Source organism: Physella acuta, unplaced genomic scaffold (genome assembly GCF_028476545.2).
Source record: "Physella acuta isolate Inbredline_101_S28 unplaced genomic scaffold, ASM2847654v3 ptg000018l, whole genome shotgun sequence".
NCBI classification, from domain to species: domain Eukaryota; kingdom Metazoa; phylum Mollusca; class Gastropoda; family Physidae; genus Physella; species Physella acuta.
In genome coordinates, this window is record NW_026731538.1 from 37,674 (window position 1) to 98,621 (window position 60,948).

A 60,948-nucleotide genomic window follows, 5' to 3' on the forward strand; every position below is an offset into this window, starting at 1 on the left:
AACAAACAACACTCATACAATCCTAGTTGCTTTCTAAAATCAAAACATTCAAATATATATCATGAACAACTTTTCTGAAATCACTCATACAAGATTGATAACAAATTCCCATTACAATAGAACATTCTAATAATAAAAAACATTCCATGTATTGCAATCATGTTTTGTCCCCAGGTTTAAGAGGGATAATGACCCATCCATTTTTAGCATCTTTTAAGCTCCACCATCTCCCCATCCGATGTTCTTGCCCGACCCCCGCCACAAGAAAATCTCCATTACTTGAAAACTTTAAACTGTTCACAAAGCCTTTCTGTAGATACAAAATCGAAAAATAAAATTTAGCACACGTCAATGTCAATCTATTATATTTTTATTATTATCCCTGTACACAACACAGCTACAAATAAGAAAACAAAACAATGTTAAAATAATGGTAAAATACCCACCACTTTCACACTAAATAACAGCGTTAAGGATTTAAAGTCCTTGCTACATTTCCACAGCCTTACATGTCCATCTTTAGAGCCTAAAAATAAAAAGATTTCTCAATAATTTAATCAGGATAGTAAGGCCACCGCAGTGATTAAAATGGGCATGTATTTTAAACTCATCCCTCCCTGCATCATTATATTACCTGAAGCCACTAGATCTGAGTACTGTAAGGCAGCAACAGATGTGATCCAGTGTTGATCTCCTACACCTAGAGTCAGCCCGTGAGCATTTTTCACAGTGGTTAACGGTTTCTTTTTCAAGACACTCCATAAGCTAACAGAGCTGAGAAAGTTAATCAATTAGAATGTAATTTTTACCATTTATAAAATGACCCACTTTAAGATTTAAGCTTATAACATGACATCCAGAGACAAGCATTTCTTTAAACAATAATTGTGATTTTATTAATAACACTGAAGTTGATTATAATTATTTCTTTGTAGTTTTGTGGAAAGAACAACTAGAATATTTTCTTTTTTTTTCATTATTAATTGTAAATGTTAGAAGGGATTTTCTCCAGTATAATTGGGTATTACATGTCCATGTTTTTTTTTTTTTTACATGTCCATGTTATGCACTATACAGGCAGTTGACATTTTCATTAACTTACTTATCATCTGCACCAGTAAAGAAATTGCCTTCATTGATTAGAGAAACACATTCAATTGAAGCACTGAAAACAGATAAAAACAGAATTTCTTTTGATTAAATCAGTCACAAATAATTAAATAGTCTGCAGATGAAATAGTTTGAATATTGTAATGTGCAAAATGTAATGTGATAAAACTAATCTTTTAAACAGGTTAGTGTGGTATTGAAAAAAGGCTTCTTTAAAAAAAAAAAACCTACTCATGCCCGTGAAAAAGCAACTGTGAATCTTCACTGATTTTCCATATGTGCACTGATTTATCCCTCCCTCCAGATGTGATGGCTCTATCTCTTGTCAAGCTGTCTATCCCTGTTATAGGAGAATTGTGACCAAACCTGGAAATAATTTCATGAAGAAGATAGTTAAGACACATCAATTTCTTTGCAAGTAAATAGAAATGTGCCTGACTGATTAAGTTAAAAATCAATCAACAAAAACAATACATCAAAAAGTAAGTTTTAAAAAAAACTGAATTATATTATGAAAATACAATAATTTGTAATTTTTCTTGAGGTATTTTTTAACAGACTAGTGGAAATGAATATAGCCCTGCACACATTGTAAGGAAATGTTAAAATAGCATAACGTACAAAGTTTCTACATAAGCCAGATCATCAACACTCCACACTTTGACCACCTTATCTGCTGAACAACTAAACAGTGTGTGAGTTCCTTTCCTGAACGACAGACCCTGGAAATATATTAGGAAAAATTGTGTCTATTCTTAAGAGACAACAGAATAAATTAAGCCATTTTAAAAATATATATATAAACTTATCTGCCATACACTATAACACTTTAGGAATACTTACAGTGACAGGCCCCCTATGGCCTTTAAATTTATGTATAAAACTGCAGTCTACTGGGTTCCACAGCTTTATCATACTACACAAACCACCGGCAGCCTATTAAAATATTATATTTATTAATTTAGATAATGCCAATTTAAAAAATCATATATTTTTTCACATTTGTTTAAAATGAAAAGCAATGTTAACTGACTGAAAGTACTATAGAAAATGCATGAAAAATAAAGCTTTACCAAAAACTTTCCATCACTTGATATGGCTAAACACAATATATGCTCTGTGTGTCCTATGTGGACGTCCTCTGTTCCTTTCTTGCCACCTCTAATTGTTTTTTCTTTCAATCCAGTGCTTAAATTCCCTGAGAAGCCAAAAAGCTGCATTACAATCAAGTTTTTATAAAGTTTAACAGTCAAATTCTAGAATAAGGCAAGTTAAAAACAATTTTCTAAAATTGATTTTTACTAATTGAGTATCACTGTCTAATAATTTCTTTTACAAAAAGAGATTTATAACAATTATAGTAGTCACTAAGTTCATAATGTGAAAATAACTTTCCTAACAGTTGTTGTAAAGGAAAAAAACTTACATTTACATATATTACAATCTTTACTAGCTGTAAAAACAAACTTGTCATCAGGGGTTATAACAATGGCTGTCACTGAAAGACTGTGTCCACGAAATATTCGCAGATCTTGCTCTTGCGGGCATGAACACTAAATGTTGGGAATAAAATTTTCTTACGCTCTGTCCAACATATTATGGCTTAATTGTAAATATATTACTGTATGTTTTTACTTACAAAAACAATGTATGCATAACAAAAATAGTCTTTTCATAGTTATATTTTAGAAAAAGGCTGTCTTTAAAATAAACATAGCAAAGGTATTTAAGTATAGCTGTTCTACTTACCAGGTCTGCTATTTGCTTCGTTAATTTACCAGCTTGTTCAGACTATACAAGATGAAAGTAAAAAATAGAAATCTAAATCTAATAAAAATGAACAAAATTCATAAAAATATTATCAGATTGCTTTTTTTTTTGTTTAATAGTGTTGTAATGTTGTGCTTAGTAATCTAAGACAAAGAGAATATTTTATTTTTCAATGGACTATTTAGCAATTAGTTAATACACAACAATAAATCAGCAATGAGCAATTATAAAATGATACAAAATATGGACTGATACATTTAACATTTCACTTCAACTCACAATGTCATTTTGAAGTCTACTTGAGACTGCATCTCTTAAGTTTTCTTCATCTGCTTTTTTATCAGCTTCTACAAAAACAATTTCAATTTGTTCAGAATGTTAACCTACCAAACATTGCGCTAACTCAATTTTAATATTTCATTACAACTATAGGAGAATCCTTATATTTACAAGTTCTGTAGGTTTGTCTCTACCAACAAAGTGTATCTTTTGTACCACATATACATCATAATCAATATTTACATTCTTCTTAGGGTCTCAATTTACGCTCTGGTATTTAAATGACGCTAACCTTCTTCCTCTAGTTTTGAAAGATACTCTTTTGCCAAACGTAGACGTTTTTGCTGTGCTGTTTCTTCTTCCTCTTCAGAACTGTACACTTTATCTCTTGTCTCTGTGAAGTCATTACTACTGGATCAGGAAAAAAAGCAAAGTATTTTGAGTTCAACACTTTCAAACTTGCCATCAATTTGTTCAATTGACAGTTTATTAAAATATTATCAAACAATGATCAAGGAATAAAATTTACATCCTAATTAGGCCTAATACATAGTAACTTAATATCAAACCTATCAACATCTGATTCACTTTCCACTTCTTCTGAAAGTGCACTCTTTGCTTTAGATGGATGTTTCTTGGATTTTCCCTTTTGGTCCTTAAAAGAAAAATATAAAAATTCAGCCTATTAAAAATGCTTAGGCTTATGTTTTACATATAATACATGTTCTTATAAATAAATCCTTATTAGCTATTCCTACAACCCAACAGATAAACTGGCAAAAATCACAAGTACATTATTAAAGCATACATAATTTAGAAATTAGTATTTTATCAGTTACTCAATTCCATCTCATTTCTAAACTAGCATTGAGTGATAGCAGTAAACTGTGAGATTAAAAAATAAATGCCATGACGGCCACTTCATCTAGTCTACAGTTTTTTAGCCCACTTTGACTTTGACAGATTTCATTTTGAGTATCATGCCAGACATTTTCCAACATCTGCTAGATCTAGATATTATTGCAAGGCCTACTAAATTGTTTCCAGAATACAAAGCATGATATTCAACTTATGACATAATTTATTAATTTAATTTAAATAAATTGTTACGCTCAGAGCTCTGCCTATAGAATAGTTCAATAGGGATAGACTATCCCCTATACTATATATACTATAGGCCCTATAGTATATTTTTTATATTTCTAAATTACTTGATCTAATGACATTTTGAATATGAAATAAACTGTACAAAAACAAACCTTGGAACCAAATTTTCTTTTGCGGGACTTAATGAAAAAAGACATCACACCAGGAGAAGACGTAAAAAATCAGAAAAAAGAGTGGACTAGAAATGTAAATGGATTAATGAAGAATCTACAACAATATAAACTGCATGAGTAAGAGTGTGTATAGGATAGAGTATAGAACTAGATCTAGTCTAGATCTACACTAGAATCTAGATCTAGGTTTTAAATCTAGATCTATGTTGATAAATTAAAATTTGTTATCGAAACACTAACACTAGTGTAATATTTTTTAAAGCATGTGTTGTACAATATTGGTTTATCTAAATAACGGAATCCAACATATTAAAAAATAACGCAACACCCTGCTAATTTAAATTAATAGAATTAGTAACGTTTATCACATTATTTTATGATATGTTATATAGGCCTACTTATGTAGATAGTAACGTTGTATTGAAATATTTATTTATCAGAACTTATGTGAACGGTATGTTAATGCCTTTCCCCTATGATTTTTTTTTTGCATAAAACCCATCAAATAGACAAATAGCATAATTTCAGTGGTGACTTTTTCTGAAAATTAAAATAAAAATTAATAAGCTAGGACAGTCTCTGATAAATAATAAAAATAATCAAGGTGAAATGGGTGTGCCTATCTGTACCTCCCAGTTGGTTAATGAAGACGCCTTTCATGTTGAAGGCGTGTGTGCCTCACTTTTGGTTTACAGGGCGCTTATCGTATGGTCGGTACCTCTAAGTTGGTTAATGAATGCACCCTTCTTGTGATTGACACATTTTACTGTATTTGCTGTTAAGCGATGAGTATCACCAACATCGTTCTAATCGTCGAGACGAAACAACAACATTCCTTCTCCGTGATTTTCTAGGCCAGTTCCACTTCACTGTTTTGTTGTGTTTCATTCCTTGGCTTTGATACTCATGCAGTGCCGGCGCCAGGTTATTTAGCGCCCTAGGCAAAACTTATTAAAAGCCCCCCCCCCCGCAATTTTTTTCGTGCCCCCGTATTATCAGAGGCGTAGCGACCCTTCCCGGCTCCCGGAGACGAAACTTTCGATTTGCACCCCCAACCCCCCTCAAACTTTCAATTTGTTTTTCCAACCCATTTTATCGCCCCCTACGGACAGCGCCCTAGGCAACCGATTTGTTCGCCTTATAGGCAGCGCCGGCCCTGTACTCATGCTATTCTACACAAGGCATGTTCTATCCATACCCACTTTCGGGTTTTAATATATATCTCTCTCTCTCTCTCTGTGGACCGTTGTTCAGTGATCAGATCCCATGATATAAAAACGTAAATTTGTTGTCTGCTGTTTAAAAAACGACCCATCAATCCGCCAACCACAAATAACAAATTTTTTTTAAAAAATAAGTTGGCAACTTTTTTTTGAGCCTATGGGACTCCTTTTGGATCTTGTCCAGATAAGTTCTGCCAATAATACAAAAAAGTGCTCGAGATTAAAAAAAAGTTAAGCCCCGCCACTTGTGACATTTCTGATGTCTAGACATTGAATATCTAAACGCACGCCATAAAAACAACTTCTTATCCACCTTTAGAGTTGGGGTTATGATTAATGTTATTGTTTAGGTTAGGGTTAAAAGTACCATAATACAGACCTTTTCATGCAAATTATCAATAACATGTCCCAATTCCACCCTCTTCTATAAAATCTAAAAGAACGATTTTCATATCCTTTTTTATAATCTTTTTGGGGTGGCGGGTGTTGACTTTTTGGCGGGGCTTATCTGTACAAGATCCCTTTGAAAAGAAAAAAAAAGAAACATGCTTTGCTGTTGTTTTTTTTTTTTGTTTTTTTTTTAATATTATATATTTGGTTTTTGAAACTTCTGCTGTATAATGTCATCAACACACATATTAAGAACAACATTAATGCCGCAGCAATTTCCAGACTATTTGTTTCTGCGACAACCTACCCTACCCATTCCACCTCCAAAAAAATCTTGACGCCTTCCTTCAAAATAAAGTCTTCATAATATAGACTATAAGTAAGCCAAATCAGTGGCGTAGCGAGGTCGGGTGTCACCCGGTGCTGCACTTAATGGTAACACCCCCAGAGGCGTAGCGACCCTTCCCGGGGACAAACTTTCAATTTTCGATTTGCACCCCCCCCCTCAAACTTTTGATTTGCACCCCCCCCCCCCTCCCTCCCTCAAACTTTCGATTTGCATCTCTTAAAACACTATTTAACGCTCGATTTAATCACTTAATTTAGTGGAATTATCATTTTTCTCTATATATTTTGCTATTTTTTGCTTTGGTGTCACCCCCTAAATGGTGTCACCCGGTGCGTTGTGCAGATGAAAGGGAACTGGGAAGGAGAATATGTAAGGGGTGCTTTACTAATTACTTTTCTACAGAGTTATCCGTTACATAACATGGATCATCCAGTTATAATATCAACACATTTCTGATAATTTAAAAAATAGGTTTCTAGCATTAGCCAACTTTTTTTTTTACAATGTAACCATATAGTTACATCTATATTATGCGTACATAATTCGTATTATACTTGAATTGCATTTAATCACTTGTAATTGATTCTTTTAAGAGAAAAAACAAACATAATAAGTGTGAAAGAGGAGGTAAATGATATTTAGGCCTATTTGTAAAAGAGATCAGAATTTCGATCAAGGCTGGCGTGTTAGTTTATTCTTGATTGTCGGTCGAGTGGCAGCTGTGCGGTGTCTACTAAACTTTAGGTTCTATCGTCTGCGTAACTACAGAACATATGTTTTGTCCGGTTTCTGCTGGAGGTAGACCTCGTCGTATGCATGTATATTCTGAGTTTATTGTTTGGGGTATTTCTGTATGTCTTTCTATAGATGGTGTTTCCAGTTTCGCAGTATCCGCATTAAGTAATAAAACAATAGGTAGTGTTAGTTTCATCTCACTGCAGCTACCATTTGTATTTATTCGTTTTAAGATTGCTACACTATGCTTTGTGATGTGAGATGTTTCATCATGATTATAACTCTGTTTTGGATGGGAATCTTCTATATACTCAGTGCCGGCGCCAGGTTATTTAGCGCCCTAGGCAAAACTTACTAAAACGCCCCCTTTCACACAAATTAATTACTAAAACATATGTATAAGAAAACAATAAATTAAAAGTGTCGTATTAATTTATTATCAATTGCATGCACGTTATACGTAGACATTAAAATCAAATTGTACTTGCCTCTTTCGTCTCAAAAGTTCGAACTAATTCCTTCAATTCCAGTTTGCAAGCGTAATTACATTTCATTGAAATTGTTGCTAAGTCCACGAGTCTACTTTATAATTTACGACATTGCCTCCCCCCCTTCCCTAGAAAATTGTAAGTGCTTCCCGCCCCCCCCCCCCCCCTACCAGGAGAAAAAAGTCTGGGGAAAAAAACACTGAAAAAAAAGTTCTTGTATTGTTGGGCTCTCTGCAGTCCTCACAAGGTGAGCTCCAAAACGGAACTTACCTGTTTTAAGCTTGACTGTCTTTAGTTATAAATGTTTAATGTCTATATTGTGTGATTGTGTAACGATTTTTTTTTTAAATAAAAGGTTATAAATGTTATAGATTCCAGCCTAAAATTGTTATATATGAATCCTTTAGGAGAGGGTGATAAATATGAAAAGACAATTAATTAGATGTTTAATTTACGACTAAGACTGTTCGTCTACAAACATTAAGTATTGCAATCTACAACGGCTACTGATGTATTTGTTTTTCAACTTGATAATGCTATAAATACCCACCAAACTATTTTGTTTAGAATTTAAGCTTTATATAATTTTTACAATTGCAAATAATAACTTAAAGTTGTATTTATATGTAAGCGGTCAACCTGAGGTGCAGGAATTTGAAAGGAATGTAAAGTTAAGCAACGAATTATCTCCCATTTGAAAATCCAAATAACAAAATTTTATTCAAGGGAAATAGCTTTCACAAGAATAGCTTAATAATTAACCAAGTGTAACTAAGACATGTATGAAAAACACAATAAAACGTTATAAATTTTATTACGTAATAATTATAATACATCTTTTATATTAGCTATGTAATCTTGTAAAAACAATATATTTTACCTGTAGGTTTTGTTTGAAAGTCTAAAAACGGTAGCTTTACTATAATATACTTCTATTCAATTTTGATGACATACACTTACGCGAGTTATCTGTACAATATAAATAATATGAAATTTTGGATCCCCTAAATAAAGGGACGTTTTTTAGAAAATCAATCATGGGTAACTGTTTTAGACATTTGCCAGAATTATTGATTAAATTTAAAAAAATATATTATTCGACAAAACAAAATATACGGTTAATCATAATTTCCATCCTATTTAATATTGTATATTAGTACTTTAAGAGGGGTAATATAGATTCTTAAAAAACTAAAGATTTTTCAACTAGAGAGCGCCTACCTTTCTTTGTAGTGTGTTCCGTACTGAATTGAAATAAGGGGTCATCCATTTATGACGTCAACAGTTTTTTTGGATTTTGCCCCCCCCCCCCCCACCCCGTCCACAAAAAATCCAATTTTTTTCCTTGTACAAGTCCATATGCGTCAACAAAAGTCAGTTTTTTTCGGACCCCCCCCCCCCCCTCAGCATCTATAAATAATATATGCTATAAAAAATACAACCGACAACAATAAACATACACAATTTTACAATTTTCAACAAATAAATCAAAATATTTCTGAAAATATTTTTTTTTTACTTTTTTTCTGTGACTTTATTTCTGTGACTTTTTTTCCAATAAAATTTTTCCATTGTTTATTTTTTTTTCTGTGACTTTTTTCCTAGCAAAAACTGCGACTTTTTTTTCTGTTTTTTTTTCCTGTGACTTTTTTTCCGTTACTACACTTTAACAGTCAATATAATTCGATACCTTAATACCACAAGAATCAATACCCCCGAACTCCAGAACTACGATTTTTCATCACCTGCATTATCATTTCTCTATTATCAATCAAATTCCATTAGACCTTCAACTACGAAACAGCCGAATAAAAATTATGACACTTTAACACTTTATCAGAGGCGTAGCGACCCTTCCCGGCGCCCGGGGACATACTTTCAATTTGGCGCCCCCCTTGGGAGCAAATTTTCGATTTGCACCCCCCCCCCCCTCGAACTTTTCATTTGCACCCCCCCCCTCGAACTTTTCATTTGCACCCCCCCTCAAACTTTCAATTTGGCGCCCCCCCTAAGGTCGGCGCCCGGGGACATATGTCCCCGCCCCCCCCCTCGCTACGCCTCTGCACTTTATACCTATGAAACCATATCAGCAACAGCCTTCCGCCGTTACTCCCAAATCTAAACGATTCATCAAAACTTACCAAACAAGTGCAATACTTTGAACACCCCGTCATTACAAAACTCTGTACACCAGGACGGATTTCTAATTCAAAGTCAGAGAAAACGAGACTTACAAGCCCTATTAAAATTATATCATCTTTTGAAATGTTCGAAATTTAAATTACGATCCGAACTTATTTAATTGTTTTCCACATCAATTATGTGACACCAAATTAAAAAGACAAAGTCATAAAAAGCGCCCCGACCTTTCCAAATTAGGGAGGTGGGGTTGCATTTTCACCATCGCGAATAAATATACGCCTATATAGACCTAATTCTGGGGTGGGGTGCAAAATTAATAGTTTGTCCTGGGTGCCCAAATAGATCGCTACTCCTTTATAAAAGTTATTAATAATTAGGTACTTTTTTATAGTAGCGATTAAACATTTTGCGCCCCACTTAAGGATGGCGCCCTAGGCGACCGCCTAATTCGCCTTATAGATATAGGTCGTAGCGCCGGCCCTGTATATACTGGTTTAGACCTAGCTCATAAGTTTTTTTTTTAAACCAGATGGCGTACTATGTGCAGAGTTTCTTCAAGGCATCTTTTCGAAGTGGGGGCAGGGGGGGGGGGGGGGGGGGGGGGAAGGACTAAATTTTCCGGGTGGGCGACCACTGGTAAAAGTATATATTTTTCTGTTGGGGAGGGGGGGGGGGAAAGGGGCAGTAGACTGGCTTCAGGGGGGGGGGGGGGCGGACGACACTATAATACGAATACTGCTTCAGTTAGGTGGATAAATTTTATATATAAGTACAAGGTATTGTACGCAAGTTTCTGTCGACTTTTGAGTGATTTTATGGTAATCGAAAGTGATTTTTTAAATTCTACTTCCGTGTGAACATGAGACTTTATTACCGTTTCAGTTAGGAAGATGCTATTTCATATAGATCTACAAGTATTAGCGGAGGGAGTACTTTATTACATAAAAACCTTCATAATTTGAAAATTATATGTAGACTGTATTCTTCTAACATTTTGCGTATTTGCGTCTTCTCGAAAAAGAGCGGTATTTTCACAAACTTCTATAACCCGGTTCCGCTTGAAGTACTAGCCTAACCCTTACTTTTAAATAAGAATATACCAGAAGGTTTAGGGAAACTCGCGCCTTTTTAAATATATTCCTTTTAATATTTTATGTGTTGTTGTTTCTGTGTCCATTGCTGTCTGTGGCAGTATAGACTTGGAATTAGGGGTTTCTGGAGTTATTTTCTGCGTTGCTCTAATGGTGAAGACTTGGAGGCGGTTAGCCGTGGTGTGCCTTATTCCCTGCTGCATCTTCGAATGCCTGTAGTGGTGTTGAGTTTATCTATAGAGTCCTTTCATATGACGTCACGTCCGTTCGTGATACCTACGCCCGCCGCCACAGTGGTGTACACCAGACGTAAACACAATCAGCTGTTCGCCAGCGCTGGACGTGTTCACCAGCGCTGAACGCGTTCACTGTATGTAAAGAACCGCACCCGCGGAAAAGGAAAAATACGTTAAAAAACTTGAACTCTTAGGAATTGAAGATCCTTATACTGTTATTGACAGTTTCGTAGATAATATAAATATGTGGACAAAATTTCTAAATAAAAATACTGTTAGTAATACTGTTTGCGTTTAGAGTTAAAGTAGACGAATCTGATCAAATGCAGTTCTCGATACTTTGTTTCAGGTAAGGACAGTAAAATAATAAACTTCATTTTAATTATAAAAGATAACTATTAATAAAACAAATATGCTCGACCTTCACAAATACTAATAGTAAAAGACAAAGTCAAAAGTAATAATAAGAATAATAAGATCTAATAGTAGGTCTAATACCTGGCTCCGCTGGGTAGACATAGAATCTAGAATCTACTTCTTTACTTAAATTTAATTAGTTTAGATCTACATTCGATTCAAAATACACCCATAATAAATCAAAAGTAGTCATAATAGGCCTAATAAGGCATTTAATTGTCTCTAAGATCTAAAATCTCGCCCTATTATCTAATCATTTTTTTAGCAAACGAAATTTTCTGAAATTGAAATAGATTGTATGACTAGACTTAGATCTAGAATCTGCTACTTAAATTAAATTGTAAAAACTTTATACAAGCATGTAGTTGATATTATTGTAGTAGAAGGCTTTAATAAATTACTAAGGCCTACCTACTTTGTTGTCTTTTTACAGCAATATGTATCTGATACTGGACTGAGTTTAATTAAATTCAAATTCATATCTAGTAATTGGTCTGCTAAGTTTTTGTAGCCTAGTAGTACAATCTAGATCATACCAGCCAACAACAAATAACCACATTATTATTATTTGGTTAATGATTAGGCAAATTTTTTTTAAATCCACTGTTTATAAAAGAAACAAATCAAGCTAGAAACATTATAAGTGAGATGGTTTAGAATAATAACAATGGACCCAGTCTACAATTGATACAATTGCAGGTCTACATAGGGCCTACAGTCTAGTAGTTTACAGTAGGCACCTAGTGTGTAGCTAGTATACTAGTGTGTAGCTGTCCAGAGTTAAGATTCTTAATGCCTTAATGCTTTCCCCTGATAAGCTATGTGTGCTATAAATGACATAACATGACATCGAGGTGAGAAGTGTTGAGGGGAGAGCAGTGGGACTTTCCCCTTTGTTCTCCCTGCTGGGCCCTGAGGGTCAAAATTATATAAGAAATACTATCTCTGTGGGGCTGGGTATCACGGAGGTGAGACATTTTCAGGGGAGGGCAGGGCAGACTCCTCTTTGGTTTTATTGTGGGCTAGATACAGGTGGGGGCAGCCATCATGAGGGTTGAACGTCAGTATTAATGTGTCTGATTACTTCCCTGCTGGATTATAAGGGTCTTAAATTGTATAACATGCTACCCAGATTGGTTATTACCCATGGATTATATTAGCCGTTGTAGTGTGGGTTTTGTAGGAGTTAAGTGGTCTCACGTTTGCTACAGTACATAACCTATAATATATTACTGCATTTGATCAGCTTCGTCTACTTAAACTCTAAACGCAAACGGTATTACTAACAGTATTTTTATTTAGAAATTTTGTCCACATATTTATATTATCCACGAAACTGTCAATAACAGTATAAGGATCTTCAATTCCTAAGAGTTCAAGTTTTTTAACGTATTTTTCCTTTTCCACGGGTGCGGTTCTTTACATACGGTGAACACGTCCAGCGCTGGTGAACACGTCCAGCGCTGGCGAACAGCTGATTGTGTTTACGTCTGATGTACACCACTGTGGCGGCGGGCGTAGGTATCACGTGATTTAGGTCACGTGTTTGCAAGGACTCTATTAGGTTAGTTTGGAAGGGGTTGGTTGCAGTGGTTATGAATTTGTCCATTGCTTTGTTTTTATAGTATGGTTGGATGGTAATGTGGGGTAGTGTAAGTGATTTATTTTTTTGCTGATTGTTTTAAGACAAACTTAGGGACCTGCATGAAATTAAATTTTTTTTTTTTAGTTACGAAGGAATACCCACACATAGTAAACATTTTAATTACACAAAGGGTTTTCTATTTGAAATAGACTTAAATTAGAATTTCAAATTAATAAAGGATAAAGATTTCACAAGCACTTTATAGTAGTATGCTGTTTTCAATAATGTTTAGCAATAAATAATAAACAGCATCAATTACTATTTAACCTGTGGGACGTTTATTAAAACTTACAGCAACAAATGTAATTGTTGTGGGAGGTATTTCAGAAAAACATTTCAATAAAATTTTGAAAACTTATTTTAATAACTACTTTCTTAAGATATTCTTTTAGTTTATCTATTCTGACACATCAATGTAAGAGGATATAAAAAATAAACAGGATGCAAATTGGTAAGGGCAACGCTTTACTTAAGTTATTTAATTTTTTTTGTGTAAACCTTTTTTGCATTTCCCTAGCACAGGTTGGTATCTCCCAATTTGAAACCTGCAGCTTATTAGTGTATAGTTTTGTAAAAATGTTACATCTAAAGTGAACTGACAAGCAAACTCTTTAAAATTTTGTACTTTTATTATTTTTACAAGTTTAAGCATTGTCAATGGTTTAAAAAGAGGCTTAAAATTAATGGTATAAACAATGTGATGGTCCAGATACTAAACATAAGCAGAGATCTGATCTTCAGAGAGCTATATCTTTATCATCAAATTCAACCCTATTCAAAAAATTTTTTAACAGTATCATATATTTTGCTAAAGATGAGAACAAAAGTAAAAATAGTAAAATAATCAAATTAAAATTACTAACTTAAAGTTGAAGTAAATCTGCTTAATCTATATTAAGATTGATTAAAAAACTTTTAAATTATATCTCCGATACCATCTTAGTAGTTAATGATTATAATTAATACTGTGTAAGAAAATGAATAAATCCTAATATCTTTATTCATAGTTTAAAAACTCAGCTTATGTAACTTGTTTTGCCTAGATTTGAAACATTTCAAAGGCAAGTTAAACATCAGTTTTATATACATATCTAAAAATCAGCATCAGTCAAATATCCACAACATATTTAAACCTGACATTCCAAGATTAATCCGCCTGAAACAATAGAAGAAAGATTTAAAACAATAAAAAATCTATTTACATTTTTTCTTTTTTTATCTGTAATAATAATGATCTGTATATGTCAGTTAAATGTGTAAAATTACTGAGCCTTATTATTTCTAAACAAATGGCTAAAAATGAAATTTTTTTTTACCCAAGCATGCCACTTTCTTTCATTTTAATATGATACAGGAACAGAAGAATAGAATGGAACATGTTGTTTCTCCCCTGTAGATACATGTAAACTCAAATTACAAACAAAGTTATGGTATGACAGATTGCTAATAGCATAGGCAGAATAACTAAAGGTACTCAGGAAGGTCAATAGATTTATTTTTCAAGATTTGCTTACCTTAGACAAATTATAAATTTGTGACCCGATGACAACTTGAAAGTGTGGAGGGTTGATGCTGCTATGGTAAATCTGCAGGTTATCCTTACGATCTACACCTAAACAAGGCAAAATACAGAAGTAAGAAATACATAAACTTTAACTTTACTATTGAGTTTGTCCATTATGATGGGGATGCAAATGACAGATATTTTGTTGATAGAGAACGTCTTTTGAACTAATTTATTTAAAAACTATAAGCTTATTTGATCTTACTGTAGACACATACAGCAACTGAGATGTCTTGCTAAATCAAATCAGCTAATCATATTAAAAGTCTTATTTTACAATGACAACAGTTATGAAAGAAATCTGAAGCTAGCTGTGATAGCAAACTAAACCGTATACTGCAACACTCACTGGGCTTGTCTGGTGTTTTGACAAAGTTTTGTGATGTGAACGATTTGCCATCTGGATATCTTGGTTGAGCAGGAAGACGAGAGTCAAGGTAGCTACAAAATAAGTGCATCACCAACTGTTGAAACAAAATTTATGATAAATACATTGCTACTTTAATATACTTAATAGAAAATTGCTTTAAATTCTACAATAATTCGACCTCAACTCGTCACATTAAATTTACAAATGATTTGATAAATTACAAAATGTGCTTATATGGACAAAATGTTTACAGTAACATACAGCAGCATCTGTAGGCAGGTGTTCTGTCCACTGTTTACCATAGTTGCCACCTTTGTCCCAGGTGTAAGCACTCATGCTGCCAGTACTAAGTTCTAGAATGCAATGTAAACACATTTGAAACCTTGGTAATTTTCTAGTTAGATAATATATTGTGGTCAATAGTATGATACCATCAAACTAATTTTAAAATATCTACACATGACAAATAAATAATTTTAAATCTTGAATTTAAATTTACTATGAATGTAATTTTTTTAAAAAAAGGAACAATGAACCAACCTCTGATTCTGCTGCGTAAATATTCTTGATTTGCAGTGAATTCTAAGTATGGGACTATTGAGTTCAATGTTGGCACATAGGGTCCTTTAGTGAGCGCCAGTTGCTTTAAAGTTGAAACCCCAACATCTGAAAAAAAAGGTATTAACTATTTTACGTTTGAATCTTACGCACACTGATGAGGGCAGGCCAGGTGCGTTTCATTTTTTTCATGCTAGAAATTGAAAATGCTAATTTATTTTAGTCAAAAGAATGGAATCTCTTAATGATTTACAGCTAAAAATACATTTTTATAAATTTTTCGATTTTTAGAGTTCACACCTAATATTGAGTAATCAAACCAAAAACTTCAAACATTACAAAATCTACCTCCAATTTGTGTGTCTTCACATCCAATCTTCTGTAAAACTGCATTTAGCTCATCTATTTCTGTGTTTAATCTTGATACAATTGTGAAACTAAGCCACTGTGTATTATATAAGTAGCATTAAAATAAAAAAAAATGAATTTTGAAATAAAGACATTATTATTTCTTAACAATTATAATAACTCTTTACAGTTCAAATCTACCAGTAAGCTTGGAAACTCGTAGAAAGAGAAGTTTTCTTAACTATTGAGCCTATGCATTCATTGTGCAAAAAAACAACCCAAAACAACAACAATTAGTAACCTTTCTGAGTTTCTCTGTCCAAACATACAGGTCATCTTCTGTGACCCCATAGCTTGCCCAAACCTATAAAAAAGTCAATGATAAATGCTACTGAATGATTTATAAATTATTCCCAATATAACATTACAACAGTTTCAAAATTACTTTCCCAGCCATTAAAAAAAAAGGGATATTGCCAATTAAAAAAACCAAATTCTTTAAAATATTTAAGTCATAATCTTACCTCTCCAACACCTTTACTGCTGATCTGGTCAACTGAGTTGTTAAGTGAAGGAGCTGCTGGTGACCTTGGGGACAGTTGGTAGGTAAACCGACGCAGGATGTGTGAGAAATCTAGAGGGTTTGAAGGTCCATAATTCCAAAAAGATGTGAACCCAGAACTTGGACTTTCAGGTGATACTGAGAAATAATGTGTTATAGAACTGTGAAAAATGATATAGTTCACAAATCTCAATAAATATAAATACTAGCAGAGACCAATACTAGGTTAAGAACATTTAAATGCTGATATTGAAAAAAAAACCCATGTAAATTTACCCTGTGATCTGTTATTCTCTTTTTCTTCCTCTTCATTAATGTAGCGATGCAACGTATCCACATCAGTAATGCGCTTGTATTTTGAAGCTTTATGAATAATAATAAAAAAAATTAATAAATTAAAAAGCTAGAGCTATTTACTATATTTCTTTTCAAATTAAATGACTTTAGAAAATCTTTTAATATCACAAGTAAAAACAAAAAACACTCACATTTTGGATTGATTGGAACTGATGAAGATCTTCTTGATCTTAGACTACTTCTATCATTATCATATCGACTTGAAGTCTGTGAGAGACTAGAGTGGTTCATACTCTGGAATACAATGTATTTTGATGTTAATAGCTGTTATTCTCAAATACCTTAAAGACATTTTTACACAAAAAAGATTTAACAAATCAACCTCTTCTTTTCTATAAACTATATTAGTATATCAAAAGCTATCTTGGCTTGGTAAGTTTGAAAAAATTATATGCACCCTATCAAGAGAGGAATTAAAGCTGGCATTGGTATAGCTGTTATGCAACGAGGAAGAACTCAGCCGTGATCCATATGAGGCCACCATTGATGTAGAGTGTTGTAAAGGTGTGTGGTATCTGCCTGACTGAGGTGATGTAAAACTTGCATTCAAACGATGGGGTGAGATATCTCCAACATTATAGCTACAGGACTGATTATAGCTCAGGGGTGTTGATGTCGAAGGAGAATTGGACAAAGATTTTGTAGGGGTGTGGAAACTTTTATCTGAAATAAATATTATAAAATTGTTTAAAGAGGATTTAATTACTAATAATACCATATGAAAAGAAAACTGTAGATCTTAATGTACAATGTTTTCTGTACAAAATTTTGAGGGTTTAAAAATCAGGGATGTGACCAGACCAGGAAAAAAAATTAGGAAATTTTTTTCGGATAATAACTCAATATGTTTATCTACTTTTTATCGCAGTTAAGCAGCTTCATACTGTTACTGTACTAATAAATTGTTTTATGAAGTTAATATTTTAAATACAAGACGTTTATGTTACTCTAAAATAACATTGAAAGTCTTGTCTAATTGCAATTTAATGTTTACCTTATAAACAACTTTTTAAAAAATTACAATGTAACAAAAGTAGCAATTAAGTTTTATTTTACCATTAAGCTAATTTCAACTGTAGGCCTACTAATCTAGTGTAGATTCTAGATGTACTCCTGTTTTCAATTTTAAATAGGGGGCCTAATGCCTTATATTCTTTTAAAGATTGGATTGGTAAAAATATTTTTCTTCAACTGTAAAGACCCTAGATTAAGATTAGTTATAATATGAACGTTTTAGGTTCATGTGATGGAAAAATGAAATGGACCAGGTTAGCTAAGATTAGAAATGGTCTGACGTGTGAACCAAAGTTAATTATGATAGCCAAGCCACATCGATTTTTTAAAGTTTTTTTGGAATAGCTGTAAATTGTTAGGGGTCATCCACGTTGTTTTGACGATATTTACCTCCCCTCTGTCCAACAAAAGCCAGACTCCCCCCCCCCCCCTATAATGACGTCACACCTCAGCCCCCCCCCCCCCTCCTCCAGGCATCTCTTCGGGGAGATGCCTGGAAGAAACTCTGAAGTAGACCAACATAGGGGATTTTATTCAATTTCTATGTTTTACAACAGTTTTCTAAAACTCGTAATAGCGGCTAAAATGCAGTTGTTTCTAACATTACTTTTTTTTTAAATGCAAAAATATGACGTTACACTATCTTACGAGTGTGACGTTATTTATGGAAGACCCCTTATTAAAAATTTAAAAACAGCCTGTACGTATTTTTTCTTCCACAAACAAGACACGGTCGTAAGTCACGTTGAGTTTAGTATTTTTTTAAATCTGTAGGCCTACGAAGCATACGTATTGCAGGAACAGCTATTTGAAATTGACTGTGACGTCATTTCCCCCCCCCCCCCCCACAAGCAGTACCGAACACGTACTTGGGATCAAGGTGAGGTCACAAGAGCCACCGTTGCTACGAGGTGGGGTGGGATAAGCTAGTCCTCATAGTCACCTTTTGCAAGGATTTCAATATTAATTTGAGATTGCGAAATAAAATAGAATCAGAGAGAAATTGTAGATTTAGGCGGGTTAAAATACCGATAGATAAATTAGGATATATCGATAGCTAGATTACCAAGCTTAAGAGATGTAAGTTTCATTTGAATAACTGCATTATTTAGATTACCTTTTCCCGTGTTTTTGATAAATAGTTAACTAAAAATATCAGCGGAAAATTTGGACTAAAAAAATTGTGCTTTGAAAAATTCGTAAGTCCGCCGAAATTCCGAATCTTAATCTACATTTAATCTTGATCTAGCACCGTCAGACCTAGCGCAATCGACCAATCGAAAAGAAATGCGCATATTCCAGTGTCCGTTTGACCTAAGTACAGTAGTTGTCGATTTAAATTTAAATACGAATAAATGGAATGAGCATGCCGGCCCTTTCCGTAGAAGACATTCCCGTTTTTTTTCCTAATTTTTAAAACTTGGTAAAAAAATCGACAAAATTGAAAGTCGGCGGAAAAATTCGGCGAAAATTAAATCAGCGGGGGAAAAAACGCAACTGAAACGGAAAAATCGGATTTCCGCTAAAATTCGGAAAAGTCACATCCCTGAAAAATAAAAAATAACTTGCCTGTCTTAGAAATAGCCATTAGGCGCCGCTGACTTTCTGTAACATCTACAACAGAACCAAAGAAATAAACCCAAAAGTATCTAAGCAGTAGCATTCCATTACTTATAATCTGGAATATCAGTAGAATGGCCACTGACAATTCTGCAAAATAAAAATTATTTTTATTAACACTCAAAAACCCTTAAGAAACTTCAGGACTTCCCTGTTTAGCATGAAATAGAGAGAAAAAATGGTTCTTCTTTAAGAATTGGTTATCTCAACAGGGTAGTGTAAATGAATTTTTCTTTCAAAGCCAAAATAACCAAAGTAAGTTTTTTAAAAAGAAGAAAGTTACTCACCAATAAACCAAAAAATGGGATGTGCCAAGGAAAAAAGATTTGAAAACACAGAATATGACCTGCAATAAATACCAAAAAATGTAAAGCATAGAGCTTGAATAAAAAAATTGGTTGGTACAAAACTTATATTTAGGCCTAACATTAAACAGCAAAACAAATAATTACATAAGACCTATATATATGAATTATTTTACTTACATGTCTGTAAAGAGAAATATGAAAACAATAGCAATTTTTATAGAAGACATAAGAGCTTGTCTTGCTGCTTGAGTTAAATGGAGCTTTTTCCATGACACCTCAACTATATCAGGTTTTCCCAGAGATGACATTCTATGTTCTGGTTTGAGAGGAAAATTAAAATATAAAAATTAAATTTTATAGGCCTCAGTTAATAATAAGATATGGTTGATATTTTGACTCCATTTTGAATAGGCCTACACTACATGATGTAGTACTGTAGACTATATAAATTTAATAAAAGGCCTCGGCCTATACAGTATACAGTTTTTTTTATATAGCAACAAGCTTTTAAATGCATTGTAAATAAGACTAATCTGCTTTCTTTCATAAAAGCTTTAGTCACTAAAACATGTAAGAGATCTCATGAGCAACCAAACCTATTATGAAAGAAAGCAGATTTGTTCTATTTTCTTAATTTCAGTGCATTTTCAAAAGCTTGTTGCAATAAAGTTTTTGATATTTGCTTTAGTTACTACTTTTTAATGATTCCTTATAGTTATTTATCAAGTCAACACGGCTAAAAATATTTGCTTTAAAAACATCAGTAGCTTCAAGCTTGCGATCTCTGAAAGACATTTATTTGCCCTGTGAAAGCAGCCTCCTTGATCACAGTTTACAGACAACAGCAAGCTGATCAAGCGAAGGTTATTTCTTAAAAGCTCTATTATCTGCAGCTAATAGCCTTCACTAGCTCGATTGTTAACTTTTGACGTGAACCGAAGCTCAGCAGACTGGTCGGGTGATAACTCTAGCTAGTTATCTCCCCTTCTGTTACTGAATATACTAGTAATCTATTGAGTGAAACGAAATCTGTGCATTAGAAGTTGGTCAAAATTGAGCTACAAGATTTGCCACAAATGGACGTTGTGAACTAAGTAAAAGCTTTTAAAAGATAGAGGCAGAGGAGGTTAAAAACCAACAATAACCACACAAAAATTCCTCTCATTAATGTTCCTTCCTCTCATATCACCATAGTATTAAATTAAATTAGTATTTGACAATGACTTGCAGAGACTACCAGCTGGCTACCTAACTGCCACGTTTAACTGTAGATCTATGATGTAGTTACAGTAGTAACAGCCCTTAGGCTTATTAAGTTAGTTATTAATACTAATAAATAGTACTAATAGTAATGTAATAGCCTACTTTCAACACTTTGATAACTTTAAAAATATTAAATAGGGCCTAAATGGTAGGGCCTATAGACTCACTATAGTCTATAGAATAGTCATAGAGTAGTTGTATAGAGTACTAAATTCTAGATCTAGAGACTAATTATAATTAATTAGTTTTGAGTCTAATCTACATCTAGAAAGAATCTAACTAATAAAGTAGTTACCCAGCAAACATTTAAGTCTAGACTCTAGACTAGACTCAGCTATTGCTAAGCTAGACTAGAGTTGTCAAGTGTCTAGGAAAATCTAGCTCTAGATTAGTTTCCTACTAGATCTAGTCTAGGATAGATCTAGAATCTAGATCTAGATCTAGACTAGATTCTAATAATTTTTTAAATTTTTATGGTCAGTCAGCTAGTCTAAGTCAGGGCTTTTTTTTTACTTATTTTGGCCGAATTTACGACGCAAAACGGTTTTACAGGGTAACCGGCTTAAAATAAATTATTAATATTTGGTCCAGTAAAGGTTTCGGTTTACCGTTTAGTTTATTTTTGAAGTTTAAGAAGATGGAATAGGCCTAGATCTAATAAATAGCTGCTACAACCCACGTACAATCATTTTAGTTAGACTAGATTTTAAGATTAGTAAACCTAAATCTAGCTAAACTCACTGTACTCAAGATTTAGACCTAGGCCTAGTTTAAATTGAAAAGTGCGGTTGCCTGATCAAATATTAGAAAAATTGCCAACAACTTTCAAAGTTACTGTATATACATTATCAGACGGTTTACCTAATGCCCAGATCTAGATCTAGTAATTAAGTTATTTAAATGTGCGCACGATCTCATATGATAGAGGAAACAATTATTCCATTGCTCGATACTCTGCTCTTAGAGTCTTTTAGAGTCATACATAGATATTAGATATAATAGATAACGATCCCAAATCGTCAATGAATGAAACCACGATGCCTGTCAAGCATTCCGCATACTCACGAAGCATTGTTTCTTGTATTTAAAAACACTATACCACTACTAATCATTATTTAATATTTATCCGTACTAATCTACATTTTATAAAAAAGTTTAGTTAAAAAAAGAAAAATTGAAAGAGATGCTAAAAATGACCACGCAAGGCTGATTCTAAGTCGTACTTTTTTGTCGCCGTGGTTCAAAACTGGCGAGTGAAATTTGATTACTTCCAACGGACATATTTCTTCCAAAGTTGGCATGTGGGTCAAAATAAGACGACAATGCAACCCAATACCAAATCTCACTATATAAATATACTACTAGCTCCATACCCGTGCTCCGCTACGGTGAATAATTTTATTCATTCAACGCACTGCGCTGCGCGTATACCCGTGCGTCGCCACAGTGTGGATATGGTCGGAGTTTACCGCGCTGCGCAAGGGTGCGGGTCACCGATGGGGGTCTCCGCTTTGGATATCTATTGAATACCTTTACTCAAATTTAAGAAGCAGCTCACGCTTTTCTTTATATTATAGTGATTTCAATAGTGATACGTAGTATTTAAAGAAAACCATTTATTTTCTATATTTTAGTGCATAATTATATAAAAGCTTACGGGCCAATACAAAAGCTTTTTAAAATAGTTTTATTATTATATTTTTAATCCAAATGATAGGGATATTTTCATATACATTCCTCTTTTTTGTAGCTATGGGGTCGTCCATAAATGACGTCACACTCGTAGGGGAGGAAGGGTCCGTAATTTTGTGACAATGTGTGATGAGGGGGGGGGGGTAAGTTCAGATGGTGCGACGTCAAACTTTTGCATTAAAATAAAGCAATGTTAGATAACGAATTTTAGACGTTATTTCGCGTTTTAGAAAGCTGTTTTAATAAATTGTAATAGGAATTGATTAAAATAACTCTATTTTGACAAAGTTCAGACAAGATTTTGGGAAAATATCGATGTTAAAAAAAAAATTAATTCAACTGCAGCTTTGAGGGGGGGGGGGTGTAGGCTGAGGTGTGACGTAATTTTAGGGGGTCTGGCTTTTGTGACGATGTGTGATGGAGGGAACGGGAGGGGGGAGGTAAAAATCGTCAAAAAAGCTTGACGTCATTTATGGATGACTCTTATGTAACAGAGGCAATTTAAAAAGAAAGACAATTGTTGCTTTTTCGATGGCCTTAATAAAAAAATCATTATAAAAAGTTAACTTTGAAAGTTTACTTTTTTTTTTTATATCATAGGCCTTAAACTCTATCTCCACCACCCCCCCCCCCAACCCATGATCATTTTGAGTCATTGGGACATTTTATGCCAATATGGTAACTCGTGAAAAGAAAAACGGCAGTTTCGGCAAATACATTGTTAGTTTAATAACCGGCGACCTTCATTAAAATTATAGAAGCACAGTAGATTCAATTTACATACAAAAGATCATAGTTCCTCTGGTTTATTAAAGGTAGAAAAAAGTTGGGAAAAAGGAGGTTTTTTTTTGTTTTTTTATGATTGCATTACTAGATCTAGATGTAGGACTACTATAGGCCTATTTAATATTGTGTCTAAGTATTTATTTAAAGTGGCACAGTTACGTCTTTCATTGTTTTGGTAAATAGAGTCAACCATGGCGGACGACCAAGACCAGGTATGATTTGAATATACTAAAATTAGAGTAATAAATAATAAATCATTAGTCTTAGAACGTAAATAACTTAATTAGATCTATATAAAATACCGCATACAAATATTCAGACCCCCCATTTTGCTTCACATTCAATTCAGGGTACTGGTAGTACTGGTAGGGTAATCTATCGTAATCGTTTTGTTTGGGTACGTAAAATCGCCCGCGGCTTCTAATGTTCGAAAAAGTTACCTTTAGGCCTAATAGAAGTGATATATTTGTGTCAAATATTGTAGATAGATGAATAATAAACCTAAATCAATGGTTGGTAATCTATCGTTTTGGGTACGTAAATACTAAAATCGCCCGCGGCTTGTAATTTGAAAAACAGGTGACTCCTTAAATTTTATTTTATTTCACATTATGAGGAGGATTTTCCGATTTATGTTTTGAAAAATACAAAAAATGTTTCCTTGTTTTTCACATTACTAGTCGCGGGCGATTTTACGTACCTAAAACGATAGATCACCCAATGGTTAAATATATCAATATGGGTCAGAAATTAACTTTAAACAGCAGTGTTTGCAAGTAATGTTTCCTTGTTTCATTTATGTACCTGTTTTTAAACAATTGAATTAAAACTTTTCAGTAATAAATGAACACCAGCGATGTTTCCAACAGATGCAACCATGCTCATTTACTATAGCAGCCATCTTGTTAATTTTTTTAGCGCAATTTCCATACTGGCAAAAAATGCGTTTAATAGCTCGTCATTTCTGGATGGATGGACGTGTGTCCGCAGCTTTAAGTCGTATCTCCTCCTCAATGAAGCAATATCGAGGACTAGTTCCAAAAGCAAATATGTTAAGTAGGGACTTGGATGACGTAGATTTTGAGGCACTAAAAACGAGAGTTTTCTGCCCATACCGAGTTTCGTCGATTTAGCCGTGCGGTCGCGGGTGATGATCGAAACATTTTTTTTTTATTATAAATCGCCGATGCTACTAATAATTTGATGACTGATTATGAAAAACAAATGGATTTCATATGTTACGGTATTTTTGTTTTGAGATTTTGTTGAAGGTGAAAATGGATTTTTGGAGCCAAACTTTGGCTACGTAAAACTCTTTGTACCATAAAAACTTACTAACAAAGAAGGCCAATAAAAAGCCCTCCGACCATAATCACCATTTTTCTTTATGTGTGTAAATTTTCATAATGTTAATCGATAGCAAAGTATTTTTTTATAAATAGTTTAGAAAGTATAGGCTTAAGCCATTTTACGACTACCGGGAAAGACAGAGGTTTAAACCGGAAGTGTACTTGTGTTGTTAATGACGCAATTGCTCTCAATTGAATTGATTTGTAAATCCAGCAACATCCACACGAATCTGACTTTAAAATCATTTTAAATTATAGAATTATATTTTATATTGATAAAACTATGATTTTTTGTTGACTTTGTGCGCATATTTTCTATTTAGATTCATTTTTTTTGTAATTTTATGTTAGATCTAAAAATAATTTTCTGCGAAATTTTTCAAGTTGAATTATTGTTTCATTTTAATTGTATGGCCTAGATATAGATCTATATTGTTCTTGAATGAGTTCTGTATTTTATATTAGCTATCATTATAGTAACTTGTGTACTTTCCACATTTTTCTTAAATTTTAAAGCTTGATATAGGCCTAGATCTAGAATCTAATATAAAATTCCATTTGCCTATCATTTGGTCTATAAAATATAGGCCAATAGGGTAATTCTATATTAAACATATAGCCTTTTGATTGCTTTTCAAGCGAATTTTTATTACCAATATTACTAATATTCAAACATTTTAGGAGTCCTATATTTTCTTTATAGCTCTAGGACTTTGTTCGTTTTAGATTTATTACTAAATTACTACAATCCTTGTACAATGTTCTGTCTTCATCTGTAGGCCTATTTGAAGTACATATGATACTACTGTATTTTTGCTGTAGTATTCATCTCAGTTGCTTTTTTACTAGTCTTGGCCCTAGATAAAATGTACCAGTTCACAAGGGGATAGAGAATCAAAAGATGTGGATCTACTCATAAGCAACTTCAATGAAGGAGAAATAGGTCCACTTAAGAATGGATGTTGCTGGTTTTTATTACAGTTCTAAAAGCTATCAGCCAGAGGAGACACAGCTTCAGTAGATGTTTAATCAGATTTCATTTTTAAATCATTGATGGTGTTATTTTTTAAAGTAAAAAAGTGATACAGGCTAACAGACTTAAACATGTTATCCACACAGCATGAGATGTCACTTAAATATATGACAGATGTTTCTAAATTATAAAACTTACCTTTAACATTAAATGGTGATCATTACTCCACCAGAGTTTCTTCCAGGCATCTCTTCGGGGGGGCGAAGCCCCCCCGAAAATTTTTTACCGCCCCCCCGAACGAAATTAAATTTATATAATTTATATAGAAAATATATACTTTTAACAGTGTCCGCCCCCCCGAAGAAAGTTTACCGCCCCCCCGAAGATTTCAAGTGCACCCCCGGAGAAAAAAGTCTGGAAGAAACACTGTACTCCACCAATATAAAATCATTTCAATTATTAAATTATTTGTTCAACAATAATTGTAAATTAAATTATATCAATTCTATGTAACATACACATAACATGGATGAAATATCATGCATATTGACAACATTTAGATACAATTTTAGTTATCTAAAATCAGTTTAGCATTGTACTTCTTTCTTGCAAAAAAGTAGTTGCGCAGAACAAAAATGACTTTTTAAATTTGACCAACATTGTAACAAAACCACATAAGCTAAGTGAAATATTTTTACTTTGTGTGGATGTATACAATGTTGGCACCAATTAGGCCAATTTTCATTAAGATATTCCATATAATAAAAATTTGGCAACAGATTATGTGTTGCCTATAGCAGAATTTATTGTTTAAAATTAAGGGGGGTATATGAGTTTAAACCCCTTTTTCATTAAATAAAATATTTTTAAAATCAAATTTGAACAAAGGAAATATCAAAGTATATAATAACCTTCATGTTTACAATATTTCTTGCATATAAGCAAAGTAATCTAAAATCAGCTCAACATTGTACTTCTTTCTTGCAAAAAAAGTAGTTGCGCAGAATAAAAATGACTTTTTTATTTTGTCCAACATTGTAATAAAACCACATAAGCTAAGTAAAATATTTTGACTTTCTGTTAATGTATACAGTGTTGGCACTATCCAGGCCAATTTTCAGTAAGATATTCCTTATAATAAAAATTTGGCAACAGATTGTGTGTAGCCTATCAAAGACGCTTATTAAAATTTTTTAGGGGGGTGACCCTCTTTGTTAACATTATTTTTTATGATCATTCTCATCCAATTCAATTATTTTTATCTTACTCTTTTACTGATATCATAAGCTTGATCTTAGTGAATTTTCATTAAAAAATACCTGCTATTTAAAAAGTTACAGAGATTTTAGTTCGCATCCAAAAAAGTAGGGAAGCAAAAAATTGAGAAAACCCCATATTAAAAAAACCCGAAAATTAAATGCATTAAAAATTCATAACTTCGTAACCGTTTGAGCTAAAATTAAAATAAAAGTATCTTTGTTCTTGTCTAAATGAGCTCTATAAACTGGTGCTACTACATTTTTTATTTTTTTAAAAATGAAATTTCATCCAAGTCCCTAATGTTAAGCAAGTTCCAAGGATGATTGTGGGCAAAAAAAATTCCCAGAATTCCTTCCTGGATAACCCTGGAAAAGCCAAAAAATCTCGAACAAACGCAGTTTTTGCTCCATATCTCGGCAACCAGACCACTTAGCGACCTGAAACATTTACCAATCGATTCCTGCCATAATTTAGACCAATATTGCAGAAGAAAGTTTTCAAAAATATCCTTTCGTTCGGTCACAAAAAATTAACTAAGAACATTTAAACTGAGCATAGTGTAGGCCTAGGATGATATTTACTACTTTTTAAAAATAAGCATCTTGTAGGCCTACTCGTTAAAATAAAACTATTTCCGTTGATATAGGTTAATATAGTTGTCTTTTTTTTTTACTTATTAATTCAAACGTTATTTTTGTACCCTATTAATTTATTTATAATTTAAAAAATTAATTAAGGAAATTGCGCTTAAATTGTCACTAGACTTTTTATTAACTTGTTTTATTGTAAACTTATAGCGTAAGATTCAAGGGAAGCCACTCTAACTTACAGATGGCCGCTTTTTATATATATAGCAAATCCTGCTTGCAAACACTGCTGTTTAAAGTTAATTTCTTGCCTATATTGATATATTTAGCCATTGATTTAGACTCTAGGTTTATTATTCATTTATCTATAATATTTGACACAAATATATCACAACATACTTCTATTAAAGCCTTGACAATGAGGTAACTTTTTCGTACATTACTAGACGCGGGCGATTTTACGTACCTAAAACGATAGATTACCAAAAAAAAACGTAGCCTAATCTTAAATCTAGGCCTATTGTTTTTCGAAGTAACTAGATCTAGAAATTTTCGCACCAACATCTCCACCTAGTCGGCAAAAGATAGGTCTGCGCACGCGCAGTGACCAATGGCTAGAGTTATGGTTAGGGATCTGGTTAGGGCTAGTATTACTATTAAGCTATTAGGTTATTACACTCGGGTAAGAAGGGATAGGGTTGGGGTTAGGATTAGGATTCTGCGGTTGCAAACACACACATGTGTAGTACCATCGAAAACATTGCCGCGAAGGCAAGTCGTAGTTTCTCTCCATTGTGCATGCATATCTTTTTCCGGCTAGCATCTGCCATCGTTTTTAGGTGCGTAAAAAATAAAATCGTGCGAGGCTAATAATGTGCGAAAATGTTGCCTCATTGTTAAGTAATGTTAAGGCTTTAATATAAGGCTTTAACATCACGCATCCTTTTTTGCAGTTTTATCGTTTTCTTTAGGGATCATATACACAACATATGAAAAAAACTGCTAATCTTGCAAAATCTCATTATTTTAATGCAAGATGCTAAATAAATGGACGCCATGCCTTTAAATGGCCGAAAAAATTTGCGAGATGTGTAGATTTAATTAATACATGCATTTCTTGTCGAGTAATCTGAAAAGTAAAAAAAGTAAAGTTTCCCTTTCAAACCTGACAGTCTATGGGGCAAGTGAAGTAGAGTTCACTTGTTTCTGTGACCTCGGCATATGAAGAGATAGTGTGGTCAGCACTATGCCCAGCCGCCTTTACTTTCCCTAACATGAGTTTAGTACCCATTCGAGTTGGGTGGACTCAGGGACAGTCTACTGACTTGAACCTGGTTCGAACTCTAGACTTACGGGTTAGCAGTCCAGCTCTCTACCGCTAGACCACTCCGTCCCATGGGAAAAACTGAACTGCCACCTTAAATGGCCCAGTACACAGTCGAAACCCCCTGGTACAAAAGTAGTAATATATAACAGATATTTATAATGATTAATTTCAGTTATGTTGATTCATTTTTTAGATTGAATTTCCATATGAGGTAACCATGCAGACATTTTTTTTAGTATCGTTACGTCAGTTTTATGCTAGTTGCCTATGGCTTGTCATGGTTTATGTGAAATAACAAAATATTTGATTTTAAAATTTCATAATTCAAGCTACATAGAATTATATTGTGATATATTTGTGTCAAATAGGAGAGATAACTGAATAATAAACCAAAATCAATGTCTAAATATAGGTAAAACTCCATTTTAGTGTATTTTATTCCCCGTTTCACGTTTCCTCCTATTGAGCATATTTTATTATAAACACAACCAAAACACACACAAAGCGGTCATCCATTTATGACGTCCACATGGAGGGGGGATCCGGAAAAAAATAGACTTGTGTATGCATGTGGACTGTGTGTGTGGGGGGGGGGGGGGGGGGGGTTCGGGTTAGTGTGGACGTCCACATACAGAATTAAACTACAAAATATTTACATTTGGTAATTTAACAACTAAATTTGGAAACTGAACATAAAATGTAGATTATACATTAAATTGGCAGTTCTCTTGGTAAATGTATCAGAAATGTAGCTGTATTATCCCTGCATAAGAAAAAAAGCGATTTTTTTTTTTAACAAGCGGGATGGGATGGGGCTGTGACCGCGGCGATTCATGGTATTTCAAGTTCATGTCATGTCATGTTTGCCTGTCGTCCCTACTGGGACATAGGCCGCTGACAAGAGCTTTCCAGACGTCTCTGTCCAGGGCTAGTCTCTCCAACTGTCCCCAGGTGTATCCAATCTTCTTGGTGTCTTCTTCCAGGTCACGTCTCCAGGTCTTTCTTGGTCTGCCTCTCTTCCTCCTGCCTTGTGGATTCCAGGTGAGGGCCTGTCTTGTTATGCTGGATACAGGCTTCCTGAGTGTGTGGCCAATCCATTTCCATTTTCTCTGGAGGATCTCTACTTCCACTGGCAGTTGATTTGTCCGTTGCCATAGAACATCATTTCTGATGGTTTTAGGCCAGCGAATTCGCAGGATCTTTCTGAGACATGCGTTTATAAATGATTGTATTTTCTTCTTATTTATAGCAGTTATTCTCCATGTCTCAGCTCCATAGAGTAAAACAGGTTTTACTAGTGTGTTGAAGATCCGGATTTTTATTCTAAGGGTTAAATCTCCCGAACCCCAAACATTTTTTAGTTGGTTGAAGACTGCTCTTGCCTTACCCGTCCTTATTTTTATGTCTGCTTCTGTCCCACCCTGCTTATCAACAATACTTCCAAGGTAGGTGAATCTATCCACTTCTTCTAGGGCTTCTTCTGCCAGTGTTATAGGGTTGTTGTTTGATGTATTGACTTTGAGAACTTTACTTTTCCCTCTGTGGATGTTCAGACCCAGGCTTGTAGAAAAATTTGCAACCCTGTTGGTTTTATCCTGCATTTGCTGTTGTGTGTGAGAAAGGAGGGCCAGGTCGTCAGCAAAGTCCAGGTCATCCAGCTGGCTCCACAATGTCCACTGTATACCGTTTCGCGTTTTCTCTGTTGACATCTTCATAACCCAGTCTATGGCCAGTAGGAACAGGAATTATTTCAAGTTATTACAATATTATTTTGTGTCAAAGCCTAAGATAATGTAGATCTAATCATTTTTTCAATTAAAAAACTCAAAATAACCAATTTTAACCATTCTATTCCTACTCAATAACTTAGTTACATTTAATTAATAACTGAAGTTCTAATAACTGCTGTTTTAGGCCATACCTGTTCAGACAGTTGAAGAACCTCTTGACCTTGTCAGACTCAGCTTAGATGAGAGGATTTATGTAAAGATGAGAACAGACAGGGAGCTAAGAGGCCGACTACATGTAAATACTACAGTTAATCATACCATTGGTTTGGACATTTTTAAAGATGCAAAATAAATAAAAAAACAATAGATATTATTAACATTAGTCAAGCTTTTATAAACGGTTCATAAATTAAAACTTCTTTTTTAGGCATATGACCAGCATTTGAACATGATTCTTGGCGATGTTGAAGAGACTGTCACAACTTCAGAAATTGATGAAGAAACATACGAGGAAATTTTCAAGGTAAGGATTTATTTCATTTTCTTTTAGATTTTTAATCAACTTATAAATCCTCTGTCACTTTATGTCCAATCAGCTTTTACTGAAATTCCAATTAAAAGAAACTAAAAAATGAGAATTTTACCAAGCTACAAGTTGTATGGCAGAAACCATTATGAGACATTTCACAGCTACAAAGTTGTAGTGCTTGCAATGAATCATTTTCTTCATAAATTTTTGTGTGTGTTGTAAAAACCAAGTTTGAACGTAGCTGATTCATCAAGTTCTTTCTTCAGTGTAAATGCTTAAACTTAAGGGTACTTTCTCTCTCTCTATATATATATATATAAATATATATTCTATAGAAATATTCCGATTATTGTTATCAGGGAAAAGTATTAAAATACAAAAATATCCATTCCATTTTTAATAAAGATTTCTTGGTTTGCACTACAAATGAACTTTTCCTGATATAGATTTAGTTTCAGTTACTTTTCTTTCTATGCAGACCACCAAAAGATCAATAGCCATGCTGTTTGTTAGAGGAGATGGAGTTATTTTGGTATCACCGCCCATGAGGACTGCAACATAAATTACTTGTAATGTTTTTTTTATTATTAAACATTGTATTGGAACTATTTCTTGTTTTATTATTACATATGAAATAAATCATGAACAATATTTTTATGTTTTTCGATTTTTTTGAAGTCATATTATGGATGTTTATGAACTGTTTGATGTTTCTGCAAGTATCTTATAATTTTCAAATTTTTAAGAGCTCAAAGCTTTAATTTAAAATTTTAAAACTACAATAAATTCAATTATGTTAATGTAGCATCACTTTTTGCTTATCGAATTTGGCTTTACTTAAAGACCAAGACTATTAGTATTAGAAATTTTTTTTGGGTATTGGCATTGAGCAATATAATATTGGGTGTTTGAAATTAATTTGAACACAAACTTTCTTTCACTACAGTAAAAAATAATTGACAACAAAGCATTTTTCAATTTCAGTGTATTCAATCTCACTATGGTAAAATGACATCCTTTTACATCAGACAGAATACAAAAACAGCTGCTTTTTATTTTAGATAGTAGAGACTAATACAGACTGTGGAGATAATAGACTGTCAGTTCATATTCTGGTTACAAACTAAATATTTAATTTGAGATCAGCATATAATTAAAACTTAGTGTGTTAATTACAGATTGGTAAAATTTTAATCTAGTTAGTGTCCTCTCCATAATTGTTATAAAATGCTGGTAGGAAATAAAATACTGTAGTATGTTTTTTTTTAAAGAGGGATTGCAGTCATATACAAAAGTGGATTTGGGTAGTAGTATTAGTAATAAGTCCTCCTGACATTTTTATAAGTAACAAAAGAAAATTTAAGAAAAAAGCCTATGTAAACGTTACAAAATAATTAAGCATTCAACAATGGTACAGTGGACTAGATTTTTTTCTGTATCTATACAAACAGTAGCATCTGTTCAACATAAATTTTATATTATTAAATGCGCAATTTGGTAAGTTCATATTTAATTTATGAAAATAACTACACAAACACTAGTATCTGAAGTAACTAAAGCCATATAGCAGTTAAGGACTTGAATGATATCTAATTTTTAGAAGATGAATATTGTGCACATACTAAATCGTATAGGAAGTAAGTAAAGAAAATCCAAAAACAAACAAACTATATGTCTGTAATGTGCTATAGTGCTAAAATAAGTTAATAATACTGACTTCCCAAACAATAGCCTACTTTATGTATAATTAAAAATGCTTTCAACCTTACCTTTACAACTGGTGATAATTAACTATAGCAAAAATGTTAGTCAACTATAAAAATCCTTTATGTTTAGTGGTAATTTAAATTGCAAATATAAAAAGTATCATAACAGGCTTTATTGATTTGATTTTAGTAAAAGACAATTATCTGTGTGGAGACTACGAGTTATTAATAATTTGTAAGTTCAATAGGTGGTTTACAAACAAAAGTAAAAAAGTAACAAAGAAGTAACTAAAAATTTAAGCACCGATTGTAATGCTAAGGAGTAAAAAAAATATATTAAAAGATGAGCTGTCTTGATGTATAGATTTGTGGAAACTTTCAAAAGAAAGTGACAGTTGTTGAATCTCTGCTGATTTCAATACTTAATTTAAAAAAATTAATAAGCTTAACATTTTACAACACGTAATAACAAAAGTTGACTCCATTAAAAAAAATAGCTTTGCCTTATCACAAATTATTCTGCTACCCAGATGCAGAGAAAGCAATAGTATTTACACTCACAACACATTGGGCTATTGATATCCAATGATTCAACTATATTGAAGGAACAATTTCCTTAATCATTATACATTATTTATTCAGAAGGAGGTAAAAATCATGTAACAGGTACTTCATTAAGCCCATTGAAATAAATAAATACAATAAATATATTACAGCTGAAGAAGATTAATAATTGTGTCCAATTTATCAGGTGGTTAAATTGATTTACAAACAATAACACAATTATAATGCAACCAATGTATATCTAAGCAAAAATGTTTTAAAAAAAAGTATAACTGTTAAAAAGAATCCAAATGAAATTAAAAATATAGGCTAGATTTTCAGAATAAGTTTTATTTTTGGACAATTATTACTTATGTTTAGAACCATGTGTTAAAACATTTCCATAAAATAATAATTCTGCCGCTATTTACAATATTTAAGTTAATGACTTTTGTCATTTATAAACCTAAAAGCAGTTATTTAAAAAAAAATAATCAAATTTTTTCAAGGGGTGAAATACTAAATTTCATCTAAAATACTAATCAGGGCACATAAAATACATTCATTTGTTGTATTGCTTTAGAAATAGAATAAAAGAAGACATCTAATGAATCTTTGCTATCTTTAACACTACTGTAATAAAAATTTTCCATTAAAATTTTTTTTCTATTTTTTTTCTCTCTCCAACTACTAGTTAGCTCTACTAAAACAAACAAATGATTAGCTTATATTTTCTTTATGAATGTCTTTTGCTTTAACTTACTATATTCACTTGAGTTGTAAGTCTCAAGAAAAAGGTATAAGGTCTACAAGGTTCTTTTTTGGCTGTGTCATTGACTCTGGAAAAAATTCAATTAAGAGATCAAACAGTTGAGTTCTCTGTGTGAAGTGAGGACTAATGCTCTCACCATCAAAACCAGCTGCATCGCTCTCTTCTCCAGCACTTGAGCAGGAAAACAAAGATGACGTTAAAAGCTGGAACTAAATGCCAAAGGTAGAAAAACAGAAATTAGAATTTTTATTCTTAATATTTTAAATTTATTGTTAGCTTAGTATTGGCATTGAAAAGCAGTACTTTAAGCATGCAAGAAAAACTAAAAAGTATACATTATATATCATTAAATAGACTAAAAATATGATAAATACTTTCTAAAAATATGATAAATATTATATTGGTTTCTATTATAAAGACAAGATTATATGTAAATTAGAAAATATTTATGACTAAAATAAATAACCTCTTTTGTTTCTTCTGGGTTACTGTGGTCAACCATATTGGCTAATTCTGTTTGTAAGTAAGTCATAGCTTGTCGAGGAGCTTGTGTGCTCATCTCCAGGAAACGGTGTTTGCGAATGAGAAACCTGCATCTCCGAAGTAGGTATTCAGTTGAGGGTCTAGAAAGCTGCAAATTGTAGAAACAAATAACCGTTTCATTTTGTAAAAAAAAAGCATGTTTTTGTAATTGATGATACATTTAAATTAGACAAATATTGCCAAAAAGGGTCCTGTGCAGTTGGGGCTTTGTATTATTTTAGTGTCATTAATTATTACTGTTTTGTAAAAGTCTTATGACAGTTTACATACCTCTTATTTAATAACTAGTATCTGATTAATAGTTGAAATATATTATGCAAAATCCAGGAATTTTGATATACAATAATAAAAAAAATACAAAAAAATAATAAAAATTGTTCTTTTTTTTTTCAAATTAACAATGAAACATCTGATTTCATTAAAATTAAATGAATCTTACTTTTAGTGACCAAAAATCATCAAGTCTTAGTCTTGGTAACGAGTCTTTTCCAGGGTTGCCACCAAAAAGGTAATGAGTTTTCCTAAGGTGATCATAGACCAGTTGGTGAGCAAACCTGGGTACTGGCTCAACGTGCTGCATTTTCATCCAATACTGTTGTCCAATGTTTTCATTTTTGTATATACATGACCTGCTCATGTTCACAAAATGGTTAAACAATTACTCATACATATTTATATGATTTCATAAAGAAGACAATCTATTTAATCTGCCTTGAAAAAAGTGATTAATTTCAGAGCATAAGCAAGATATTTTTTTAGGCACTTTCTTTGTACTAGAATGTTGAAAGAACAAGTGAACATAGAAGGAATTTGTGTAACAATTAAGGAGTATTGTTACTTAAGGGTTAAACATAAACAACATCACACTTATTATAACAATGTTTACCTCTCCACTAATGTCACAAAAATACACATTTCAGCCGTATACATTTTATTAACACCAAAAGTATGAACACTCGTACAGTTGCTAAATATTCTTACCATTTATCTTTGTGAATGTCGTAAACCCAAAAAGAATTTTTAACATTATCTCTCTTATCTTTGTCTCTGCTTAAACCCTAAAGGAGGAAGACACACAAAAGCCTTTAGACATTAAAAGCTATAAATTCTTTAATTAAGTATTTAATTTTAAGTTGTAGATACTTAAAAAAAACTTTATATTTAAGAACAAATTAAAAGCTTACAGAAAAAACATGAATCTCATTTAGCTCAGGATCAAGGGTAGCTCGCTGTGTAAAACCTATGAAACAGAAGGAGATTTATCTAACCTTATTATTGGGGATAAAAATTGGTACCTCTAACAAATATTCAAATTTGAACGGTTAAGATTATTCTAAGTCATTCCTAATATATAGTATTCTTCTTTAAAAAAAATATAAAATTACCAAAGTGACTAAAATACAGAATGAGACAAGAATATTAGTGTTAAATTAATGTTTACCTGTCTGACAGCCATCTTTTTTCTTCCCATCAGAAATGACATGAACAGTTTTTGTATCTACATTGTACATTAGGAAATCATTTAAATACTCTTTTGATCTTTGTCCAGCAAATATATACAATACCCTCTTTACCTGGAATTAATTAAATATACTAGTAACTACATTTTTATTTTAACATTTAAAAAAAAGATTCTGGGTTAGTCAAAAAAAGAATGATAGGCATTACTAATTTTTCTTTGATTTGATTATAAAGTTATAGGTAAGCTGTTTTGATATTGAAATAAAATAGTTTGTATTGTTTTGGTTGTTTTATATTCAAGCTAGATTCAAAATAAAATTACAAATCATGATTTATAGCCATCAGTTAAGAGATGTCAAGTATTTATTATATAATAAATAAAATATTGTTATTACAAATTACAGATATTAGTCACAAGATTATGGTTCTATCTAGGAAAAAATAGCTTACCTGTAAATAATATTTTTCTAGATAAGGTCATAATCACAATAAATGTATGAACCAAATAAATGGAGCAAAAAAATGTATCTAAAATGTTGGAAATACTTACAGGATGAAATAACATTGAGTGCCCAATACGCGACCTTAATGTTGGACCATCCTCCTTAAGCAAACTCCAAGTGTTAGATGGAATATGAAATGAGTAAAGACCACTGAAGATAGGATCTGGTGCATTAGTGCTGTTACTCGGAGTGCTGTAAAAGATGTTTTCGAAAACATAACTTTTTAAAGCAGTAGGCCTATAGCCCACAACTCCTTTACATCAATATAAAAAATAAGCCTTACAGCTTAGTAAGATTTAGGCTACTAAATCACAAATATAAATAAAATCCTAATATCAAAGACACAAATCAAAGCTACCTGACTAAAACTCGCCCTCCAAACACATAAATAGTCTGATGTTCAATATCTATAACCATCTGGTGATCAAATATGAGCTGGGGTCCCCCCATGGCAGCAGTGTCTTCTGTGATAAAAGTCCACTGTTGACTTTCTATATCATACATATGAAAATCACACTGTAGAAGAAATATAGAATTTAATTATCCAATCAAATTCTTATTTCGGGAAAGAAAAATCCAGAGATGATCTCTGCTTTATTCTTAAAAGTTTTTCATTTGAACATTAAAATCTCAGTAATATTATGCTTAATCTTTATACAGAGATAGGTGAGCAACAGTCACTTTTTTCTGTATGCCATAATTTCATTCTCACCTTTAACCTTTCAGGACTTCTCATTGCAGGGTCTAAGTAACGCCCTAGTGTAAAAATTTGCTTCCTTTCATAATCCAGGCACATTTTATGGCAAGATCGAGCAGAAGGTCCACCCTGAAAACAGAACACAAGTTGCCCAGTATTAAAACTGTGTATCACAATTTATTTTTACATTTTAGAAATAAATTATAATATAGTAAACATTTCTTTTTTAAATACTTTATATTACGTGTAAAAAGAAATAATTTTAATAATGTAGCAGATTTATTTCTGTTGAATAGTAAGTGCAAAGATAATGAGATTTGTAAAACATTCACAAACAAATGAACACTTTTTTAATGTAAATACATTTCCTATTGGTTAAAGCAGTTAGCTATAGAAAGGTTTAAATATAAACAGCTTATATTAAAATAACTAGCTAAAACAAAAATCTACCAAATTTTGAGAATGGAAGACAATCTTTGACTTACGTCTCTCTCTGTGTCATGAGAGATGCAGGTCCAGGTGTGGGTCGGGATGTAATATGACCACAAGTCTGCCAAGTCATGGTTCCCATCCCAGCCACCAAACATGTAGATTGTCTCAGTCAGAACGTCAATGCACATCTGGTGTCCACCTCTCATACCTGGCCGGGCACCGGAACCTTGGTCGGCTACAGAGAGAAACATTGATTTTAATTATATTTCCAGTTTGTTAACTCTCATACTATGTAAATATATACACAGAGCATGCTTTCGTTATGTGAGTTTTTACCTTTTTAAAATTGATGCCTTAGTACTTACTTTTACTGCTGACCGGTTCAATGGCTGTCCAGTCAGGTTTGTAGTCCTGCTGACTTATGTACTGATCAAACATGCCCTCTATAAGTGTGAAACAGTAACAGTTCTTTAAATAAATAACATCATATTAAATACAACAACAAGCTGAATAATTTATTCCTCTATATATTATCATTGGAATGAAAGAACTAACTAATTAAAAAAAATGAAATAACGATATAATGATATTTTAAGAAAAGATATAGAATAAAAAAATCAAACCATTGCAGGCTTGAGTTACCAGATCCTCGCATGCTTTGAAGTCACCTTGGGTTACCTGGACATGAACAACATTGCACATGACTTACAGATAAAGCTGACAATGAAATATTTCATGAGCAATAATTTTAAAAGATATATTAGGTTAAAAAACAATTGTCGTACCAGTAAAGTATGCAACTGTGTTAGGATTGGGTGCTCCAAAACAATGTTTGTTTTTTTACTTAAAGCTTCATATGCCTCTGTGTAGCATCTCTGTCTGAAGTGTTTCAGGCACAGCCTAATTGCTTCCCTTTCTCTGTACTGTTTTAGAAGAAAGCAAAATCTAGTGAGCAAAACAAAACATTTATAGCAAAGAACTATATATTAATTATAAGTGTTCAATGATTACTCAGTAACAATACTAATATTTATTGTTACTCTAGAAAAATTAACATTTTTATAGCAAATAAAAATTTATTGAGAAAATTAAGCAACATTTTAACAAATAACACAGAAAAATACTTAATAACTACTCCCTAATATTTAGTAACAAAACATATTAGCTGCAATATGTATACATACAAAAAAAAATGAAACACTTACTGTGTTGTACCAATTCATACTGTGCTTTACTTCCTCCCAATGATTATTACCAATGAGTTCAACATACCAAATACTAAAATTAAAACTTGGACCCCAAGCTTGCAGTGGAACTGAGAAATAATAATTTTTTAAATAATGCACAACAGCAGGCCATAGTTGTTGACATACAATGATGGAGTGATGTAAAAGGATGTAGTAAAGTTACAACTATTGACAAATGGTCTAATAACTAACAGTTGGCAGAAATGAAAGTGTGTATTTATACAGCCAGTGCACAAAAAGCATACTTCTTCCACAGATTATCTTCTTTCCATAATATTTTAAAAAGTTAATCACTCATATCTTCTACACTTTTAGAAAAAGACTTGTTAATGCATACCTATTTTGATATATCTACACGGAAAAGGGTTGCCTTCAATTTCATGTCGAAGAAGAAAAGTTTCACTTATGTGATCATTTTTTAAACCCCTAAAAAATGAGCAAAAGCAACATTTTTTAACAAAACAAAAAAATAAAATATTTACAATTTACAGAAAAACTAGATGTGATTGAATTAATAAATAATATTCAATTGTAAAGACGAATGAATGAATAATATTTTTACCCATCTAATAGTTCAATCATATGGTCTTCTGTGAGACCTCCAAAAACTTTAAACTTTCTGAGGTTGCAAACATGAGTCTTTTCATACTTTCCGAAAAGTATGTATTTAACAACAGCCGGCTTCTCTAGTTTCAAAATTAAAAACTGAAAAAAGAAATAAAAATAATTCAAATATATCTCAAGAATCTGTTCAGTAACAGATACAGATCAAACCTTATACATAAAGGGAGAAAAGTAGCATACCTGTGGAGGATTATTTGAATCTGAAGACCATCTTGATAACTGGTCACTTGGACGATCATAATAGATATTCCTGATACAGTGAATACAAATACATAAAAATAATTGTATACCAAGTCTTTCCTGTTTACATAACTATAAAAGTAATTACAACTTAATTTAATTTTTACAATATATCCTAGGAAACCGATAATATCTAAATCTATTTTATTTAAATTAATTGGAAAGAAAAATAAATTTTGCTGTCTATATAGAAGAACATTATTGAAATACTAGTACTAATATTTAGATAGTAGAATCTAGCAAAGACAAATATATTACAATAGACAGCCTACTTTATTTGTATTTTTTGGCACTGAAGACTATTAACTTTTTTCTCATATCCACCTAATAACAACACCATACTTTATACTTAAATGCAAACCAATTTTATATCTATTTCCTATACTTATTGAAAAAATGATTTGCAGGCATTTAAAAATAGCTGGATAAATTTTAGTTTAAGATTTTTTTGATAAGTGAAAATATTTTAATTATGCTGATTAATTACATTATAAAATCTGATTTAATAAAGTACAAACATAGATTTAAAAAATACTTTATTATGCATTGAGTATAAATAAAAAATAAATGAACTTCTCAGTTATTTCCTCAATTGTATAGTGTTATTTTGGTCATAAATTGTAATATGTTAAATGGCATTATGAATAAAAGTAGGTAAAGGATCCTCTCAGACCTAATAGTCCATTGGGCAGATGAAGTTGAGTTCATGTTTCTTGACCTTGGCACATGAAGGGAATGTGTGGTCAGCACTTTTACTTTCCCTTACATGAGTGAGGTACCCAAGAGAGCTCAGTGGACTCAGGGACGTTCTACTGACTTTTACCCGGAATCTAATTCGAGACTTTCAGGTTAGCAGCCTAGTGCTCTATTGCTTAGGCCACGCCATCCCACATCACTAATAATATTACAATAATTAGACTTTTTCTGAGAGTCAGTTATAATAATGGGAATGCTTTAACTATTGTATAATACTAATGGGCCTACTTCCAGCATAACAAAAGCATTCTTTCTTACTCTGGTAAATAGCTGTAGGAATAGCTTGACCATTTGTGGACTATGTACTGAATTTTGTCCTCCCTCTGAGTCAACAGAGTATTGTTATACTGGAATTCTGAAGCGCCAACACTATTTTTTAGCAGAGCTAGGCTTTCTTCCATCTCCTGTAAAAAAATAAATAAAAAAAATTACATTATCAACCATTAGTCAGTAAAATAGAACTGATTCCTGATAAGGTAAGCCTACTAACTACTAGTAGATCTACTATTATACATACTACTACACTGCTGGGCAATCATTAAATTAATATAAAGGATAAAAATAAAATACCCAGGCTAATAATTTAATAATTACTAATAGTAATAGTAATAGTAGGCCTACTAAGTACTAATTAATAAATTACAAAAAAAATAGGCCTAGGCTAGGCCCCTAATATATAAATGTTTGACTGCATATTGTATAGGCCCCTAATTTGACATAATTTTCTGAACATTGAACATCATCAAGTTTTTTTAGATCAATAAACCACGAGTCCAAGTGTCAAAATTAATTGCATAATTCACATTTTTACAACATCATCACAAGTCACAACAACACCCCCTCTCCTTTTGTAATTTAATTGCTGTAATCTACTAATCATGATTGTCAAAAGCCGTTTAGATTGAAATTGTGAGGACCATTAAGTGTTAGGCTGTATTATGCATTAAATATGGATAAGATCTTTCTAATTTACTTGATAACTATGTTCAATTATACCCAAGATTACATGTAAATAAAGGTAAACATTACCTATTTATTTAGATTGTAGTTTTATACTGGCATAGCAAAATTTCTGTGCCAGGTAATACCATAATGCATAGATTAAAAATAAAATCCCTTAAAAAACTCTTTTGGTGCAACGTAAGCACCTGCCCGTATCATTTGAAACTATATTGACTGTCTCAAAATGAATCGCATAAAAAATCATTTTCCATGAATTTTAAAATATCACAGAAATGATTTCATTGTGGGGAAAGAATAATGTAAATGTTACGACTAATTTATCTATCTATCAGCAGTTTTGTTTTACTAGACTTCCTTTCTATATTTACTAGACTTTCTTTCTATTTCACAATAAGGCCGACGTAAAATATAGACTCTAGAATTACAAAACTCACTTCAAGATAAAATTAGCACTAGATCTCTATCCCTTTTGAAAGAGCACATTCTTTTTTAAAAAATAAAATTGCACAAAAGCTTATCCAATCTGGTAATGTGTATTATAAAACATTACAACTCGTTTAGCGATCTATAACAAAACAAACAGAATAAGAAATTTAGAATAATACTTTAAGATTTAAATTGATTAAATATAACTGATTTTTTATTAATAATTTCTATGGAATAAAAGCACACCCATTTCTAAATTGGTTTGATAAGTTCGTAACAACATAATAATAAAAATAACAGATTATTTTAAATTCAATTAGATCTACACATCAATAGCAAATTAAGGGAGTTAACTATAAATCTATTTATTCTGATTCCGTTACTTAAAGTTACCTTTGACAGAATTGTGTTGTAAACAATATAATTAAATATTATGAATAGGCTCTAGGCCTATAAGATTCTAGTCTACCTATAATCTAGATCTAATTACTCTTGAAATACAAGACAACGTGGATAACATAGTCAGTCGTCATTTTAAAATAATTTTTGTAAAATATTTTTTTAGCAGTTCTGAGTTCAGTGATAGAGTGATAGTGAAGTGATACACCTCACTCACCACACTCAGTTGTGACACTGGGCCAGTCTTCTTACTCAACACTCAACACTCTGTCTTACTTACGACTTACACCACACTTACAAATAGCTAGCTAGTAGTAGATCTAGATTTTAGCTTATTGTAATTGTAAGGAATTTAGATCAATAAAAAATACTTTTTATACTTAGGCTTAGGGCCTACTTAACGTACTAATTACTAGTAATTATTATTAAGATAGCCTAGGCCTATTATTTTTTAAATTATTAATTTAGGTCCTTAGGATGTCATAACTGTGAATCTCCTTGTTACTGTAGTTAGGCCTATATTATTTTTATTAAAATTTATTACCTATTAACCATACATTACCACACTACCATTTTCTTTATTAACCATTACTCAACTGGTCTTAGCATCAAATTCAAGTTCTTATTCTTAAGTCCTCAACAAACCAACCTAGCTAGACACATAAACTTCACATAACTTCACAGGGTCGCTTAGGTTCATTTCATGGTTGATTGCAATACAGCCATAGGCCTATAATAACAGACACTAAAAAGACTGGTGAAACCTTCACAATCAAGAAAAAGACTTGACTACATTTACAGCAAGACAAACACTTCTTCCCCCCAGCATGACAAGATGCAGACTGAACTATCCTTCCCCAGCAACACTGATTTTATATTAAAACATCACTCCATTACATACAGCGTCACAAGTCACAATCTTTTACTAACACAAAATCTTTCCATAACACACATACTCTTTTACCTGTACAATACTCTATATTCAATTCATAACAGATTACTGTAGTACTTAAATGTAGTTCTGTTTTTGATTTACTTACCTAACTAATAGGAACTTTGAAGTATCTACCTGCTTAACTAATTTCTAACAACTTAATATGGATTTAAAACTAAATTAGAGTTGCAATTTTGTATATTTTAAATTTTCTTTTATATAACTACCTTTTTTAAAGTTCAGACTTTTTAAAAACAGATTTATTCAGGATTTTAAAGTAATTTAGATTTATTGTACCTTCCCACCACCCTACCAGCTTTTGATGCAGCAGTGCATTAAGTTTTAGCTGTCAAATCTTGTATTTTTAAACCTTTAGCAAACTATAGGGTAGAGAATAACAATGACCGTCAAGTGAATGCTGTACTCCAGTTTAATTGGGAAAAGATTGCCTTGCCCATGTATAGTAAACGGTAATGGACAGCTCAAGATCAGATTACAATGCAAGAGGAAAGAAAGAAGAAAAGTACAAGGGAGATAATGACACCTCTGAATATGGCAGAGATAGGTAAATACAAGATCAAACTACATTGATGAAATTTAAGTGTTGAAATTGAGTTGTGTGATTATTTTCCATTTTTAATTAAATAATGGGACATTTTAATTTAAGTACATGTTTGTGTTCTGAAATAATTTCAAAACTTATGTGAATACTTATATTTAAATTAAATAGGTTCAAGAAATGTATTGTTGCATTTTATAATTCTTAAGAATAAAACGAATGAAAGCTAATTTACATGCTTATTTTAGTTTGGTAGATAACATGTTTATTTCTTTTTTCTCTTCTATATTGTTTTCTTTTTAAATTTTTCCCATTTTAAATTAATTACTTGATTTTAGGTATCAGCCAAGAATGTACCGTGGAGGCCCATCTGACAGCAGCAGGGGAATGGGTGGACGAGGAGGGAGAACTTCAGACAGGTCAAAATATGAAGACAGGGGAGACTACAGAAGTGAAAGGAAGGACAGATATGACCGGGACCTTAAATATGGCAGAGACAGGGCTGACAAAGACAGGAGAGGAGATAGGTACTTGATGTTTTGAGGATTTTTGTTGTTAGTTATTGATAAATAATAAGTATCTGTTTGTTCATTTAAACCGCATGCATATACTATGTGATTTTAATTTTGTAATTTTTTTGTCACAACACTAATACAAATGTTGATCAATTAGGCTGAGGTTAATTTTTAATGGATTAAAAATCTAAGACAGACACTACAACCCCTATTTCAGCCTAATACTGCTTAAACTTTGTATACAAAACCTAATCATTGCCTAAGCATTCTATACATAACCTGAGTACTGCCCAAAATTGTATACAAATCTGATGTGTTATATCTCATTCAAGACGAATGTCTAATTCCAACTTCTTACTTAAGCAGGAAATCATTTGACAGAGATGCAAAAATCCCTCCGCGTGTTGAAGACCGTAAACTTGTTCCTAAAGAGCAGCCTGTTATAAAGAAAGTTGAGGCTGAAACTCCCAAAGGTGAAGAAGAAAAACAGCTGACAGAAGATGAAAAAAAACAGTTGGAAGAGGAGAATCAACGACGGGAAGAAGAAGAACGGGTCAAAAGAGAAGAAGAAGAAAAGGTAAGAGCTGTGAAATTTTTAAAGAAAGATTCCGGAACTAAGATCTTGCAAACATTTCTATTATGTACTGAATTCTTTTGCTTGCATTTAGTGACATTAAAGAATTGTGGTAAGAGCAAAACATTCTTTCATTACATTCTTTCTTTACATTCAGAGTTAATGAAAAACATGACTGTCCAAGTTTCTTAGCAAAAGCATCAGAAGTACACTTCTTGGTTGAGTTTTAAAAGTAATTTGACGTAATTTTATTTGCTTGTTTCAATACTATAGAAAAAAGCTGCTGAAGAAGCAGAAAGGATCAAAGCTGAAGAGCTGGTTAGTAAATAATATGTCTACGACATTAACCCTGTCAATAACATCCCTGCCATTACCCCTCCTTTATTTTCCTCCCATAATTGCCCCATCTTGAAAATAAATGTTATACATGTAACCAGAAAAAAAGAAAGCCTGAAATAGCCTCTGTAGGCAAACAGTAGAATAAGCTTATTCCCTCATAAAAATTCCCTTACCATACCTTACTGAGTTAAATTTAATGTTAGAATCAGGTTATGGGTCCATTTGTAATTGCCTGGGGGATAATTTCCTACTCCAATTTTATGAAGGGTGTGGGAGGGGCAATTGACAGGGGTAATGTTTACTTCCATTAATAATTAAGCAGACTTTTTTTTTTTATAAATCTTTAATAAATAATTTTTATCAAGTTAAAAAAAATATAAACATTATTTATTTTCATTATTTTATTTGAATTCAAAACACTATTTCACTCTATTTCAGCATGCCTTAACAGACTATATAAATGAAACATTAGAAAGAAACAACATCAAAGCAGATGCTAGGGCTATTAATTTGGCAGCCTCCGGTAAGACTGGCATTTGGAAAATAATTATTTAAGTGTTAATAACATACAACAAGATGTAAGTTTTAATAAAAAGTTGTTTTATCAACATGTTTATTATACAATTTATTTTAAGTAGAATCTTTTTCCACTATCAATTTATTTTTTCACTATTACACAGAGAACCGCCCAGACGAATCTTTCTTCACTAAATTAGATTCCAGTTTGAAGAAAAATACAGCCTTCATCAGGAAACTGGTAAACCTTTTTGAAAAAAATACTTTTGTGAGAAAAAGCTCATACTTGAAATTAAAAAAATTAATATTTTGATTACCTAATTAAACTATTGATTGCCATATATTTAATATTTCTTTCAGAGAAATATGACTGAATCTCAGAAAGATAGTTTGAGTAAAGAGTTTTTGGGTTTAAATCTTACTAAATACATTGAGGAAGTGGTAAGAAAGTATTTAAATAGCTATTAGCTTTCTAAATTAATATTTTTAATATAAAAAATACTATTTCAATATTTTATTGAAATTTTACTATTTTAAAAATATTTCTTTGAAATATTAGAAAAGAAAGAATGGTATATTATAAAATTTTTACATTTTTTAAGGCAGGGGCCATCATAGATGCCAAACTCAAAATGACAGATGTTCCTTGTGCTATCTATATTTGTGGTCTTTTACATCAACGATATGCAGATTTTAGTCATTCACTTATTGATGTTTTCAATAAAAATCTTCTATCAAAGAAGGATGAGAAGGTACACATATTTATCTAGCATTGCAATTTATCTAAAGAGTTTAATTTTCAAGTCTTGTCATTGAGTGTCTTATTTGAATACTCCCCTTTTCTTTTAGAAACTAGTTAATAAAAGAAAATTATTGCTTAACCTGAAACTTTAAAAGAAAAGATAAATTTCATACTTAAGTAAATTTTATTATCTATTTTAAAACAGAGTAAGAACACAACTAAATTTTAATTTTTATTATTAATCAATTCTATGTTTGCAAGAATATATTTTGTGTTTAATAAGTTATATTATATTTTCTAGATCACAAATGCTAGCAAATACAGGGTGGATCTGAGATTTCTTGGCGAGCTAATTGCTTATGGGGTTTTTACTGCAAAAGAGGGGTTACCGATTCTAGCCAATCAGCTGTCAATTCTTGTCAACTCAGACAGGGATGAGCACAACTACCTTCCAATCATAACCAGCTTTTGTAAACATTGTGGGGATGACTACACAGGAATTATTCCTAGAAAATTCAGGTACACACTCAACTCATTTAAAGCACATTGAATTTTGACAATTTAAATAATAAAGCAATCAGTTGTTAATAGGGTGACCATCCTCACTTTTGAAACTTTCGTTATTTTCTAGGCTGTTGTCTGAGAAGTACAATATGGATATTTCAAAAAGTCAGGTAGAAGTTCGTTTAAAATTTAAAAAATCATACTTTCTTGTAGGATAAAATTATTATTTTTTAACTTATTGATGTTATATTTGTTTAAAAAGTTAATAAAACCAATAAAAAAAAAAAGTAGTGTAGCAATTTTATAAAATTAAATGGTATTGTAACAATCCTTAATACATGACAGTAGCTCCCACATAGAATGTTATTCTTCTAATGATTGCTTGTTAATGTTTTTTAATTAAGCTCCTGCCACCTGATAGGCAGAAAGGTTGTCGAAATCTTCTAAAAGATTACTATGCATCTTTGGTGAAACATGTTACAACAGCTCACAAAGAGTTGAAGTCAATGGAAAGGCACAATAGAAAAATAATGCAGGTACAATTCCTTATAATAAAACATTGATTTATGATATAAAATAATACATTTCTTTTAATTATCATTTTATTGCTAAATAGTGATTATATAATTAAATGGTTCAAGTTTTTAATGACATTTATTTGGCAGTCTAAAGGCGAAATATCTACTGACAAGAAAGAGGCTTATGAGGCTGCTTTTGCTGTATTCCAAAAACTTTCCTCCAGTGCAACAGTTCTAGCAGTAAGATTAAAAAAACTTATTTATAAAAAAATGTAAAACCTCATTTAAATTTGAATTTATTTTAAATGAATGATTTAACTCTTATATATATGTGAATAGGTACAGTCTCTTACAAATGTATTAAAAGTGGATATTTTTGCATGTTATTTTAGGATCTCTTAGATGAAGATTTTCCTGAATTTCCACAAGAAGGTAGATTTTGTTTGAAATAATAAATTATCTCTCACCTACATAATGAAAGTTTATTTAAAGTTTTTTAAAGATGGTCATTCTTATATTAATCATTTAATCAATCTCATATGAATTGTAACAGAGTACACAGAAGATGGCAATGGTGTTTTGGACATTTTTAATCCATTGAAAGATGCAGAGGTAAAAATGTGTTACACATAAAAAGTTACATTTTTCTAGATGCCATTCTTTTAATAACTGAATGACTAAGTTGTAATTGTTAAAGCATTTGAATTTTACTTGTTTTTTCCCCTTTTCTAAATGTTAGAGAAAAATCAAAATTTATTATTCAAAGTAGTTTTTATAGACTTATTGAAATTTTTTTGGTTAATTGCTTAGCATTCATTTGAAAAAAAAAATATGTGCTTGTCTACATGTACAGCACTAAAATATATCTGTTACTAAAGAGATCCTTTTAAGAAATAATTTAACCCCATACTTTCCATCTATGACTGACAAAATGTGGTTAATCAGTTTCAGTATGACGGGGACAAAACTCTGTTTGAAGATGAAGATACCAGGTCCTTCTATGAGACCTTACCAGACCTGCGAGCTTTCATACCCAGTGTAAGTTGTTTTTAGACAAATACTTTTGATAGAATAACCTTATGATCTAATCACTATAAATACTTATTTACAGTGTAGACTATCATAACAGTGATTGTTCTGTTTAGCTAATCTATTTCTTATTGTAAAATAAGCATTAATCAGCTAAAACTAGATTACTTACTTGCAATCTGAAAGAAAATAATTTTGGCAATTTTCATAATTTTCTACCCTTTTTAAGAAATGTGAAAATATACATGTTGTAGTTTGATGTAATGTGTGAAATTTATAAAAAATATAATCCATAGATTTTGTATAAAGACAGTGAAAACACTCATATAAAAGATGATTTAAAAAATGCAGATACAGGCCTAGAAGAGGGTAAGTCATTTTTATCTCCCTGACTTAAAAATTAATAAATGACCTTTCTTACTAACCTGTGCTTAAAATTTTGTTTTTGATCTGACTTTGTCTCTTATAAAACTTTTGGTAAAATAAAGAAATTTTTTTGTTTTGTGTCACTTTCATCCTTTTCCTAAATGTATTCACTTTATTGCTTGAGCTTTACTGTAGATAGCAAACACTCAGTGGGCTCTATTCTAAATTAAGAAGATAATGAAATCGCAAACTTAAATCAGTGCTCCCATTTTCTAAAACCTATCATGCCAATGATTAGAGTATGTATTTCCTGACAGAGATGGACCAGCTTGCAGTAGATGATATAGAAAAGGAGCTGGAAACAGAGCAGATAGAGGAGACCATGAAAGAGGCAGAGAGGCAGGAGGCTGGGGTGGATGGGGCAGCTGAGGCAGAGGAGGAAAGATTTACTTTACCTGAACCAGAGGGTGGGTCCAGTAGGAAAAAACTATCAATCTATTGCGTTGTTTTACCATCATGGTGTTATTATTTGCCTTTATCAACATAGTCCATCAGTAATGTAACAATTATTATAGTCTCTGTGTGGTGGACACAGAAGTACAAAGTTGACCTGACCTATTTCTTTTCACCAGAGGATGATACAGAGAGTGGAACTTTGTTAAGGGTACAGTTTGAATCTTTCCTGGCTTCATTACCGAATTCCGTCAACAGGGATATCATAGATAAGGTAAGAGTTCTTTTTTATGTTATATTTTTTTTGTGTCCCAAATCCGGTAGCTCAGTAAGGGTAACAGAGTATTTTTTTTGCTGACATTAAATTATTAATTCATTACTTGAGACTGCAGCTGAAAGAAATTATTACTGTAGAGCTCTTAACTAGTGATTATTTAATTGAAAAACTATTGATTTAATTGAAAGTTAATAAAAATAGAGATATGGTTGACTAGTGTGTATTGATTGAAATGGTTTGTCACACTATTTATACAAAAGACGATGTTTCTGTCTGCAGGCAGCAATAGATTTCTGTATGACTTTCAACACAAAATCCAATCGCAAAAAACTTGTAAAGGCACTTCTGTCTGTACACAGAACAAGGTATATGGAAATTACTAACTAGCTTTATTTTTATTTAAAAAAACTGTTAATTTCCATTTTTCCTCCTAAATTTCTAAATACTATTTTTATTACTTTTTGATATTATTGTTAAAGAAATAAATGATGATTCATGTTGCTTCCCATAGCCAGACTGTTTTAATAGTTTAAAAAATGTTTACAACAAGGCTTTAAAGCAGTTTTCCCTTTACATTTTTTTAACAAGCCTAAGAGAAATGTAATTGTTGTGTATTAATGGCAAGATATATGCCAAAAAATCATTTTTTACCATGATGTGTTGGTGGATTTTGAACATATCGGTATATATATATCAAGAAAATAAATGAAAAATTGACTTCTGGGGAAGTAACTAATAGAATAAACAACACTTTTAAATTTAAAAAATCAGTGTTTCATATGATTTATAATCAATAATCACATTTTTTTATTTTTTTATTTCACCAGATATGATCTCTTACCATTTTACTCAAGACTGGTTGCCATATTGCAACCATGTATGCCAGAGCTTGCCTCTGACCTTGTTCAAGCACTCAAATCAGATTTTAAGTGGCATGTAAGTACCATCTTCCTGAATACTAGTTATCCATCAGTTTTCACTTGTTGTTTATCTAAACAAAATTTGATTAAATTCAATCACGATTCTTTTTCCTTTCAGTAATAATTTAATAATTTAATTTGAAAATATTAATTAATCTGAGATAGATTATTTTTGCTTGAAAGTTTATTTTATAATTTCAGGTTAGGAAAAAAGACCAGATAAACATAGAATCAAAGATAAAAATAGTTAGGTTCATTGGTAAGTATTTGTCTCCCATGTATCACATATAGTTAGTATGAATTGTTAAAAACATAATTACACTTAGAGTTGATTGATTCTGTTGTCATATTTTAATTTTCTTTGAAACTTCTCCCCCCTCCTTTAAGGTGAACTAGTAAAATTTAAAGTCTGTCCTAAGATTGAAGCTCTTCAATGTTTAAAGGTAAATAGCTTGATGCAATTGTTTTATATGTAAACAACATGAAAGTTTGTGTATTACTGGACAGTTTTATAAGACCTTTGAAAGGAATGATTATAGTTATTTTTGTGTGTATTACTGGACAGTTTTATAAGACCTATGAATGGAATGATTATAGTTATTTTTTTGTGTATTACTGGACAGTTTTATAAGACCTATGAATGGAATGATTATAGTTATTTTTGTGTGTATTACTGGACAGTTTTATAAGACCTGTGAAGGGAATGATTATAGTTATTTTAGATAATTTTTAAAATTTGTTTTGAACATTGCATTGTATATACAAAATTCTAAAATCATTCAATTTCAAATTATGTTGTTTTGATATTCCTTTATGTAGATGCTGATGTTTGATTTTCGCCACCACAATATTGAAATGACTTGTGCGCTTTTGGAGACATGTGGCAGATTTCTTTATAGGTCACCAGATTCACATTATCGTACAAAGATATATTTGGTGAGTACATTTCAACATTTCACCAACACCCACTTTTTATGAATCTATCAAAATATCTCTTTATTTTCACTGGTACTAGACTAATTTGTTCAGTTGAGTTTTTTAAGTTTTTTTTTTTTTCACATTTTGTGAAAATGAAGGATGTTTATTAAAAACTATGATATTATTTTCAGAAATCTAATTGAATATGCTATTTAAAAAGAAATATAAAAGCTATGAATATTCCCCCCTGCAATTTGCTAAGATTGAATATGGATTTAGCATGTGTTTAGTGGTGAGTGTAAAATAGAATAACCACTCTTGTTTGTTTTTGTAGGAAGTCATGATGAGAAAGAGGTCAGCCATGAAACTTGAACCCAGATATGAGTCTATGATAGAAAATGCTTTCTACTACAGTAATCCTCCAGAGGTTCAGGCTGTGGCTAGGAAAGAGAGGCCACCAATGCATGAATACATCAGGAAACTTTTATACAAGGATCTCTCCAAAGTCACTGTTGAAAAGGTCAGACAGAAAAAGCCTGTATAGTTAATAGCATTTGGCTAACATATAGCTTATTTTTCTGGCATGTACAAGTTTTCTGAAAAGAATTATAAGTTTGTCTCTTCTGATTCTAATAGATCCAATTTTGTAGCATAGTACTTTGAACAATAATTTTAACAATTGTCTGGCTGCAATAACTTTTTTGCAATGTATCACAATGGTGACATTTGTCTTATAGGTTCTTCGTCAGATGAGGAAGTTAAAATGGGATGATCCTGAGGTAAGTAATGAAGTTAAAAAACAACTTTTTTCTCACTTTATCTTATAAACATAATCTAATACATTTTATCCCATGTAATTTTTTCCCCCATATACTTTAAATTTGAAGATTGTGTGTTGATTTAGATGTGATGTTTTTTTTTTTTTTTTTTTTTTTGCAGATTGCTTTTTATGCAACCAAATGTTTGACCAGTGTTTGGAATATTCGCTACAACTCAGTTCACTGTGCAGCAAACTTGTTGGCTGGTATTGCTCCATTTCATGTAGGTTTCATCATACATTATGTGACAGATATTGATGTTAAAAAAATTTTGGAAAAAAAACCCACTTAGATTATAACATTTTTTAAAATCACGTGTTCAGGTACTTTCCAATTAGCAATGTATTGTATATGATAAAATAAAAAAAAACATTTCAATACTGAATGAAAACTATAATTTTAGGAACATGTTGCTATTCAAGTTGTTGATGGTGTGTTAGAAGATATTCGCCTTGGAATGGAGGTGAGATTTTATAATTCACTTTTTTAATGTATTGGTATCTTTATTAAAAAACAAATTTAAAATGATTTGATAGGTTCTATATAAATATAATTTAGTTATACTACCCTTGTGCATAAATTCTAATTATCTTAGCAAGAGCAATTAACTCTCTGATAATGTCTTTATCAATTTTTGTTAGATAAACCATCCAAAGTACAACCAGCGCAGAGTTAGTTGTGTGAAGTATCTTGGGGAACTCTACAACTACAGGATGGTGGAGTCCTCAGTTATCTTCAAGATGCTCTATTCCCTCATTACATTTGGAGTTTCATTTGATGGTATGGATGATTCACTAGTTTATTTGGTAGATTTGATGTGTGGCTGAGATCAAGGCCAATAACTCAGTCCACACCAGGTGTTACTTCAGTTGGGTTTAAGCCTAGTGGATTGTAGTTCGTTCCTGCTGGATGAGCTCCATATAGTAAAAACCTTATGGAGTAGTGGTTTTCATAAGATAATTTATTTTTTAATACATCTCTGTGTTCATTGGAAAAAACTTCTCAGCTGATATTTAGAATTTATTTTTCAATAAGATTTATTATTAAAGAACTAATAAAACACATTTAAAAGGACTAAATTTTAAATAACTTTTTTTTTAATTAAATTTTTCCCAATTTTTTTAACAGATAAAGTTAGCATCTTGGACCCTCCTGAGCACTTGTTCAGAATACGCCTAGTTTGTGTTATTCTAGAAACGTGTGGGCAGTTCTTTGACAAGGGATCCAGCAAAAAGAAATTGGATTGTTTCCTTGTTTATTTCCAGGTTTGATTTTTGTTTTTCTATTAGTTTCCAGATCTGAACTTTTAAAATGTGTAAGGATTTGTGCCCAAGACACATGGGGCAGATGATGTAGAGTTCATCTGTTTCAATGACATTGCTGCTACAAAAATGTGTGGGATAGTGGTATAAATAGTAGGCTACTGAATCTTACATAAAGATGTATTTCTATAAATGTTAAGACCCAGAGGATTAATCTTACAACTGTTGGTTGAATTACAAAATTTAATCTATTTAATCTTCTTTCTACCCTGCTTTATTAATCAAAATCAATTAAAATTCAGGTAATTTTTTTTGTAATTTCATGACATTTTTAGTGAAATTTCTGAGAATGCCAGGAGTTTTTAAACTTTAAAAAAAAATTTGATTAGGTTCATCAGAGCTGCTAGAGTAACCCTGAATTAATTTAATTCATAACCTTCACAAAAACAAATCATCAAAACCTTTTAGTATTTTGTTCTTTTTTAAAATGCTGAACAAACCGCTTGAAAATATACCATTTTTCTCTCTATCCTTTACAATAGAGGTACTATTGGTTCAAGAAAAGTAACCCAGTGTTTGATGAGCAGCATCCTTTCCCTATTGACATAGAGAATCTAATGAATGAAACAATAGAAATTGTCAGGCCAAAGCTAGTACAGTACAAATCTTACCAGGAGGCTTGCGATGCTGCTGAGAAACTGGAAGTGGAATACAAGGCTAAAATTGGTGAGATTATTTCCCTTGGATATTTCATATTTAAATTTTATTTAGGAATGTGTTGGGGAAAAAATGTAGACTTGTTTGATATGCCAGGCTGATCTTTCAGTTAGTACATGTTCTTTCTTTTAATTAGAGCCAATGCCTTGCACCAATTTAACAAAATAATTACTATATTGTCTAGTTTGATTGAGTGTTGTGTTGGTTTTGATTTTCCTAAACACACAAAAAATTTATTTGCCTGTTTCAGAGATCAGCACTAGAAAAAGCCATGTGTATTTGATAAATAATAGTATTCACAATTTAGAAAAAAAAAGTGAATTACAAAAACATAAATCACTTAGAATATGATCTCTTTTGTTCTTTATTTTAACAGCCAGTGTGCTATCTATTATTGAAACTGGCGATGAAGGACAAGATAACGGAGAGGGATTTGATGAGGAGGAAGAGGATGGCCTGTCCACAATTGTTGAAGGTGACGAGATGGACGAAGACCTGACTCTGTCTGGTGGTGTGACAGAGGGCTCCGGGACACAGGACAGTGAGACAAGCATGAGTGGTGCTGATGCTGATGTAAGGGTGCCTTATATCTGTAGTTAAGCTTTGTTGGGAAGATGAGGGTTCATAAGTTGTAAACAATTTATTTTTGTATAGTCGCATTAAGGGTTTATACGGTTGTAGCAATGTATTTTTTTTTAAAGGAGCATTAAGGGAATATGGTGGTTCATAAGTTTTTAACTATGTATTTTTGTATAAAGGAAATATTAAAGTTTATCACTTTTAAACGATGTTTTTTTTTATACAGGAGCATGAAGGAGAAGGAGAAGACGAGGGTTCCTCAAGTGATGAGTATGATGATTCTGATGTTGGTGATGAAGAGGTACACCATAATCTTACTGAGATATTTACTTAGTACTTGTGATATAACAACAGTTGTTACATTTGTACTCTTTTTTAAATTCATGTATACCTAGCAAGAGGTGATTGTATTGTTCTTGCATAGTTTTACAAAAATAAAAAAAATAAAACAGCCTAGAAATTATTCTTTTCAAAACTGTTACAATAAATGGAGTAAATAAAATATAAGCATATTCATTCAAAGGATCTAACATTACTTTTGGTTATCTTAACTTAGGTGAAGGTTGTTAAACCCAAGACGACAACCAGCAAAGAGGATGAAGATTTTATGGCAGCTTTAGACCAGATGATGAATGACACAATCCAGGTATGTTAAGGGTCATGATGTCCTGTTATCTCAGGGTCTTCAGCAGCAATCTGTTACCTTTTATAACATGACAGTAGCATGTGGTAGATTATTACTTGAATGGAAGTTTTTTTTTCTTTTATAGTTTTTTAATCACAAAATTCTTTCTTTGTATCTGTGAAATACACTGGGACTGGTGTTTCAGAATTATTTGGTCTTAGGTTAACTAACTGAAATCTGTGTGAAAAAGTGTCACTTTTAAAATATTAGGGCTGTTTATTATTAATAAGTAGAGTTTAGCCTAGTACTTCGTTGTTGGATGTTAGATGCTAACCAGATTGTCTTGAGTTTATTGATCCCTGACTTGAGTAAGTACGACGTCCCAGCTCTGATGGGTACCTGACTCACGTTTGGCAAAACCTAAAGCAGCTGGGCTTAGTGCTGACCATATCGACTTGTATACCAAAATCGTTAAAACAGATGAACTCTACTTCATCTCATCTGCCCGAGTTGTCTTGGGCACAAAAGGGAAAAGATGATGATGAGTTTAGAATAATAATATGAATTAATAGTTAAAGTAATGATGACTTTGTTTTCTGGAGTATAAATAATTAAATATTGATTTTTTTTTCTTACAGGCTAGAACTCAAGAAGTGATTAAAGTACCACAGTTGGACATAGCACTTCCTACTCAGCTCAAAAACAAAAAGAAATGTACAGGCAACATTATTCCAGGTTAGGATAGATATGAAACTTGGTTAGCTCCCTTGCACGATGGCAAACATGCTATGAAATTATAAACACTGCTGACTTTATTTAGATTTTTTAAAAGAACATTTAAGATAAATGAAGACATAAATTAAACTTGTAGTTTTTATTTGATTTGCAACTATTACTTTTATTCATTAATGAAAGAAAAATTAAAGAAGTACAATTTTTCCTGAATACATTATTTAGAAAAAATTGTACACATGTTTTATAGGAATGAATGTAGACATGGATAAACTTGGTGATAATTTGTTTTAGCCTGGTATGTTTCAGGCCACAGTCCTGCAGACAAGGAGGAAGAAGAGGCCAACTCTGGACTCAAGTTTGTTTTGATGACCAGGAAGGGCAACAAGCAGCAGGTCGGTGCTTGATTCCACTCACTGACCAATCAAATAACAGTGCTTGATTCCACTCACTGACCAATCAAATATCAGTGCTTGATTCCACTCACTGACCAATCAAATAACAGTGCTTGATTCCACTCACTGACCAATCAAATAACAGTACTTGATTCCACTCACTGACCAGTCAGATAACTGTTTGATTCCACACACTGACCAGTCAAATAACAGTACTTGATTCCACTCACTGACCAATCAAATAACAGTTCTTGATTCCACTCACTGACCAGTCAAATAACAGTACTTGATTCCACTCACTGACCAGTCAGATAACTGTTTGATTCCACACACTGACCAGTCAAATAACAGTACTTGATTCCACTCACTGACCAATCAAATAACAGTGCTAGCTTCCAGTCACCGACCAGTCAAATAACAGTACTTGATTCCACTCACTGACCAATCAAATAACAGTTATTGATTCCACTCACTGACCAGTCAAATAACAGTACTTGATTCCACTCACTGACCAGTCAGATAACTGTTTGATTCCACACACTGACCAGTCAAATAACAGTACTTGATTCCACTCACTGACCAATCAAATAACAGTTCTTGATTCCACTCACTGACCAGTCAAATAACAGTACTTGATTCCACTCACTGACCAGTCAGATAACTGTTTGATTCCACACACTGACCAGTCAAATAACAGTACTTGATTCCACTCACTGACCAATCAAATAACAGTTCTTGATTCCACTCACTGACCAGTCAAATAACAGTGCTTGATTCCACTCACTGACCAGTCAGATAACTGTTTGATTCCACACACTGACCAGTCAAATAACAGTACTTGATTCCACTCACTGACCAATCAAATAACAGTTCTTGATTCCACTCACTGACCAGTCAAATAACAGTGCTTGATTCCACTCACTGACCAGTCAGATAACTGTTTGATTCCACACACTGACCAGTCAAATAACAGTACTTGATTCCACTCACTGACCAATCAAATAACAGTTCTTGATTCCACTCACTGACCAGTCAAATAACAGTGCTTGATTCCACTCACTGACCAATCAAATATCAGTGCTTGATTCCACTCACTGACCAGTCAAATAACAGTGCTTGATTCCACTCACTGACCAATCAAATAACAGTTCTTGATTCCACTCACTGACCAATCAAATAACAGTGCTAGCTTCCAGTCACCGACCAGTCAAATATCAGTGCTTGATTCCACTCACTGACCAGTCAAATAACAGCTGAAGCTGCTTTAAAATTCTGTTCACTTAAATGTCACTACTCAAAACCTAACACATTAGAACTTCAATTTTTCTATTTCCAGTTAGTCATATATGACATGGGTAGACCTACCATTAAACCTGTTTTTAACATTTATCAAAGTAAGCGTTTTACTTCTGTTTCTTTTTAAATTACAGTTGACAGATTTTGAAATTCCCATGACAGCAGAGTTTGCTACTAAGTTCAAGGAACGAGAAGAGGTATCTTGTCAACTATCTTGTCAACCATCTAATGATTTTGTCAACTCTCTTGTCAACTAACTTGTCAACCCTCTTGTCAATATTTACTTAAACCAACACAATAGGAGTGAAGTATTACAAAGAACTCCCTCAACAGATACTATACAAATAATGGTTTGACAAAGGAAAAAAAAAAAAGAGGACTGATACTTGTTGGAAACTCCAAACATTTTTAAAACTTACACGTGATATGCAATTCTAATGCTAAATTAATCATCAGTTTTCTTTGATAAACTTATATAGTTATTTTTTTATAAAAACACTTTTAAAAAATACATCACCAAAGAATTTTAAGAGAAAACATTATTTACACAGTACACGAGTTCTTACACCGCTAAAATAAAAACATAATAAATCAACTTTTCAGGCTGAGAGATTAGAAAAAGAGAAAATGAAACAGATGGTCCTTAATTTCCACGAGAGACAGGAAGAAGAAGAATATCAAGGTGAGATAAACTTGGTCCCTGTCTTTGAGTTCTGACAGGTGTAATATAAATAAATCTTACCAGGTCTTACTTAAAAATTTGTTACTTCAAAGCATAAGTTGAGTATTTGGTAGTTTTTCTTGTACACTATTTTGCTCACATCTGTACACATACATTAGATATAGTGATAATGGCTAGTTTATAAGGTAGAATATTTTTTTACAAAAGTCTTGGCTAGTTTAAAAAGTTTAAATTTAATAAAAAAGGTGAAATTGTTGGCTTAAAAGTTTGTTTGTAGAATTATCTTGCTAAAAATCACATATTTAAATTATTTCTAAACAAAACTATTGGCTAGCTTAAAAGTTACATTTTCTTGAACAAAAGTATTGACAGGCTAAAAATTTACAAAATATTCTGTTAGAAAAGTATTGACAACCTTAAAAGTTAAATTTTCTTAAACAAAAATATCGGTCAGCTTAAAAGTTATGCAATTTTCCTTAACAAAAATAACAGCAAACTTTAAAAGTTTCATTTCTTTAACAGAAGTACTGGCCAGCTTAAATCGCACAGCAACGACAAATGTGAACAGAGAGAGAAAAGTCAAATACCATCACCCTAAAGGTGCCCCTGATGCAGACCTAATCTTTGGAAACAAGTAGGTTCTGTTTCTTAACCTTGGTTACTTCCTTGTAAACGTATAGCCATACGTAATCTTATATGGTAGAGCGTTTGCCTCCTACCCCAAAACTATCAAGTTATAGGAAATTATAATATATTAACATATTTAATTGATATTTTAGTTAAGCTTAATAAACATTTTTTATTTTTATTATTTACCAAGATATGCCACAGTGTTTAGCCTAATGTTGTCATCTCTTATAAATTAACAAATATAAATTGAGATTAACACTTATTTGTTTGAAATATCCACCATTATATGTCACAGTGTGTAAACTAATATAGGCATCTCTTATAAGTTAACATTTATAAATAAAGCTTAATGAAATTATTTGTTTCACACATTCACCAGGAAGCGTTGAAGATGATGGGACAATGGAATAGGCTGCTGGTTTAACCCAAAGAACCTGGACACCTGGCATCCACCAGGGGCGTCCACTCTGTGCACTCACAGGTGTCTGCATTACCTGCATTCTTATAATGGGGAAAACAAGTTGCGGACAAACGGTTCAAATGAGTGATGACTTGCGGACCCACCTTCTCCAATAGAAGTAGACATTGTAAACTCTCCATCAGGGACAGCCTACTCTGCTTAAGTTAATCATACGAACACTCAGTTGAAAAGAGCAGGGCTGCCCTGATATAAAGATTTTATAGAATGGCTCAAAAGTGATGGACACTGTTTAAGAATAAGGACTGGATTAGTGATGATGTTGGTTATTAAGGATTGGATTAGAATCTGCTTTTTAAAACTATCTAACTCACCTGTTTGCATACCAAAGGATATTCTTTGAAGAATAGGTTTTTGGTTCATGTAAAAAACAACAACTCAAGTAAATGTTGGAGTGATTTTATTTTTTAATGTTAGGAGAGTCAAGTGAAAAGATTTTTTACTAATAGTGACAATATTGTTGCTATATGCTAAAAGTTATAAATTAATAAATTGTGGATAAATTGTGGATAAATTGTAATTTTATTACATGAATTTCTTAGGTTTTTTTTTTTGTTTATTTAAAATTTTAGACAAATGGATATGTTTTTAAACTTGCTTTGTTTGTTACATGGGCTGATTGTTTAAGACAACTCTGATCTTTCAATTCTTCTTTGATGCATGTAGATATAGATTTAAGAGATAAAAAATATGTTATCAATCTGCTAGGAGTTACGGTTAATTTTGAATGTTTCACAATTCTAATAAGGTCTAATTTTTCAGAATGGTAGATAGTGTTACAACTACTGTTTAAAAAAGTATATATTTCTGGAAGATTAAATTATTTGAAAATGAATTTTTATCCAATCCATCAATGCCAGTATTTGAATTTCTTATAATTAATTTTTTTTTTAAATTTTGCCTGCC

The 60,948-nt window shown here is 32.1% G+C and overlaps 5 protein-coding genes across 13 annotated transcripts in view; 2 read left to right on the forward strand and 3 right to left on the reverse strand.

Moving 5' to 3' along the window:
* LOC131939195 (U3 small nucleolar RNA-interacting protein 2) overlaps positions 1–4,722 on the reverse strand; it is a 4,799-nt gene extending 77 nt beyond the window's left edge. The window contains exons 1-14 of one of the 2 annotated variants that reach the window (XM_059297396.1): positions 4,419–4,722; positions 3,729–3,814; positions 3,452–3,567; positions 3,160–3,227; positions 2,860–2,901; positions 2,537–2,663; positions 2,184–2,308; positions 1,954–2,046; positions 1,732–1,832; positions 1,342–1,476; positions 1,103–1,165; positions 635–774; positions 447–526; positions 1–310 (exon numbers count right to left, since the gene is read on the reverse strand). The exon at positions 1–310 is cut by the window's left edge and continues 77 nt beyond it. In XM_059297396.1, the coding sequence (XP_059153379.1) occupies positions 158–310; positions 447–526; positions 635–774; positions 1,103–1,165; positions 1,342–1,476; positions 1,732–1,832; positions 1,954–2,046; positions 2,184–2,308; positions 2,537–2,663; positions 2,860–2,901; positions 3,160–3,227; positions 3,452–3,567; positions 3,729–3,814; positions 4,419–4,463 (1,374 nt within the window). In that variant the 5' untranslated portion in view covers positions 4,464–4,722 and the 3' untranslated portion in view covers positions 1–157. Of the gene's footprint in view, positions 311–446; positions 527–634; positions 775–1,102; positions 1,166–1,341; positions 1,477–1,731; positions 1,833–1,953; positions 2,047–2,183; positions 2,309–2,536; positions 2,664–2,859; positions 2,902–3,159; positions 3,228–3,451; positions 3,571–3,728; positions 3,815–4,418 lie in introns of both variants that reach the window. The other variant, XM_059297387.1, reaches the window with a different exon arrangement.
* Positions 4,723–13,765: 9,043 nt separating this feature from the next.
* LOC131939287 (transmembrane protein 209) lies at positions 13,766–21,879 on the reverse strand. 2 transcript variants are annotated; one of them, XM_059297513.1, is made up of 16 exons: positions 21,861–21,879; positions 20,034–20,172; positions 19,836–19,894; positions 19,498–19,638; positions 17,312–17,577; positions 17,046–17,148; positions 16,834–16,920; positions 16,520–16,695; positions 16,297–16,359; positions 15,996–16,092; positions 15,630–15,755; positions 15,351–15,442; positions 15,069–15,183; positions 14,670–14,767; positions 14,472–14,545; positions 13,766–14,311 (listed from the first exon to the last, which is right to left on the reverse strand). In XM_059297513.1, exons 2-16 carry the CDS (start codon positions 20,162–20,164, stop codon positions 14,260–14,262), a joined length of 1,680 nt encoding a protein of 559 aa, XP_059153496.1. In that variant the 5' UTR covers positions 20,165–20,172; positions 21,861–21,879; the 3' UTR covers positions 13,766–14,259. The 2 variants fall into 2 exon arrangements, with proteins under 2 accessions (XP_059153496.1, XP_059153488.1); XM_059297505.1 differs by having other exon boundaries at positions 21,728–21,865.
* Positions 21,880–23,699: 1,820 nt separating this feature from the next.
* Positions 23,700–32,003, forward strand: LOC131939367 (U6 snRNA-associated Sm-like protein LSm3). The gene is made up of 4 exons (XM_059297657.1): positions 23,700–23,809; positions 31,008–31,118; positions 31,251–31,346; positions 31,831–32,003. The coding sequence occupies exons 1-4, from the start codon at positions 23,789–23,791 to the stop codon at positions 31,912–31,914; spliced, it is 312 nt and encodes a 103-aa protein (XP_059153640.1). The 5' UTR covers positions 23,700–23,788; the 3' UTR covers positions 31,915–32,003.
* A 317-nt stretch (positions 32,004–32,320) lies between these two features.
* Positions 32,321–41,954, reverse strand: LOC131939347 (muskelin). 4 transcript variants are annotated; one of them, XM_059297647.1, is made up of 19 exons: positions 41,906–41,954; positions 41,135–41,280; positions 40,061–40,130; positions 39,819–39,961; positions 39,594–39,682; positions 39,215–39,324; positions 38,795–38,932; positions 38,633–38,687; positions 38,375–38,452; positions 38,063–38,244; positions 37,593–37,706; positions 37,239–37,396; positions 36,928–37,072; positions 36,358–36,490; positions 36,101–36,156; positions 35,898–35,974; positions 35,356–35,545; positions 34,840–35,004; positions 32,321–34,582 (listed from the first exon to the last, which is right to left on the reverse strand). In XM_059297647.1, exons 2-19 carry the CDS (start codon positions 41,275–41,277, stop codon positions 34,388–34,390), a joined length of 2,241 nt encoding a protein of 746 aa, XP_059153630.1. In that variant the 5' UTR covers positions 41,278–41,280; positions 41,906–41,954; the 3' UTR covers positions 32,321–34,387. The 4 variants fall into 4 exon arrangements, with proteins under 4 accessions (XP_059153630.1, XP_059153604.1, XP_059153621.1 ...); XM_059297621.1 differs by having other exon boundaries at positions 35,356–35,548; XM_059297638.1 differs by lacking the exon at positions 41,906–41,954 and adding an exon at positions 41,873–41,900 and having other exon boundaries at positions 35,356–35,548.
* A 445-nt stretch (positions 41,955–42,399) lies between these two features.
* LOC131939301 (regulator of nonsense transcripts 2) lies at positions 42,400–60,543 on the forward strand. 4 transcript variants are annotated; one of them, XM_059297534.1, is made up of 40 exons: positions 42,400–42,534; positions 43,975–44,163; positions 44,496–44,684; positions 45,036–45,249; positions 45,520–45,564; positions 46,024–46,108; positions 46,266–46,342; positions 46,462–46,542; positions 46,704–46,853; positions 47,145–47,362; positions 47,475–47,517; positions 47,752–47,883; positions 48,013–48,105; positions 48,258–48,297; positions 48,419–48,477; positions 48,811–48,903; positions 49,191–49,263; positions 49,578–49,727; positions 49,893–49,987; positions 50,270–50,355; positions 50,818–50,926; positions 51,112–51,169; positions 51,298–51,353; positions 51,730–51,846; positions 52,163–52,348; positions 52,566–52,607; positions 52,768–52,869; positions 53,050–53,109; positions 53,288–53,426; positions 53,775–53,911; positions 54,451–54,634; positions 55,002–55,198; positions 55,431–55,505; positions 55,761–55,850; positions 56,468–56,564; positions 56,856–56,956; positions 58,387–58,449; positions 58,856–58,934; positions 59,457–59,568; positions 59,944–60,543. In XM_059297534.1, the coding sequence occupies exons 2-40, from the start codon at positions 44,072–44,074 to the stop codon at positions 59,951–59,953; spliced, it is 4,029 nt and encodes a 1,342-aa protein (XP_059153517.1). In that variant the 5' UTR covers positions 42,400–42,534; positions 43,975–44,071; the 3' UTR covers positions 59,954–60,543. The 4 variants fall into 4 exon arrangements, with proteins under 4 accessions (XP_059153517.1, XP_059153509.1, XP_059153531.1 ...); XM_059297526.1 differs by lacking the exon at positions 42,400–42,534 and adding an exon at positions 42,609–42,786; XM_059297548.1 differs by lacking the exon at positions 42,400–42,534 and adding an exon at positions 42,609–42,786 and having other exon boundaries at positions 56,871–56,956.
* Positions 60,544–60,948: the final 405 nt, after the last annotated feature.

Bases quoted from the DNA above. Each gene is read 5' to 3' on its own strand.
- LOC131939287 (XM_059297513.1), bottom strand. From the start codon at position 20,164: ATGTCATCTCTGGGAAAACCTGATATAGTTGAGGTGTCATGGAAAAAG. The intron at 15,184-15,350 runs GTATGTTACTGT...TTGTTTCAACAG, and splicing joins ACCTGCCTACAGATGCTGCT to TTGGTGATGCACTTATTTTG. The intron at 14,768-15,068 runs GTGAGTGTTGCA...TGCCTTGTTTAG, and splicing joins CAAAACACCAGACAAGCCCA to GTGTAGATCGTAAGGATAAC.
- LOC131939367 (XM_059297657.1), top strand. From the start codon at position 23,789: ATGGCGGACGACCAAGACCAG. The intron at 23,810-31,007 runs GTATGATTTGAA...CTGCTGTTTTAG, and splicing joins TGGCGGACGACCAAGACCAG to GCCATACCTGTTCAGACAGT. The intron at 31,119-31,250 runs GTAAATACTACA...CTTCTTTTTTAG, and splicing joins AGCTAAGAGGCCGACTACAT to GCATATGACCAGCATTTGAA.
- LOC131939347 (XM_059297621.1), bottom strand. From the start codon at position 41,277: ATGGAAGAAAGCCTAGCTCTGCTAAAAAATAGTGTTGGCGCTTCAGAA. The intron at 37,707-38,062 runs GTAAGTCAAAGA...TTCTGTTTTCAG, and splicing joins CTCATGACACAGAGAGAGAC to GGTGGACCTTCTGCTCGATC. The intron at 36,491-36,927 runs GTAAGTATTTCC...AATTAATTCCAG, and splicing joins ACTCAATGTTATTTCATCCT to GTAAAGAGGGTATTGTATAT.
- LOC131939301 (XM_059297534.1), top strand. From the start codon at position 44,072: ATGGACAGCTCAAGATCAGATTACAATGCAAGAGGAAAGAAAGAAGAA. The intron at 56,565-56,855 runs GTTAGGATAGAT...AATTTGTTTTAG, and splicing joins TACAGGCAACATTATTCCAG to CCTGGTATGTTTCAGGCCAC. The intron at 58,935-59,456 runs GTGAGATAAACT...TTTCTTTAACAG, and splicing joins GGAAGAAGAAGAATATCAAG to AAGTACTGGCCAGCTTAAAT.